At 51.0% G+C, this 68,423-nt stretch overlaps 6 protein-coding genes across 7 annotated transcripts in view; 3 read left to right on the plus strand and 3 right to left on the minus strand.

Moving 5' to 3' along the window:
* Positions 1 to 10,530, minus strand: part of NUDC (nuclear distribution C, dynein complex regulator) — a 13,108-nt gene extending 2,578 nt beyond the window's left edge. Inside the window, exons 1-4 of the mRNA XM_035019388.1 lie at positions 10,324 to 10,530; positions 8,113 to 8,190; positions 602 to 805; positions 447 to 512 (exon numbers count right to left, since the gene is read on the minus strand). Of these exons, the coding sequence (XP_034875279.1) occupies positions 447 to 512; positions 602 to 805; positions 8,113 to 8,190; positions 10,324 to 10,404 (429 nt within the window). The 5' untranslated portion in view covers positions 10,405 to 10,530. The remainder of the gene's footprint in view (positions 1 to 446; positions 513 to 601; positions 806 to 8,112; positions 8,191 to 10,323) is intronic.
* Positions 10,531 to 18,232: 7,702 nt separating this feature from the next.
* On the plus strand, positions 18,233 to 20,194 carry NR0B2 (nuclear receptor subfamily 0 group B member 2). Its single transcript, XM_035020209.1, has 2 exons — positions 18,233 to 18,810; positions 19,590 to 20,194. The coding sequence occupies exons 1-2, from the start codon at positions 18,270 to 18,272 to the stop codon at positions 19,886 to 19,888; spliced, it is 840 nt and encodes a 279-aa protein (XP_034876100.1). The 5' UTR covers positions 18,233 to 18,269; the 3' UTR covers positions 19,889 to 20,194.
* A 5,673-nt stretch (positions 20,195 to 25,867) lies between these two features.
* On the plus strand, positions 25,868 to 33,301 carry GPATCH3 (G-patch domain containing 3). The gene is made up of 7 exons (XM_035019389.1): positions 25,868 to 26,313; positions 28,058 to 28,482; positions 30,230 to 30,404; positions 30,750 to 30,809; positions 31,559 to 31,680; positions 31,794 to 31,921; positions 32,655 to 33,301. Exons 1-7 carry the CDS (start codon positions 25,878 to 25,880, stop codon positions 32,869 to 32,871), a joined length of 1,563 nt encoding a protein of 520 aa, XP_034875280.1. The 5' UTR covers positions 25,868 to 25,877; the 3' UTR covers positions 32,872 to 33,301.
* A 270-nt stretch (positions 33,302 to 33,571) lies between these two features.
* On the plus strand, positions 33,572 to 42,012 carry GPN2 (GPN-loop GTPase 2). 2 transcript variants are annotated; one of them, XM_035019390.1, is made up of 6 exons: positions 33,587 to 33,792; positions 33,841 to 34,186; positions 34,978 to 35,134; positions 37,226 to 37,386; positions 38,414 to 38,544; positions 41,367 to 42,012. In XM_035019390.1, exons 1-6 carry the CDS (start codon positions 33,776 to 33,778, stop codon positions 41,437 to 41,439), a joined length of 885 nt encoding a protein of 294 aa, XP_034875281.1. In that variant the 5' UTR covers positions 33,587 to 33,775; the 3' UTR covers positions 41,440 to 42,012. The 2 variants fall into 2 exon arrangements, with proteins under 2 accessions (XP_034875282.1, XP_034875281.1); XM_035019391.1 differs by having other exon boundaries at positions 33,572 to 34,186.
* A 9,809-nt stretch (positions 42,013 to 51,821) lies between these two features.
* SFN (stratifin) lies at positions 51,822 to 61,072 on the minus strand. Its single transcript, XM_035019392.1, has 2 exons — positions 60,984 to 61,072; positions 51,822 to 52,993 (listed from the first exon to the last, which is right to left on the minus strand). Exon 2 carries the CDS (start codon positions 52,987 to 52,989, stop codon positions 52,243 to 52,245), a length of 747 nt encoding a protein of 248 aa, XP_034875283.1. The 5' UTR covers positions 52,990 to 52,993; positions 60,984 to 61,072; the 3' UTR covers positions 51,822 to 52,242.
* Positions 59,139 to 68,423, minus strand: part of ZDHHC18 (zinc finger DHHC-type palmitoyltransferase 18) — a gene marked incomplete at its 5' end in the record, with an annotated part of 23,728 nt that continues 14,443 nt past the window's right edge. Inside the window, 6 exons of the mRNA XM_035019007.1 lie at positions 59,139 to 61,083; positions 61,987 to 62,099; positions 63,508 to 63,610; positions 64,148 to 64,196; positions 64,307 to 64,444; positions 65,937 to 66,086. Of these exons, the coding sequence (XP_034874898.1) occupies positions 60,966 to 61,083; positions 61,987 to 62,099; positions 63,508 to 63,610; positions 64,148 to 64,196; positions 64,307 to 64,444; positions 65,937 to 66,086 (671 nt within the window). The remainder of the gene's footprint in view (positions 61,084 to 61,986; positions 62,100 to 63,507; positions 63,611 to 64,147; positions 64,197 to 64,306; positions 64,445 to 65,936; positions 66,087 to 68,423) is intronic.

The raw sequence follows: 68,423 nt of genomic DNA on the forward strand, positions 1-68,423 counted from the left end.
TCTTCTGTGTCTGTAGGGCTGAGACCCCTAGTGTCAGACCAGAAACTCTGGAAAGCCAAACAAATGTCCCAAGGATTGTTTGGGAAGCTGGATTTGAGTCAGAGGGAGGAGCCCTGAGGGGCACATCCCCCAGATGTGTCAGAGTAGCCCAATACACAGGGCCAGGCTGGGCCCATAGACCCTGGCCCACCTGAATGACACCTAGCCAGGCACTGCCCTCTCTGGCTCTTGGGCTTTCCTACCAAGGCTTTAAGGCCAGCGGGTGGTTTTTTTAAAACCTGATCCTGTTGTCCGATGTCTATGAGTGGGATCTTGAACTTTGGGGAGGATCCCCACAGCTAAGGGAGAGGGCAGAGGGGGAGGCACTCTAGAGACAGACAAAGGCTAGAAGGTCCCTGGAAGTTCTCAAGCCCTGACTAGTCTCAGGCACCCCCAGTCCATCTCACCTGCTTCCCCGGTGAGCCAAGGCTGCCATTCTTGAGCTGGGCCTCATGATTCTCTGCATCTTTTTTCTGTGGCAAAGGGCACAGCAGTCGGCAAGAGCATCCTCGCTGCCAGTGCCAACAGGGACGGGGATTGGGGTGGGCGAGCCCGCTCTTACCTGGTCAATCTCCAGCTGCAGCCTCTCTGCCTCCTCATCAGTCAGCTCCTTGATCTGGGGCCCAGAGGTCTCGGACTTGGCCTCCTCGGCCAGCCGGGCTGCCCGCTCCGCCCTCTCCCGCCGCTCAGTCTCCTGCCGAGCTCTCTTCTCCTGCCGGGCCTTCTGTGCCAGCTGGTTATGGTGGTTGAAGGTCTGTGTGATGAGCTGGGGAAGGGAGAAAAGGCGATAAGGCACTGGGGCGGTGGCCAGTGTCCCAAGGCTTGGAGTCCAGTCCACCTCTATGTGCTGGGTGCCTGGGCACGGCACTGTACTCAGAACCTCAGGTCCTCATCTATAAAACGGGGATCACGCTGTACACAGCCATCGCAGAGCTATAATGAGAACACCTGCAAAGTACCTAGTGGGATAAACAGTGGCTATTTAAAACAACAGTCGAGGGGCGCTAGGGTGGCTCAGTTGGTTAAGCATCTGCCTTCGGCTCAGGTCATGATCCCGGGGTCCTGGGATCGAGCCCCGCATCGGGCTCCCTGCTCGGCAGGAAGCCTGCTTCTCCCTCTCCCTCTCCCCCTGCTTGTGTTCCTTCTCTCGTGCTCTGTCAAATAAATAAATAAAATCTTAAGAAAAAAAAAAAAGTCTAGTGACTCAAAACACAGAAGTGAAGCCGGACAAGCTGAGTTCTCACCCAGGCTGTCACACACTAGCTACCGTATTTTTGGCAAAGGACTTAACCTGTAAGAGCTTCAGATTCCTCACCTGTGAGGATGAATCTCTATACCTCACAGGGTTGTTGTGCTCAGAGTCCTTCCCTACAGAGCAGAACTGTTAGAAGCCGAACGCCAGCCTCCAGCCAAGAGGACTCCCCTGAGCTCGCAGGCCTGCACTGGCCAGCTCCTGACTGATCTCTTCCCCACGCGTACCCGTCTCCAAAACAGCAGACCCAGCCGTGCCGCCTCAGCACCACGCCCGGAACTGCCAGGTTAGCAGGGAGCCGGAGAGAGCTTTCTTGAGGGAAGAGGCTAGACTCCGCTCCTCAGCCTGCAAGCTATCAACGTCAAGTCCCTCCTCTTCCACTGCGCCTCCCTAGGACGCTTCCAACCCACATCCTGCTGGCTGGCCTCCCTGCTGCCCAGCAGCTACCACTGTCACTAGCTGACTGTGTGGCCTTGGACAAGGGAACGACTCTGACACCTTGTAAGCCCTATTTTCTCACCTGTCACGAGGATCGAACACAACAGACACTTACACAAATCACAGCCACATACAAAGTGTTAGCTTCCCAACACCCCTTGCCTGACGCAGGCTAACCCAGTGTCAGCTGGTTAGTGGTGGGGACAAGCATATTCTCCACTATAAAAACAATGGGAGAGATGGCTCACCTGTTTATACCAGTAGGTCTCCGAATGTGGTTCCCCACACCTACAGCACCAGCATCATCCAGAATTTGCTAGGAACGCTAAACTTCGACCCCACTCGACCTACTGAATCAGACATTCTGGGCTGGGGTTCAGCAGCCTGTATTTTTTTTTTTTTTTTTTTTAAGATTTGAGAGAGCGCACGTCAGCACACGTGAGTGCGGGGGGGGGGGGGAGAGATGGACAGAGGGAGAGAATCCTGAAGCAGACTCCCCGCTGAGCACGGAACCCCATGCAGGGCTCCATCCCAGGACCCTGAGATCCTGACCTGAGCCGAAATCAAGAGTTGGCCAGGCCGCTTACTGACTGAGCCACCAAGGGGCCCCAGCAGTCTGTATTTTTAACAAGCCCTCCTGCCCAATTCTCAAGAAGACCAGAGAGTCACACCTAGATGGGAGTTCCCAGACTACTCCTTCTACCTGTGTGACCCTGAGGTCATCACTCTGTGCTCCTATTTCATTATTTTCAAAAGCAATCTTGCATAAGCTGTTCTTTGCCTCGAATGTCCTTGTCCCTACCCCCAGGTCACCCAGCAATCTCCTGCTCATCCTCTAGAACCAGCTCCAGTGTCTCTGGAGCTTCACCTCTTTACCTTCAGCAGGCCCAGGAACACATCCAACTCAGGAAACCCAACCGTGTCAGCCCACACACCTGGAAGAGACCTTGCAGGGCACTCAGCACATGATCAGTGGTCAATTTACCATCTTCCAAACATCTCTGAGCCAGAGCAGGAGGGAGGGAAGGGTCTGTAAGAGCTGAGAGGCTTACGTGGGGCTCAGGGTCACCAAAGTCACCCATGGGCTCCTGGACCTAGGTTCTGGCAAACGTCCCATGGCTTCTCATTCATTTGATGCCAATTCCTCCTGCTACCTCGGAACTCCCAACCTCATGCCACACTGCGGTAGTTCCATACTCTACAAGGCTAAAGGCACCAAAAGCATCCCCCAAACCAAATGGGTTAACAAAATGGGGTTTCAGTGAAAGAGAAGTGAGTCATCTGCAGGCCATTCTGCTGTCAGTAGAATCAGTCATGAGACAATTACGCCAGCAGAAGCTGTTCCACCACAGGGCCTTGGTCCCAAATCCCTAATCGGGAAGACCTTGAACTCAAGCCATTTGCCAACCAGTGGCCAAGGGGAGGCGGGAGCAGGGCCCTCCCCTCTCCCAGCTCCAGTGAATCATGTTACATCCCATTTGTCCTGTTCCTTCCTAGCTCCTGGAGGTTAGGTGAGGGCAGAGCTGAACCACCAGGCACAGTCAAGGCCAATCACAGCAGCCTCTGACCCCTCCTCCCAATCTCCTCCTACCAGCTTTACCCAGGCCCAGTCCCAGGCAGAGACCCCTGGGGGTGTGTAGCCTACTCTGTGGTGCCAACCAGCAGGCTGTCACAGAGCCAAGCATCTGTCACTGGACACATCTTCGGGAACCACAGCTCAGCAGAGTGGGAAAGGGATGAGGACAGTTGCGCTAGTTCTAGAAGACAGGCCCCAGATTCTTAAGTGGGCATACCTGAAGAGAGGCTTTCCCTGACCTAGGCTGGGTGATCGGGGAGTAAAGAGTGGTTCCCACCAGCCTGGCCAGGAGAGACACCGAGAGGTATTTAACCTGAACATGGCAGGCGCTTGGAGGGGTGGGGTGTGTGTAACCCAACACATCTGAGAGAGAAAACACGCTCCTGTTCTAGAACTTCATTTAAATGAAATCATTCAATAAGTACTTGTAAGTGTGTGTCTTCCTTTAAAAGGCTGAACAATATTCCATTAGATACACTGTAAGTATATATGAGACTCTTTACTCCTCCACCAATGGGTGCTTGGACCGCCTCCAGCTTTTGGCTCTGTGCACAGTGCTGCTGTGAACATGGGTGTACAAATCTCTCAACAACCTGCTTTCAATTCTTTTGGGTATGTACCTAGAAGCGGGATTGCTGGACCATACAGTAGTTCTATTTTTAATTTTTTGAGAAAGTGCCATGCTGTTTCCCACAGCAGCTGCACCATTTTATATTCCCATCAACAATGCACAAATGTGCCAATTTCTCCGCACCCTTGCCACACTTGGGAGTTTTCTGGTTTTTTATAGAAGCCATCCTAATGGGCGTGAGGTGGTATTTCAGCATGGTTTGATTTGTATTTCTCTGATTAGTGATGTTGAGCATCTTTTATAATAAAAAATTTTTAAAGAGCCACAATAATTCACTTTTATCAGAAATACCTGAAGATTACCCTTTTTGCCACATCCCTGTAAGCAATGGTTTTTGTGGGTCTTTTCTTTTTACACTTTCGTCAGTTTGGCAGGAAAAAAAGGACATCTCACTGTTTATTTCTCCTAGCTTTCCTAGATAACTAGTGAAGTTGGACATCTTTTCATATGCTCTTTGGATCTGCTCTTCTTGGAATTGCCTATTTTTCTGTTTATCATTTTCTTGTCAATTTACAAGTTCCTGCATATTAAATTAGTCATTAAATTTTCTGTCCTCTGCACTGAACACTTCTTCTAAATCTACTGTTTTCCAATGAACTTTAGATGTCTCTTTTGCCAGACACACAGTTTTCAATGATTGAAGAGGCAAAAAGCTACCTTTTCTTTTATAGCTCCCAGGTTTCTAATCTTGCAAGGCCTCCCCCACACAAGATCATATGGTTTCCTAGCTTTCCTTAGCAGACTCTTCTTGGTCTTCAATTTATTTTTACATATGAGTAAGACAGATGGTATACTTGTGGTTCTTTACAGATAAATAGCCAGTTGTAGGAGCAATGACTTATTCAATCATTGCCTACAGAACTGAATTACTACATCAGGCGCGTACTGAATTCTCATGTGCTAGACTTTTTCTGGGTTCTCTGTTCTGCTTCACTGTTCCATTTGTCTCTTCCTATGTCAGTAATTTGATTTGATCATTATGGCTTTCCTCAAAACCACAATCCCTTATCCATAATTCCTAGCCCCAAAAGCTATAAAAATTATAAAACTGTTTTTGAACTTGTAAGTTTGTGGAATGAAGGTATTTATAGACTTCATATCTCCCACTTGGTATGAATATTGATAGACATTTCTCTACAGAACTACTAATGCTTCATTACAGGATGCTGCTCCTAACTCACACAGCATACGTTACACACATTACTACGCTCTAACAAACTCCCGTATGTATAGTATATGCACCGTATCACCTCCTAAAATCCAAAGAATTCGAAATCCCAAAACACATCTGCCTAAGAGGTTCAAAAAAAGGACCATAGGGGCACGTGGGTGGCTCAGTCGCTTAAGCAGCTGCCTTTGGCTCAGGTCATGATCCCAGGGTCCTAGGATTGAGCCTGCTTCTCCCTCTCCCTCTACCTGCCACTCCCCCTGCTTGTGCTCTCTCTCTCTCCCCCTCTCTGTCAAATAAATAAAATCTTAAAAAAAAAAAAAAAAGAACTTGGGGCACCTGGGTGGCTCAGTTGGTTGGGCGTCAACTCTTGATTTCAGCTCAGGTCATGATTTTGGGGTCATGGGATCAAGTCCCAAATCAGGTTCCCCACTCAGCAGGGAGTCTGCTTTTCTACCTCTTCCTCTCCCTCTGTCCCTCTCCTCATGAGCTCTCTCTCTCAAATAAATAAATCTTAAAAAAAAAAACAATGTTTTTTGTTTCCACCATGAATTTGTATTCTCAAACGTCAGCCACTTCATCTACGTGACCTCTTTTTATCCTCACAACAGCCCTATGCGATAAGGATTAAGACCCCTTTACAGGTACGAAAAAATGAAGCTCAGAGAAAAAATGATTCACCCAATGCCACACAGTTGCTAGGGGGTGGGGGGTTGGTGAAAGACCAGGGACTGGGATTCCAGCTCACATGTGCCTGACTCCAGAGCCCATGCTCCTAACCATGCACTTGAAAATGATGTATCTGGTGACCTGCACACAGTAGGCACTCAATATCAAAGTTACTGTGTTACAAATGGAGACCAGGTGGGAAGGCTGGACAGGTTTCTGCCTGCCCACAGGTTTGACCAATCTCCTGGGGAAGAGCTTTGTTTCTAAAGGTCAGTAAGTCCACATTCTTCCATTCTGCAGACATGTAGATTGAAAGAACCAGAGAACTAGTGGGAAATCAACCAAGCCACACAGCTGGTCCAAGATCCCAGGACTCTCCACTCCCAGGCTAGTGTGTCTATGACAGAGTAGCCTCAGATCATGGTGGGATGCATGCATGGGAGAGCATTCCAGCTTGGCAAACCCCTGAAGCCACAGAAGGCAGTTTGCAAAATGCCTCCTTGTTACTATGTCTCAAGTGAAAACAAGTATCAAGGTCCTAAAAATCACTGTTCAATGAGGTAACCTTTTCATGACTTACCAATCTTCAAAAATACAATTACAACCTAAGGAATCAAAAGAAAGTTCAAGGTCTCAGAGCCTGTAGCACAAATACAATTCCCAAATCTGTGAATTTTGGGTCACAGTGTCTGGGAATACTGGGATTGGCTGGCTTTAAGTTTTTCTGTATTTGTTTTCTAAGTTCAATTTCTAACATTTCCCCACTCTCATCTCCAGCTAGGTAATCAGATAAAACCTCCTTGATGGAAAAGGAACCAAGAAGAGTGGTGTCAGGGGCAGAAGGCAGTTTTACAACAGACTTTGGTTCCCATCCTGGCTCTTCTACAACTTAGCTCAAGACTTTGGACAAAGTCTCACTGCCTGGGTAGCACAGTCAGTTAAGCATCTACTCTTGGTTTCAGCTCAAGTTGTGATCTCAGGGTTGTGAGATCGAGCCCAGTGTCGGGCTCCGTGCTCAGCTTGGAGTCTGCTTAAGACTCTCTCTCTGGGATCCAAAGGGGTACGTGCACCCCGATGTTTATAGCAGCAATGTCCACAATAGCCAAACTGTGGAAAGAGCCAAGATGTCCATCGACAGATGAATGGATAAAGAAGATGTGGTATATATATACAATGGAATATTATGCAGCCATCAAAAGGAATGAGATCTTGCCATTTGCAACGACGTGGATGGAACTGGAGGGTATTATGTTGAGTGAAATAAGTCAAACAGGGAAAGACATGTATCATATGATCTCACTGATATGAGGAATTCTTAATCTCAGGAAACAAACTGAGTGTTGTTGGAGTGGGGGGTGGGGTGGGAGGGATGGGGTGACTGGGTGATAGACACTGGGGAGGGTATGTGCTCTGGTAAGCGCTGTGAATTGTGCAAGACTGTTGAATCTCAGATCTGTACCTCTGAAACAAATAATGCAATATATGTTAAGAAAAAAAAAAGAAGAAGGTAGCAGGAGGGGAAGAATGAAGCGGGGGAAATCGGAGGGGTAGACGAACCATGAGAGACGATGGACTCTGAAAAACAAACAGAGTTCTAAAGCGGAGGGGGTGGGAGGATGGGTTAGCCTGGTGGTGGGTATTGAGGAGGGCACATTCTGCATGGAGCACTGGGTGTTATGCACAAACAATGAATCATGGAACACTTCATCTAAAACTAATGATGTAATGTATGGGGATTAACATAAGAATAAAAAAAAAAAAAAGACTCTCCCTCTGGGCACCTGGGTGGCTCAGATGGTTAAGCGTCTGTCTTCGGCTCAGGTCATGATCCCAGGGTCCTGGGATCGAGTCCCACATCGGGCTCCCTGCTCCTTGGGTGCCTGCTTCTCCCTCTGCTTCTCTGTCTCTCATGAATAAATAAATAAAATCTTAAAAAAAAAAAAAAAAAAGACTCTCCCTCTGCCCTTCCTCCCCAGCTCATGCATGTGCATGCGTGCACACCCACGGTCTCTCAAATAAATAAACAAATAAATCTTAAAAAAAAAACAACACCACTTTGGACAAAGTGTCAAACACTTTGAGCCAATTTCCTCATTTGCAAAATGGGAATAGTAACACCTGCCCTTCTCAAGCTGCTGAAGGATCACGGGAAACAGGGGTAGATAAAGCACCTGGCAAGGAGAGGGGCTTCAATACATGAAACAGTTCGCTTCCCTTCCCCGACTCTTTGCCCTTGGCATTTTACTTCTGCTGAAGGGTATTAGGCCAAAGGAAGATCAGGTGAACCTTCCTTCTGAAGAAACAGAGGTTCCAAAGGGACAGCAGTCCCCAACACTCACCTTCTCTGCCATCCCCTCTTCTCCTCCAACAAAAAAGTCTGTTTTGCGTCGAAGGAAGCTGAAGAAAGTGTTCACAAGCTGAAAGACAGAAGGAGACCGAAGCTGTGGAGATGCCGCACTGGGAGCCCCTCAACTGCAGAGAAATCAGATTCTAGTCCAGGAGGGAGCTTGAGACTGCACTGTTTCACCCTGAACCTCTCATCTGAGGAGACAGCCTCCCCAACAGGCCCTACCTTAGTCACTTCCACTAGGAAGCCTATCCTAACCTTATTTAGATTGCCTGAGAGGCAGATTTCTCATTTCTCCTCTATATGTGTACGTGCATTTCACATTCCTGAGGCTCTCAAAACAGCTTAAGGATATAGAACACTCCTCTGCATCCAGGGCTTGAAATACCTAGGCCCAGCTTTCCTTCCAGATAGTAAAAAGTCCATCCAGATTGGCACTGGCTGAGTTACTAGGGCAGAGTCGAAAAGAGGGGAGCAAATGAAGCCACTTCAAAGGGTAAAATCAACTAACTGGCAGGTATACCAGAGTATCCAAGTGGTTAAGCACATGGGTTTGAGTATCAGACTGATATATATTAGCTCTCATCTTGGAGAAGTTTCTTAACTCTAAAACAGAAGTAGCAGCAAGACCTATTTCTAGGAACCTAGTGAGGATCAAATGAGATACCAGAGGTGAGGGCCTTAGCAGTGTCTGGCCCAGAGCAAGAGACCTCCTGCCAGAGTGAACTCCTCACACGTAGGTATCAAGAACTATGGCTTATTCATCCCCAAAGCTTGGCACCAGATCTGGCTCAGTGTATATGCTCAGTAAAACTAATGAATGGAAAGATCTACTGGTGACCTAGAGTTAGCATATACAAGCCCTTTTATTTGACCAAATGAGTGGTTTTAAGGCTGATGTTAGAACTTATCTTCATGGTTTGAGTTTCTACTTCTTGAGTTTCTACTAGATATTTTTTTGATTCACTCAAAAATGCACTCCCAAATCCAATTTGGGGTCAACAATTTAGGAGGATGGGGAAGGGAACCTTTACACACACGCAAATTAGTAACTCTCTTCCCACCTCAAAGGGCTTGGGAGTCCTTGGTCTCCACCGGTACCTGGGTAAGAAAATGGGAATGGAAAGCTCAAAGAAAACTTGTTCCCAGTGAGACAAAGAATCAGCAATGGACTGTGGAAAGCAGATGGGCCTAAGGAATCTCGTCCTAAGTCAGGAACCTGTTGGGTGATTTGGGGCAAGTTCCTTTGGTTTCTTTTCAGAATGAGAGTTCTGGAACTGATCTTGATAGGCTTTTCTACTTCTAACTTTCCATGTTTTGGGTCCAAAAAACCAACTCCAGAATCTATACCAGTTGGTCTGTGTTATTGCGTGGTCAGCATGCATGAATTATGCTTTTGAAAAGCTCCTTCTACGCTCCATCAGGGTAAGGACAGACTTCTGCTCACATCTATATACCCAGGACCCAGTCCGGTGAGTGTCTGGCACACATCACTCAACAAGTATTTGTTGAATGAACAAACCTGATTATTGAGAACTCCTTACTGTCCTTCGGGTCAAGACACTACTCTCCTCACTGCTCAGAAAATAAGGGACTCGTAACTCTGTCTCAAAGACAAAAGAACCGAGGCTTGCAGACGTGGAAAGGTCCCTTGTGGGTAGGTGGTGGAAACGAATTGTGAACCCAGGCTTCCTAGTCCCCATTCAAGGCCTGAAAGAACCACGTGCTAACATCACCACCACCCCCACCTCCACCCCCACCCACACACATTCGTCAGCTCGGTCCAGGTCTGGTAGATGCAAATCCCAAAGTCTGGGAGGGTTCATCGTTAAGAACTGCTCTTCGCCGGCGGCCATCAGAGGGGCAAACGAGGCCGGAAGCATGTGTGAGACTGGGGGACCGGCTACGCGGGGAGCTGCGGGTTTTCCAGGGCCGCGTTCGGAGACGCAGGAGTTGCTAAGACAGGAACTAGTGAGCGGCGCCGGGGGCCCGGGACAGAAACGAATGGGGCCTGAAGTGCGGTGGGGAGGCCAGGCCGGAAGCTGGGACATGGTGAGAATGGAGGGGGAATCCCAAGAACCCGCGAGGCCCGGGGGTGGATCTCGGCCCCCGAAGACAGGGAAGCGGAGTGAGCGTGGCTAGGGCCGCGCTGGTGGGCGAGCGCCGCAGGACCAGGCCAGGCCGACGCCGCGCGGGCCGTTACCTCCTGCACGCCGCCCTCGTGCTGCTGCGCCATGGCCAGCAACATGCCGTCGAACCGCTCCTCCTCCTGCTCTCCGCCCATCACGCCTGCCCCTAGCCACACTCCGAGATCCGAGCTCCTCACTCGCGTCCCGCGCTCTCCCTGCTCCTTCGAGTAGTGTCGGGCCCAACAGCTCCAGTCGTCCGCCTACCGCAGCGGAGCCGGAAACACGCACGCGCTGCACCGCCCAGGCCCGCCTTCTCGTCCTCTCTTCCCGCCTCCCTCCCGGCCCGCGACCATTGACCGCGCGGCAAACAGCCCGCTTCACCGGCCATTGGTTGACTCGCTGAGCCAATGGAGGAGCGCGTCCAGGAGGCGGTGGGCGGAGCCGAGGGTCCCGCAGTTTGGCGTAAGTTGCTATGGTCACCAGATGCTTTGGAGCCTTCCAGAAAACCCTGAGCTGCGATCTGGTGGGGTTGAAAGTTAAAAAGGGATAAATGGCGCCTCCGCCTCGGCAGTGACTTACCATTTTATAGAACGGTGGGACTGAAAATGTCATTAGTTATCTCCTCCAATGCTTCCATGAGGCAATGGAGGCCCAGAAAGAAGGGGATTGCCTAAAGGACAGCCTACCTACCTAAAGGACAGACCATGAAAGGGGACTGGGAGCTGACTAGGCAGACAGGCTAAGGGAAAGGCATTCCAGGCAGGGGGAATAGCATGGGCAAAATCTTGCAGACACAAAGATAGGTGACATGCCCAGGGAATGAAAAGGCACCTAATGCTGCTTCTGATTCCCAGTTCTAGTCCTTAACCTAGGCCCTCTCTGTCCTAAGATCTGGTGGCTGCCCCCTCAATTAGCCTGAGGGCTTTGTACACAACAGGAGCAAACACACCGGCCACAGGATTGCAAAGCATTTTCCCATACGTTATCTTACGGGGTGCACTTTAACTTCACAGATGACACCCAGCCCAGTGCCTGACACATAGTAGGTGCTCAATAAGCCTCAGTCATTATAATTCTTGGGATGATGATGATTGTTGTTCCTGCTCGGGTAGGAACACTGTCATCCCCTCATCACTTGAGGATTAACTGAGATCACTGCAGTGAAAGTACTTTGTAAACCACAGAGTGCTGTACAGGGAGAGCATTGTCAGGAACTTTCCCTCCAGAAAGCCTTCCAAATTCAAGCTGCTCAGCCCAGCTGCCCCATTCTAGCATCCCTGTGCATCGTTGACATCCTCTGTTGGAACTACTGAAAGCAGGACTGTCTCTTCCTCCTCAGAATGGGGACTCCTCAGGGCTGGCCTGTGTCTCCCCCACAGACTGAAGACTCCCCCTTGAATAGGGACTCCTGAAAGTTGACCTGTGTCTCTGCCTTCAGACTGAAGGCAGGGCCTGGGCAGAGGGCAACTGATGGGCCATCTCCGCCACAGAGGCCTCCCACCTCACTGAATGAATAGCCTCAGTCATGCCCCAGGCTGAGAGATCCTTGCTGGGGCTGTTCCTTGCCCTCCAGGACTCCACAACTGACACGTTGGCCTTCAGGCCACACACAGGGCTCAGGAAACACAGTTCTCCACGGTGCAAAAAACCCCCAAAAAACCACAGGATGAAACCTGGGGTTCCAGCTTTACCATGACACCCCCATCCCCAGCCAAAAGATCTCCTCTCTTCTCTGGGTCTCCTCTTCCTCCACTGCTTCCTCTAGAAAATGAGGGTGAGAGCAACAACAATAATAATGAGCACTGTCCTACCTTTACAGAGCACTTGCTGTGTGCCAGGCTCTTTGTCTCTTGGTGTCCTGACAAACACCTAGGAAAGATGTTTTTAGGGGCAGATTTTCTGTGAAACTTCACATGGAACCTCCAAGGCCTTGGGAGAGGCCCAGCAATGTCTTGATAGATAGATGATAGATAGATAGATGATAGATAGATAGATAGATAGATAGATAGATAGATAGATACAGATTTACTGTTATATGTTATATATAGTATATATATTCTTTTTAATTTGCAAAAATAAAACTTCAAAACTACAATTGCTAAGACCACTCTTTCTTCCCACTCTATCCCACTTCCCAATATGAATGATTCCCAAGACACCTGGAAGTACGTGGGTGGTGGAGGAGAAAGGATATGTAAAGAGCAAGAAGCAAATCTGTGCAAAATTCTTTCATCACTAAGTTGTCTGTCATTTAATAGTGACACTAACTCAGAAAGGAAGTTCTCTCCTATAAGGAGTATGCAGCATTTGCAATTACAAATACTACATGCATATCTTTCTTTTTTGATAGTAATTACACACAGTAGAATTTATCAAAATTCCTACTACATATCTCTAAGCAATACTACAAGTATCAGAAACATCTATGTGTGAAGTGGCATGCTTATATATCCTGGCTATCAAGAAAAAAACATGTTTTTAGTACTAAAAAAGAAAAAAAGAAGAAAACATGTTGTTGTTTTTTTTAAGATTTATTTCTTTATTTGAGAGAGAAAGAGCAGGTGTGAGCCGGGAGAAGGGCAGAGGGAGAGGGAGAGAAAATCCACAAGCAGACTCCCCGCTGAGCATGGTGCCTGACATGGGGCTCAATCCCAGGACCCTGAGATCATGACCTGAGCCAAAACCAAGAGTCAGCCGCTTAACCGACTGAGCCACCAAGGCGCCCCTAAAACATATTTTTGATCAACCATGTAAGAGGAAAGACAGAATCATCTCTTCATTTTCACTGGAGAAATTTACTTTTAAAATTCATGGACAGTTCTATTTCTTTTTTTTTTTTTTTAAGATTTTATTTGTTTATTCGACAGAGAGAGAGACAGCGAGAGAGGGAACACAAGCAGGGGGAGTGGGAGAGGGAGAAGCAGGCCTTCCGCCGAGCGGGAAGCCCGATGCGGGGCTTGATCCGAGGACCCTGGGATCATGACCTAAGCCGAAGGCAGACGCTTAATGACTGAGCCACCCAGGCGCCCCAACAGTTCTATTTCTTTACCTTCCTTCTCTTCCTGAAAATTTCAGTCCTAAAACTATTAAGTAGAGCAGAACAGGAGGGAAGCATGTGACCAAGGGGGAGGGAGCCACAGTGGCCCAGAGCAAAAGTCAGAACTCCAGCAGGGTGAGGAGGGCGTCCACATAGCATGGGGTCCAGCAAGGTGAAGAAGGTGTCCCTGAGTGGGAGGAGGCATCTTGACACAAGGTATCAGAGCTCAAGTGGGGTGAGGAGGGCATTTCATAGGGGGTGGGGTGGTGGCAAAGATGGGAGATTGGTTAGAAACAGGGGCTTGATCCAATAAGCAAATAAATTCAGAATAATGGAAGCCAGATTTCTCAGTGTTGTGGAAGGGAGGTATAAACATAGAAAGGGGGAACTAAGGCGCTTGGGTGGCTCAGTCGATTAAGCATCTGCCTTCGGCTCAGGTCATGATCTCAGGGTCCTGGGATCGAGTCCCGCATCGGGCTCCTTGCTCAGCGAGGAGTCTGCTTCTCCCTCTGCCTGCCGCTCCCCCTGCTTGTGCGCTCTCTCTCGTTCTCTCTTGCTCTCAAATAAATAAATAAAATCCTTTAAAAAAAAAAAAAGAAAGGGGGAACTAGAATGAACCCCATTATAGTGGATTAGAATTACAGATGATAGTCTGAACCCTTTTTTTAGTATGTATAAATAGATATAGAAATAAATGTAATTGGGGATGCCTGGGTGTCTCAGTCAGTTAAGCATCTGCCTTCAGCTCAGATCATGATCCCAGGGTCCTGGGATTGAGCCCTGCATCAGGATCCTTGCTCAATGGGGAGCCTGCTTCTCCCTCTGTCTGCTGCTCTGCCTGTTTGTGCTTTCTCTCTCTCTCCCTGACAAATAATTAAAATATTTTTTAAAAAGAAATAAATGTAACTGTAAGTGTGTGTGTGTGTGCACTCCTTAGCTCTGGAAGGGCCTGGGAACAGGGACACCCTCATAACAGTGAGTAGGTCTTGGTTTCTAATTATCATCCTGGCACCCAGATCACGGTTTTTAAATACTCCACTCCATTAAAAGATTGAATCAGAGATTCTTGAGGTACTGGTTGATTCCAGGGGCTTGAAAAGAGGTATCTTCTTATATCAGAAAACAAAGGATGTTTGAAGAATAATGGGGCATGTCAAAAGGACAGACTCCAGCTTAAAGAGGCTCCCATTGGGCTAATCTGTGACAATCTGAGCATTAAAATAATGATAATAATAGATTACAAGCTACTAAGCAAAATAGGAGACCATGAAGTCATAACTAAATACACACATAAAGGGGCGCCTGGGTGGCTCAGTTGGTTAAGCAGCTGCCTTTGGCTCAGGTCGTGATCCTGGGGTCCCAGGATCCAGCCCCACATTGGGCTCCCTGAGCAACCCGCTGAACCTGCTTCTCCCTCTCCCTCTGCTGCTCCCCCTGCTTGTGCTGTCTTGCTCGCTCACTAAAACAAATAAATAAAATATTTTTAAAAAGTAATAAATAAATAATAAACACATACATTCATTCAAACAATGAGAAGGTATATCTACATAGTTTCAAAATACCTCCTCACAAACTACCAATTCCTTTCAAGGGGAAAAGAGTAAGTGAGTGGAGAAGCCTGGCAGACATCACCTTAATCAAGTGAAACATGGGACAGATAGAAATGTGTCCTACCTAATAAAATGTATCAAGAAGAACACAACAGTGGAGCGCCTGGGTGGCTCATCGGCTGAGCGTCTGACTCTTGATTTCAGCTCAGGTCATGATCTCAGGGTCATGAGATCCAGCCACATGTTGGGCTCCACACTCAGGGCAGTGTCGGCTTGTCCCTCTCCCTCGGCTCTCCCCCCGCCCCACTTGCTCTCTCTCTCTCTCTCAAATAAATAAAATGTTTAAAAAAAAAAAAAAAGAATGGGGAGGCTGGGTGGCTCAGTCAGTTAAGCTTCTGGCTCTTGGTTTCGACTCAGGTCATGATCTCGTGGGTCATGAGATCAAGCCTCACGGCAGCCTCCACGCTCAGCAGGGAGTCTGCTTGAAGATTCTCTCCCCCTCTCCCCCAAATAAATAAATCTTTTTTATTTTATTTATTTATTTGACAGAGAGAGAATGAGAGCACAAGCAGGGGGAGCGGCATGCAAAGGAAGAGGGAGAAGCAGGCTCCCTGCAGAGCAAGGAGCCCGACCCAGGACTCAATCCCAGGACCCTGGGATCATGACCCAAGCCGAAGGCAGATACTTAACCGACTGAGCCACCCAGGCGCCCATAAATCAATAAATCTTTAAAACCAAACCAAACCACATCACTTCTGTGATATTCCTGTTAAAGATACATAATCTGAATCTAATCACAAAGAATCCTTAGGCAAACCTAAGTTGAGAGCCTTGCTACAAAATAACTACAACTCTTCACAAGTGTCAAGGTAGTGAAAGGCAAGGAAAGACTGAGGGACTTTTCCTGGCTGACAAAGACTAAAGGGACATGACAAACAAATGCAGTGTGAGATTTGGGCCTGAGCCCTGTCGCTGCAAGGATTTCACTGGAGCATTTGGTGAAACTTAAATGGAGTCTGAGATTCGATGGTAAATGTTCCATGTTAATTTCCTGATTTTGATGGTTGTGTTGTGCATATTATGTAGAGGAATGTTCTTAAACGCAGGAATTACACACTCAAGTATTTGAGAGCTATGGGCAGCAGTCGGCAATTTACTCTCAAACGGTTCAAGTTAAAAAAAATTGCCCTGTACTGTACTTGGAACCTTTGTGTTTGTGATGGTTTCAAGATAAATCTCATGTGCAGAGAGGCAAGCAAAGAATGTGCAGCTAAAACACATGGGCAGATATCGTCAGTAATTAATCAAAATATTTTGGTTTTCAGTCAGCTTATTTTAGTTTGTGATTGGTCGTGATTTCTCATTTTATTTATTTTAAAGATTTTTTTTTTTTAAGTAATCTCTACACCCAATGTGGGGCTTGAACTCACAACCCCAAGATCAAGAGTCAACGTGCTCTACCAACTGAGCCAGCCAGGTGCCCCTCTGTTTTCTCATTTTAAAGATTCACTTTCTTTCTTTTTTTTTTTTTTTAAGATTTTATTTATTTGACAGAGAGAGACACAGCGAGAGAGGGAACACAAGCAGGGGGAGAGGGAGAGGGATAGGCAAGCTTCCCGCAGAGCAGGGAGCCCGATGCGGGACCCGATCCCAGGACCCTGGGATCATGACCCGAGCTGAAGGCAGCCGCTTAACCAACTGAGCCACCCAGGCGCCCTTAAAGATTCACTTTCATACCTGATTTTCTATTCCTAAAGAGGGAACCTCCATATAAGTGTCAGGCCCCATAAAACCACTATCCACTATTGGCCTTTCTTGTACCTTTTAAAGATGAGGAAACTGAGACACAGAAATAACAAGTGACTTGCCCAATGTCACTAAGTGATGAAGCAGGATTTGAACCCAGGCAGTCTGACTCCAGAGTCTCCTTCGAGGAGACGCTGAGGACTCAGTGAGATAAAAGCCTGTGAGAGGAACTTTACGAATGGAAGGATTAAGATTATTCACAAAGAGGCACTCTGTCAGCTGGGGCTTAGTTCCTTCGGCAGAGGAAAGGGAGGGGCCAAGTCCTCCTACTGTATGCCAGAGACTGCTTGGAATTTCACATTCAGGACCTCACTTTGTTTATGTCCCAGATGAAGTGCCTGAGGCCCACAGGGATCAGCCCAAGGTCACACACCTGGAAAATGATGGAGCCCAGAGCCAGTGCCAGGGATGGTGATGGCTGCCCAACAGTGTGCTAGCAGAAGACATGCCAAGCTGGGCTTGCCAAGGTCCATGGACCTGACACAGCCGAGGACCTTCCCACCCTCTCTCACACCCTGTGCCCCACCATCCTGAGACAGATGCCCAGGACAGAGCTGCCATGTGGCTGGCGGCAGTGCAAAGTGTCTGCCCAGATCATAAGTAGGCAACGTATGTAGACCAGGTAGCTACAAGGGGGGTACCCAGGTGGCCACCAGCTCTGGGAAACTTAGGTCACACAGCTTGGGCCGCACCATTGGGCCAGTGGGCCCAGGGGAACAAGCAAGGACTTTAGAGTCAGACAGATCTGGGCTCTGTCTCTTCTTAGTGGTCTGACCTTGGGCAAGTCACTTCACCTCTTCGAGTTTCAAAAAGTAAGAATCTTGCCTCATGGGGAAGCTCTGAATGTCAGAATGGAAAGTACCTGGCACACAGTCGGTGCTCAATAAGTAGCAGCCATACTTCATTATCGTTCTGCGAGGGCTTCTCAGCAGATAGTCTTTCCAGAACTTTAGGAATCCAAGCTGAGGAGAGAGAGGTCTTAAGAAACTTATTTCTGCAGGGCCCCCAGAACTGGAGTCAGGGGAGAGAGGCCTCCTAGCCCGCACAGTGGGCAAAGTCCTCCCAGCCCCCCAAGGTCCTGGCTCCCTTCCCTGCAGCCTGTTTCTTACCAACAACAGGAGCAAAGCCCCAAGGTTAGGCAAACAAGTCAGTGATAAGGCGCTTCCAGGTTGGGCCTTGTATTCAAGGCTTGTCCAGCTCCAGGGCTGGCTTCCCAGCTTAGTGAGAGTCCTGCAGGCTCCAACAGGGACACCTGCAATGGCCACCTGCTGATTGTGCACCTGAGGCCTTGGTGCCCTGGTACAGCCTGGGTTAATGACCCTGTTTATCCACTTGAGTCATCTGATAAGGGGCAGCCAAGCTGGCTGTGCCCTGCACGGGCTGCTTCATTGACTGAAGCGATTATCAGGGCCACGTGGAACTCCCAAAGCCCCCTCCCCCGCCACTGCCCCACCAATCCTGCAGGCAGTGCGTGTTTCTTTTTTTTCAATGAACATGACTTCTAGAGTCAAGGTTGTCAGGCCATTCTCCCGCCCCCACCGTCCCTCCCACTGGGGCTATAAATAGCACCCAGGGGGCAGAGCAGAGGGTGGGAGGGCCAGGCGGAAGGACGAGCAGATCCCCAGCCATGAGCTCCAGCCAGCCAGAGACCTGCCCGTGTCAGGGTGCTGCAGGCCGCCCAGCCATCCTGTATGCACTTCTGAGCCCCAGCCTCAGGGCCAGGCCCGCTGTGCCCCCAGCTCCGAGTCGCTGCCTCTGCAGACAGCACCGGCCTGTCCGACTGTGTGCCCCGCATCGCACCTGCCGGGAGGCCTTGGATGTTCTGGCCAGGACAGTAGGCTTCCTGAGGAACCTGCCGTCCTTCTGTCAGCTGCCCCCTCAGGACCAGCAGCGGCTGCTGCGGGGCTGCTGGGGCCCCCTCTTCCTGCTCGGGTTGGCCCAAGACACTGTGACTTTCGAGGTGGCCGAGGCACCGGCCCCCAGCATACTCAAGAAGATCTTGCTGGAGGAGCCCAGTAGCAGGGTGCGCGGCGGCCAGCTGCCCGATCGGCCCCAGCCCTCACTGGCTGCCGTACAGTGGCTTCAGTGCTGCCTGGAGTCCTTCTGGAGCCTGGAGCTGGGCCCCAAGGAATATGCCTACTTGAAAGAGACCATCCTCTTCAATCCTGGTGAGCTTCCAGACACTCCTGGATGGGGGCCCAGCCAGGGAAGGCACCTTCTCAGGGCTTGACCCCCTTTATCTCTTTGGGTCCTCATTATCACCGAAAGTCACCTCACAAAAGAGGCTCAGAGAGGTTAAGTGATTGGCTGGAGGTCACACAGCCTGGTACGGACAAAGCAGGGTTGGGAATTCAGGTTTATTCACTCCAGAGACTGGTCCTTACCGCTCTGCCTGAGAAACTTGCCGTTGACCCTCAGGAAAGGTGGGCAGACACAGCTGTGCCTCAGTCACAGGTAAAACTCTGTGGGTTCAGAAAGACCCCAGAGCGAAGAATGCAAATGTGAGAGGAAAATTCCTCACCAGAAAGCCCTCATGGAATGTATAAATTAATTAATTATAGTGATAGTAACGAATATTCGTATTACATTTACCATATGTTAGGCCCAATTATAAGGGTTTTTTCATATACTAGCTGTTTTAAACTTCGTAACATGCCTAGGAGATAGGTATTATTATCCCCATTTTATAGAGGATGAAACTGAGGCACGGATATTAACTTATCTGAGGTCATGCAGCTAATAACTGACAGCGTGGGATTCAAACCCAGGCAGTCTGGCTCTTAACCATTACTCTGGGCTGCCCCATAAATGGATGAATAAATAAAATGATAAATGAGGAGGTAGTTTAGGCGCCTCAAAGACCAACCCAGTGACCTCAGGTCTTGGGTCAGTATTGCTGCCTGGGAGTGGAGTATTCACCCGCCCTCTTCACCCTCTCTGCCCACAGATGTGCCAGGCCTCCACGCCTCCTCCCACATCGGACACCTGCAGCAAGAGGCTCACCATGCACTGTGTGAGGTCCTGGAGCCCTGGTGCCCCACAGGCCAAGGCCGCTTGGCCCGTGTCCTTCTCACAGCCTCCACCCTCAAGTCCATCCCGCCCAGCCTGCTTGGGGACCTCTTCTTCCGCCCTATTATTGGGGACATTGACATCGCTGGCCTCCTTGAGGACATGCTTTTGCTGAGCCAACCTGTTCCAGCCCAGGCAGAGAGCAAGTGTAGGCTGGGCAGAAGCTGGCAGCACTGACTTGGTCCAGCTGTCCCCAGGGGTGACACAGGCTCCCAGAGGGGCAGGCCTCAGCTCCCCTGGAACCAACAAGATGAGCTATGGGGCCCCTCACTCACCACACACCTCCCCCCCCTTGGCCTTTCTTGGTTTGACATGGTGCTCCAGTTGTCTGGCCATCCTTTAGTGGTCCTCAGAGCCTCTGGACCAAGACTTCCAACCCCTCCTGAGATGGGGATGGAAGCTTAGATTGCTCATTGGGACAAGAGTCCTACTGACTTTGTACAGAACTGATTTAAGTTATTGGGTTTTGTAATAAAAGGCATGACACCTTCGGAGCCTGACCCTGTAATTTGTACATGTGGGAGGGAATGTCTCACTTCCAGGGCCCACCCTGCCCCTATCAGAAAGAGTTCCAGAGGAAGGAACCATAAGGAGTGCTGGAGCCAACCCTCAGGGAACTGGGATATTAGTTTTTCAGGGTGGGATGATTATTTCATTTGGGGGGATGAGATTTATTTTGCACAGGACTGAATCTAGGGATTAGGATCAGTTCAGGCCTCCTTACTTCCTTGCTTTTATCTTTGGGGCTGGGAGTGTCTCTTCTTTATCCCTAAGTCCCTCACTGACCCCTCCCTTGGCTTCTGACCCCTACAGGCTCCCTCTCACCTCAACAAGAGTCAGATCACAGCCAGTAAGGAATATGAAGCCGCCCATTCCCAAATTGAAACAGGCAAGGTCACTGGAATTTCTACAATTTGGGATCATTCACTTGCCCATTCCTGCAGGTGACAGAAGAGGATAGTCCACTGCTGTCCCAATGGGAGGAGCGAGGGCACCCAGGGCTGGCCTGGCACAGCTGTGTGGAGGCCAAGGCCGGCTGAGGTTTAGCTGCCGCCCCAGCTGTTGAAGTCTGAGACTCTTCCATAGCAGTTAATTCGCAGCTACAGCCCTGAGCCCCTCTGAGTTCCCTTCCATGGCCCCTCTGTCCCAGCTCTTCTCCTGGAATCCATTCTCATTGGCCAGCAACCGGAGAGGCGGTGCCTGGCATAACCAAGGGCTCCAGGACTCCTCCATTCAGTGCGGGATCACGTCTGTTCTGATTGGTCAATCTCTGTGCCTCACGGTTGGGTAAAGATTTTGAATATCACCCAGGTTAGGGTGACTGACCTGCACGCAGGAGGGAATGATAACACACATGCCTATAGGACCTCCTTGCAGGCCTCCCCCTTTCTTTAGCAATAAGGCCCTGCCCATACCAGTCCCACCCTCTTCACCACCAGTTTGGATTCTCTTCATGGGGCCAAGTTAATTATTGCTCAATGAGAGGTCATTCACTCAGGGACAACAGTGGAAGAGTTGTCATTCAGGCGTCTCCTGAAGGCCCCCAGGATAGGACCACAATTGAACTAGCCATATACCCATTATGGGCTCCCAGTGCCAGCAGCAAGGACACCCCTGTCCCCCACCCAATCACCCACTCACCACTCAGACACCCAGAGTGGCAGAAACACACAGCTCACACCCCACAACAAGGACACACACAACTCAGACCTACAACTCTCTCACACACACACACGCACGCACGCACACGCACATGCACATGCTAAGACATACACCTACGCAGACCCACAAAACAGACCCACCATCCACCCACACACAGCATGGAAATACACAGCCAAGATACACTCACTCGGTGACATTCAGCAGACCCAAACACATAACAATAGACACATGCACTGGAGCCAGATGTTCACACATCCGTCCCTATGCTCAAGGGCGGGGCACACAATACGGAGACACCCTCACACTGGGACATGTTCTCCATTTTCTGTATGTCACAGGAGAAAGACAAGTGGCCCCCAATGTAAGCAGACTGACATCTGCACATCTTCAGGGTCTACCCAGAGCCTGCTAATCCCGGCCAACCTGCTCCGCTTGGCATTTGGGGCCTCAACTAACCAATCACCCCCTTTCCCCATGGTGATCCCAACATCCACCCTCCTCTCACACAGGCCATGCCCTGCTCCACAGCTCCCCCAAGCCAGGACCTAATCAAAGTCCCAAATACAAGCATCTTTTAGAGCCTAGAGCAGGCCTTGCATTCCTCCTCCCCTACCTTTCCACCAGAACTCCCAGACTCAGAGCTCAGGCCCCCGGGGCCCCTCTCTCTGCCTGCCCCTCCTGGCACTTGGACACACACCCTCCATCTCACCACTCAGATGCAGGAGGGAACTCTTCCAAGAGCAGATGCCTTGTCTCTCCAGAGGAGCCAAATCCAGAGGATTCGGGGATTTCAGGTCATTCTATCTTCTATGTTCCTTCACTAACTGCCCCCATTAGTTTATTGTTGCACCTCTCTGAACCTGCAGGCTGAATCCTCCTGCCCCTCACCCCTTCCCTCCTCCAACCTTAAACAGCCACTAGAAAGTGCTCCTCTCCACCACCCACCCCAGCCTTTCCCCTCAACTTATCTAATGTTTCCATCACCCAAATAGCTTCCCTGATCAGCACTACCTTGCTCCTTTGCAAATTTCTTCCCTGTCCCCTCCACATGGTTGGGGAGCTACACTGCTGTTTCTCATCTGTATCTCTTGTCATTCCCTGTGCCCTATCTAAACCTTCTGCAAGGGAGATCAAGACAAATCTAGCAAAACTAAAGAGAGAATTATAATACAATAAGAGAACTAATGCTTTCTCTGTGGGACAAATGTGGGGGACTGTGTCTCCATTATCAGCAGCTTAGAAGTGGGAACTGTGCCTCATCAACCGGAGAGGGCAGAGGAGGAAACAGGCTCAGACAGGGTACGCAACTTACTCACTGTCTCGACTGATCACTATCTGTGCTGAGATTTGAACTCAGGCCTGTGTGGCGGTGGGGGCCAGGCTCGCCAGCACAGGTTGGCATGAGTCATGGCCAGGATCAGGCTGTCTGGAGCCCGCTCAGCCACTGTTTACTGACCATCTACCCTCGCAGCCATGATCCTTGTCCTCAGGCCCAGCCAGGGATAACTCACTAGGAGTCAGGAGAGGGCTCTGCCTTGGGTATCATTTTATTATCACCATTATCTCTACCTTCGTTAGCCTAATCGTTGACTGCTTAATAAGCAGTCAGGTGCTGTGCCTTGGCTGACACACCCTGCCTGTGGGTATCCTAGAACCTATGATGCCAACAAAAGGCCAACACCCACCATCGATGCCTCCATTCATTCCATCATTGAACATTTCTCTTGATGACCACTTGTACCAGACCCTGTGCTAGATGCTAAGGGGTGCAAAATACATAAGATATAGCTCCTGCCTTCACTGAACATCTTGTCTATGGCAGAGACACAGAAGTAATTGCAACCCAGAGAGATCTGAACTGTGATAGAGGGATGTTCAGACAGCAGCAGGAGCTCTGAAGAGGGAGTGATTAAATCTGTCTGGAGGTGGGAAGAATGCTTCAGCCCCATGGTGACTGCTCTGAGCTAAAGAGAATGAATAGGGGTTTGCCAGGTAACCAAGGGATGGGCATTCCAGATAGAGGGAATGAGAGGTGCAAAAAAACACCAGGGTGACAGAGTGTTCAGCTAACTGCAAATGATCTGGGACAACTTGGGCCCAGGGCAGCAAGAGATGGGTCTGGAAAGGTGGACAAGAGCCCAGAACAAGGCAGCAGAGAAAGGCAATCCCAGTGAAACTGCTAGAGGCAACAAGGCTAAGGTCTCAGGGGAATAAGGGTTAACAAGGGGAATCACTCATTCCAGGTGGGTTGTTCTGGGTGGCTACTAAACAATAACCAGCTAACATTTATCGAGAGCTGTGCTCTAAGCATTTATAAAATATATTAAGTGTAAAGAATAAGAGTACAATGAATCCTCATCATGTCCCATCAACTTTGAAGTCCCTTTCTAAATCTATTACCTCCCCCCAAAGGTAATGATTACCCTGAATTTGGGGTTAATCATTTCCTTACTTTTCTTTATGATTTTAATGCATACTTATGTATCCCTAAGAAATATTTTTGTATTTTTGAACTTTTCATATAAATAATTCTGTTTTCTGACTTGTTTATATCCCCTCAACATCATATACCTGCTTAATAGTATTAAATGCCAATTTTTTGCTCTTACAAACACTGCAGCTATGAATATGAATATATATGAATGAATATTCATATATATTGTCAAATAAAAAACAAATCTGGACTCAGTAAAGAGGGACTTCATTTTATTTTATTTTTTTATATATATTTTTAAAGATTTTATTTTATTTTATTTTATTTCAGAGAGAGAGTGAGAGAGAGAGAGCACGAGAAGGGGGGAGTGGGAGAGGGAGAAGCAGACTCCCCGCTGAGCAGGGAGCCCGATGTGGGGCTTGATTCCAGGACCCTGGGATCATGACCTGAGCCGAAGGCAGATGCTTAACGACTGAGCCACCCACAGGCGTCCCAAAGAGGGACTTCATTTTAAATGATTATTACAAGAGAGGAAAGGAACTATTGCAAGGGAGAAAGAAGCTACTGCAATGGGACCATGAGATCTACCTTCAAGGGTTAGGCAAAAGGAGTTCATCATTCATAGGGAAAAGTAAACAAGGCTAGAAAGAACTGGGTGTGAGGAAGGGTCACACCTTCCTCAGTGTTGAGGAAGGAGTGGCATGATGCGACAGTAGATCAGAAAATGTTTTACCCTGAAGCCAGCCTATTCTCAGGAGGGGTTGTGGGCTGGCGCAAACTTGGGGGGGTGGGAGAGGGAGGCAAAGTTCAGGGACCTGGGGGAAGGAGAGCAGCTTAACCGAAGTTTGGTTAACAAGCATTTTGTTCTGATTGATCAGTGGGGACAAGCCGTTCATCTAAGCGTTTACAAGGCAAAGAATTGGAATTTGGAGCCTGTTGCTAGCCTTGACATAGGTAAACAAGGGGGCACCCAGGAGTTTTATCTATGTCATAAAAGGAAGCGTGTTTCTTTGCAGTAAGCTGTGTTCCAGAACACAAAAGGGTGGGAATGGGGTTTCTTAACCTTCGCTCTTTTCCAGGATCACAGGGCTGGGTGAAGTTTAACATTGTCAATACAGAGACATATGCAAGAATTTCTTTTAAGTATATACATAGTAGTGGAATTGCTGGGTCAAAGGATAGGAGTAGCTTCACTTCTACTGGGTAATGTCAAATTATTTTCCAGAGTGGTTGTACTAGTTTACACTCCACAATGGTGTATGGGAGATCCAGTTGTTTACACTGTCACCGACACTTGAGGATTTAAAAATTTTTGTCAGTCTGATGGATGTTAAGTGGGTCTCACTGCATTTCCTTGATTATCAATAAGATTGAGGCTCTTTCATTGTTAATTCGATGTTTCTTTTCTGTGAAGTGTCTTCAGTCCACTTTTCAATTGGATTATCTTTTCCTTAGAGATTTGTGGAAGGGCATGAACATGCTTTGGAAGCATAAGTGGATGAACTGAAAAGGCTCTGAAGGAGAAAGCTCAGATTAGGTGTGGGAAATCCCCCCAAACCAAAAATCTTAAAAACTGCCCCTCCCGCAGGCTTCTAATTTTATCATCACTAAAGCCTTATGAAAGAGATCTGTAGGGGCGCCTGGGTGGCTCAGTCGTTAAGCGTCTGCCTTCGTCTCAGGTCATGATCCCGGGGTCCTGGGATCGAGCCCCGCATCGAGCCCCGCATCGGGCTCCCTGCTCTGCGGGGAGCCTGTTTCTCCCTCTCCCACTCCCCCTGCTTGTATTCCCTCTCTCGCTGTGTCTCTCTCTGTCAAATAAATAAATAAAATCTTTAAGAAAAAAAAAAAGAAAGAGATCTGTAAGCCCATTTCTCAGGTGAGCGTTCTCATCATCGTCGGCGTCTCTCCGCCGGGGAGCGACCCGAACGATTTACCCCACACCTTGCCAGCGCCTGCACCACAAGCCGGCGCGCTAATCGCGGATTACTCTACATTGCATAGCAGAGGCCTCCGCACGGCTTGTGATATTCTCGCGAGAGTTGGTTCCAGCGGATCACGTGACAGTCCAAGATGGCGGTGCCCAGCGAGGCGGAGGAGGAGGCGACAGTCTATTTAATAGTGAGCGGTATCCCCGCGGATTTGCGGTCGGCCCAGCTCCGGAGCTACTTTAGCCAGTTCCGAGAACAGCGCGGCTGTGGCTTCCTGTGTTTCCACTACCGGCATCGGCCTGAGCGAGCTCCTTCCCAGGCTCCTCCCGACTCTACCCTAACTCCTGTGGGCCAGGACCTCGCCCACACTTCGGCCACCGATGCCCACGCTGTCTCCGCTCCGGACTCCGCTCCCGTCCAGACCCGCACCTGCTGCTGCGTCATTTCGGTACGGGGGGCAGCTCAAGCTCAGCAGCTTCTTCGCATGTACTCGGGCCGCAGGTGGCTGGATTCTCAGGGGACTTGGTTGCCCGGTCGTTGTTTCATCCGCAGACTGCGGCTACCTACTGAGGCATCAGGTACGGGTGGGAAAGATAATGGACTGAGCCTACCGGCCCTGGAACGGAGACCCCTTTCCTGAGGGATGACGGGGATAAGTCAGGTCTCTGATTATCAGACTCTTTAAGAGTTTAGGTCAGTTCTGATCAGTTTCAGGCTCAACTGCATGTTAGTCTAACTTAGAGCGGAAGTAACGGGAAGAGGCCTAATGGGATGATCCTTCATTTTCCAATTTATTAGATTCCTTCTGAGACCCTTTTCTCAATCTGAGGGGTTGATATTCCATTGACACGGAAGGAAGAAAAGGAAATGAGGTTTCTAATCCTCTTATTGTCTTTTTTTTTTTTTTTACGATTTTATTTATTTATTTATTTGTGAGAGAGCGCGCGCGCGCACATAAGCAAGGGGAGTGGCAAGCAGAGGGAGAAGCAGGCTCCCTGCCGAGCAAGGAGCCTGATGAGGGACTCGATCCCAGGACCCGGAGGTCACAACCCTAGCGGAAGGCAGACGCTTAACCGACTTAGACACCCAGGCGTCACTTATTGTCTTTTTTTTTTTTTTTTAAGATTTTATTTATTTATTTGACAGAGACATAGCAAGAGAGGGAACACAAGCAGGGGGACTGGGAAAGGGAGAAGCGGGCTTCCCGCCGAGCAGGGAGCCCGACGCGGGGCTTGATCCTAGGACCCTGGGATCATGACCTGAGCCAAAGGCAGACGCTTAATGACTGAGCCACCCAGGCGCCCCTTATTGTCAGTGTTTATTGCATTCTTCTTTGCTTCCTATCCAGCCCTGTCTTGGCAAGACGCAAATGAAAAGACGATCTCTTTTCTCTGGATAGCTCCCATTTGCATGGGAAATCACTTTGAATGGGGAACAGGAAACACTGCAGAGTCCTCTCATTCATTCATTCAACAAATCAAGCTTATATGCTACACTTAGTGTGACTCTAGCAGCTGTGCAGAGAACAGTTAGACACAGTCTGTGCTCAGGATTCAGAGAGGAAGACAGATTTGTAAAAAGGTAATTGTCACAGAGATGCCATTATAATTGTTAACATTTATGAGCACTTCCTGTGTACTTACTAGGCACTGTTCTAAGCCTTTCATTTTCCTGTTGGCTCCTTGCAACAATCCTATAAGGTAGGAGCTATTGTTACCCATTTTATAAGTGAGGATACTGAGGGATACAGAAGTTATGTTAGCTGCTCAAGGTTACAGAGCTAAGAAGTGGCAGAGTCACAGTACAAACCCAGGCACATTGCCCCAGAGCCTGTGCTCTTTATTACCAGGTGCTGTGAGATGACAGGGGAGGGAGAAACTGATCTCCTAGAGGGATCAGGAAATGTGGCTTTTCATCTGGATCTGAAAGAGAAACAGGAGTTTGTAGGAAGGAACGGTGTTCAAAGTAAATGGCATTTGCAGACACAGATGGTGAAAGCCCATGGAACTTTCAGGGCATGTTAATTGTTTGGTGTGGATGAAGCACATGGTATGAGGATGTGCAGGGAGTGGGGGTCGGTGGCAGTTGAGAATCAAAAAGTCAACAGGAACCAGATCTGAAAGAAACTCGTGTGCTCAGCTGAGGTGATGAGAAATGGCATGAAAGTATTAGGTGGTTCTGGTCAGGGAATGGAGGAAGTTACTATGGAGAAGTTTGAAAGGGAGGAACAGCATTAGGCCAAAAGAGTTGAACCGATTTCTGGCTCAAGTGTTGCTGGAGGCTTCTAGGTTTCAAGAGCCATTCTTTCTTCTGCTTTCCAAGGTTTGGGCTCCTTTCCTTTCAAAACTCGGAAGGAGCTGCAAAGTCGGAAAGCTAAGAGTGAAGCCTTCACTCTGGCCGATCTGAGGCAACTGCCAGAGCTGAACCCACCAGTGCTGATGCCCAACGGGAATGTGGGGACTCCTCTGCGGGTCTTTTTGGAGTTGATCCGGGCCTGCCGCCTACCCCCTCGGATCATCACCCAGCTACAGCTCCAGTTCCCCAAGACAGGTTCTTCCCGGCGCTATGGCAATGTACCGTTCAAGTATGAGGACTCAGAGACTGTGGAGCAGGAAGACCTTGTGTACACGGCTGAAGGCGAAGAAATACCCCAAGGCACCTGCCTCGCAGACATAGCAGCCAGCTCCCATGGAGAGCCAGAGGAGGAAGGGGAAAAGGAGGAGGAGGAAGAGTCACACTCAGATGATGTGAGTACAGTGAGGTACCCTGTCTTTGCTGGCAGCTTAAGAGAGGCTAAAGCATTAATACTGTCACTCTTCGGTTGTGTATCACAATAGCTCTAAACGTGCGGGCTTCTCAGGAGGGTTCCAGAGAGTTAGAACTCCCTGACGTTGAATATAAAACTGCATTTGCATGTGCAAATATGCACTTCTTTGAGGAGAGGGGCCAGAGTTTTTATCAGAAGATTCTCAAAGGGGTCTTCTTTGCACTCTCTTAGAAGGAATGTGAGGAGCGTCCTTTTCATAGATGGGATGTGAACTTGGCCCCCTTTGCTGCTTGTCTAACCTCTGTGTGCTTTCATTATGTGACTGAGAAGTCACCTCTATTTTCTGACCTTGAGTCTGTGGCTTGGACGCTAGCTCCCACTCTAATTTTATCAATGAAGTAGACATTTCTTCTTCCTCTTTCTCCAGATTTGGTTGTTCATCCATAAAATCAGGGAAGGTGTGATTTTTGGAGAAACTTTTCTGTGTGTGCGTACTCTGGGTAAAAAATAATTCACCTGTGTCTTCAAAGCTGCCAGCCCAGAGTTGCTAACGTCTGTACCACATCCTTAGTATAGTACCGTCTGGACTGTTCCCCCGCACCTGCTCAGCAGGGACTCCTGAGGCCTCTTGGGACTTTAAGACAGGGACCCCCAAGATTTCAAGCCAGGAGCCATCCTATCATTCTGCAAGTCTAGACAGGTAGCTGTACACACAGGTCAGTGCAGGATTCCAGAGACATTCCAGGATGCACTTCCTGCCTTGACAGAGCCTGAAATCTCCCTGAAGAGAGAGAATCAGCGTCTGGAAAGGCTGTATGGTATGGCGACCTGGGTTTGAACGCTGGCTCTGCCACTCTCTTGGTGTATTATTTTGGGCAAGTCACTTTACTCCTCTGAACCCAGGTCTCCTCGTTTGTAGAACGGGAATGATGGTACTCACCTCACAGTGTTGTTGGGGTGATCAGAGGAGCTAAGTTCATGAGAAAGGCCTGACACACAGTAGACAATAGGTTGTCTTAGTTGTTATCCCCTCTTTCTTTACGACATAATGTGTGGAGGCCTAAACGGTGTGTACCGATTACCTCCAAAATGAGGAGTTCGGAGACCAGCAAGAGCGCTGTGGGCCTCCGTGTGGGGGCTTCATGTAGGATTGTAGAACTTGAGGGATGAAAAAAAAAAAAAAAGGGGGCGCCTGGATGGCTCAGTTGGTTAAGCGACTGCCTTCGGCTCAGGTCATGGTCCTGGGGTCCTGGGATCGAGTCCCGCATCGGGCTCCCTGCTCTGCGGGGAGCCTGCTTCTCCCTCTCCCACTCCCCCTGCTTGTGTTCCCTCTCTCGCTGTGTCTCTCTCTGTCAAATAAATAAATAAAATCTTAAAAAAAAAAAAAAAAAAAAGAACTTGAAGGATGAGGATTTACCAGGTGAAGAAGAGAAGGTGGTAGGAGAGGAGAGCAGATATTTTCAGCAGGGGGAACAACATGGCCAGAAGCACAGAGGTTAAGAGGGAGTCAGGCTTCGGGGAAGGCGCCAGGTATGTTGAGACACGAGGGGTGGAGAGATGTGTTGGGCAAGGCCTCAGGGGCCAAATATGTGCTGCTTCTAAGAGAAATTTGGAAGAATGGAGCTGAAGACCTGGCTCACGGGCTTGCTGGGCCCTGAGCTGCCCTCCTTGTGGGCATGAGGTCAGGAGGCTAGACAGACAGGTCACCTCTCCTCACTGTCTCCAAGGATGACGACCGGGGTGAAGAGTGGGAGCGTCATGAAGCACTGCATGAGGATGTGACCAGGCAGGAGCGCACCACCGAGCGGCTCTTTGAGGAAGAGATCGAGCTCAAGTGGGAGAAGGGCGGCTCCGGCCTGGTGTTCTACACGGACGCCCAGTTCTGGCAGGAGGAAGAAGGAGGTAATGCTGGCACCCAGGCCAGGGCAGGAGTGATCCCTGGTGCACTGGGTCAGGGTTCTCCATTCCACATGGTGGGTTCTTTGGCAGTGAGGCCAAATAAAGGGCTAGCAAAGAGGCTTACCTTGCTTGTGTGAGAGACCAATCATCCTTTTTAGGGGTGGGGGATCAGTGGAGTGGAGAAAAAATGACCCCTGCCCCTGTAAGTTCTGAATGACCCCCCCCCCCCGCGGGAGAGATTTAAAAATACAATGAAAAGCCCCAAGTTCTAGAACATAGCTCTTAGCTTAGACTGAACTCTCAACAGAACTGTGAGTCCTTTGCTTACTCTGTTTGACTTATCTGCAGACTTTGATGAACAGACAGCCGATGACTGGGACGTGGACATGAGTGTGTATTACGACACAGGTACTGGGCCAGGGCTGCAGTATGGGGAGGGGGAGCCGGTCCTCTGGCCTTGCAGTGACATTTTACCAGGCCTGCTTAGCAGAGATGGGACCAGTTCCCTTGGGGTCGTCCACTGAGAGGGTTCCCCTCTTCAAACATCTCCACTTGTGTACATCAAGTGCTGGTTGTGGGCAGAGCCTTTTTCCTTTTTTTTGTGGAGTCAGCCCTCAGGGGGCTCTGGTTCTGGTGGGCAGGTCCTGGTAGAATGGGAGGGCCAGGAGCTCAGGCTCTGGTTTTAAGAGTTTAGATTCTGGAGTCAAAAATGACCTGGGTGAGGGGAGGGTGGGAGGGGAAGACCTGGGTTCTAATTCCACTTCTCATCTTTTGGCTCGATGACTTTTCTGTACCAGTTTCCTTATCTGGGAAAGCCAGGGTCCCTAGTCTAATAATAATAAAGTACTAAAACACCAGGGGCGCCTGGGTGGCTCAGTCATTTGAGTGTCTGCCTTCAGCTCAGGTCATGATCCCGGGGTCCTGGGATCAAGCCCGGAGTTGGGCTCCCTGTTCAGCGAGGAGTCTTCTTGTCCCTTTCCCTCTACCCCTCCCCCCTGCTCATGCTCTCTCTCTCTGTTAAATAAATAAATAAAATAAAAAGTAATAAAACACCCTAAAGATGAATATGTAAATCTTGTGAGGAGGTCCTAGAAATCTGATTTTTTCCCCTTTCTGCTGAGAGAGACCCTTCTCCAAACTGAGCTCTGCTTCCTCAGATGGTGGAGACAAGGATGCCCGAGACTCTGTCCAAATGCGTCTGGAACGGAGACTCCGTGATGGCCAGGAGGACAGCTCTGTGATCAAATGCCAAGTGGGCACCTTTGAGCGCCACACCAAGGTAAGCACTGTGCCTAGCCCATTGACCCCTCTCTTTTTCTTCTCTATCCCCATTCCTCCCCCCACACACACAAGGAACCCCATACTCTTGAGTCTTCTGTCTTCCCTGCATAGGGCATTGGACGGAGGGTGATGGAGCGGCAGGGCTGGGCTGAGGGCCAGGGTCTGGGCAGCCGGTGTTCAGGGGTGCCTGAGGCCCTGGATGGCGATGGCCAGCACCCTAGATGCAAGCGTGGATTGGGGTGAGTATGACCAAGGGACTTCCCTGGGGGGCCCAGCTAGCCTTTCATCTGTACCCTGGTTTCCCCTTTCCCTCTGATTTTGGGATGGGTTCTGGAGACTCCTAGGGGATGAACTTCAAAGCAGAATTAGAAGGAAAAGGTAGGTCTGGCACTATTTTTTTTTTTGGACCAAGTGCTAAGGCTTAACAGGATCACTAGTCTTTGGGGGAGTCATACTAGTCCAAACTAGTCTGAGGAGTTTGGACTTGATGATTGCTGTTAGGGAGTGCTTGTAAGTCACAGTTTGCTGACAGTTGTTCTAAACTCTGTGTACTATTTGAAATGAAAGCAGTGTGCGAGACCCCAGGTTGCTGGCACTGTCAGTGAATAGATAAGGAGGCTGAAAAGCAAAGATCCAGATCTAAAGGCTCTGTCTTTGGGACAAACCAGACATGTAAGAGCTGTGTCTCTGTCCTTTCCCAACCTATTAAGGGTTTGATTGAGAGCAGTCCTCTCACTGTGAGCTCTTTTTTTTTTTTTTAAAGATTTTATTTATTTATTTGACAGAGAGAGAGAGAGCACAAGTAGGCAGAGTGGCAGGCATAGGGAGAGGGAGAAGCAGGCTCCCCACTGAGCAGGGAGCTGGACGCAGGGCTCGATCCCAGGACCCCAGGATCATGACCCGAGCCAAAGGCAGATGCTTAACCGACTGAGCCACCCAGGCACCCCTCACTGTGAGCTCTTTTTAATGCAGGTACCACGGAGAGAAGCTACAGCCATTTGGGCAACTGAAGAGGCTCCGTGGAACTGGCTTGGGGCTCATCTCCACCATCTATGATGAGCCCCTACCTCAAGATCAAGGGGAGTCGCTGCTCCGACGCCAGCCACCCACCAGCATGAAGTTTCGGCCAGACGTGTCCTTTGTGAGGAGTTCCAGCTGTGCCTTGGACAGCCCCTCAGAGCCTGAGTGACATTTCGGGGCCTTCCTCAGTATCACTCATAACTGCACAGTGGCAGCCCTCTGCCTTGGCCTTATCTCCCACCACAGCCTGAAGAACTTTGGGAGCAGCAATCTGTGCAGCTTGTTCAGGGTGCTTTATTCTGAACTTGCCTTCTGGCTCTCTACCTCAAGGGCATTCTCCCCAAAGCCCCCTAGCCGCCTCTTTTAATATTGGGGCTTAATGACCTCTCATTGGTTTCCCATCCCCAGTCCATGTTTGGGCTTGTCCATGCTGCCTCGCCCAGTACCTTGAACAGTTGTATTGACTGGAGTTCTCAGCACAAACTTCGTTGGGGGGGGGTCGCTATAAAGGTCAGAAAGAGGGGGTGATGGACCTGGAAGAGGGGAGGATTCGTGGTGCTAGTAAGAGACGGTCTCGCGGCGGGCTCTCCGTCGCCTCCTCCCCTGACTGGCTGGGACCAGGAGCGGCAAGGCCGCGCGGGAAGTGGCCCGAGTCTGCGACCTAACGGGAGAATAAATAAGTTTACTACCGGAGTTCCCTTTTTATCTTCTAATTTGGGCCGGGGGACGGTCGGGAAAATCCGGGTTAAAGTCGCCCACCCCACCCCAGAGACGCGCGCAGACTCCAGTACCCTGCTCGGGTAGAAACGCCCCGCTCGCCACGCCCCCAGCGCCAAGCTGCGCCTCCGTCGGGAGGGCGGGACTTCCTCCCAGGGCCCCCGCCATTTCCGACGTCGCCCGGAAGTCGGGAGCTGGTCCGGTTAGTAACGGGCCGTTTGGTCCCCTTGCGCCGTCCAGGTACTTGCGCTTCCTCCGGGGACGCCCGGGCATCGCCGCCAGCCCCCGAGATCCCGTCGCCCTCGGCTCGTGTCTCTGCCGAGCTTATCTGCCCCGCACGGGCCCGCGTGCCGCCCATGGCGGGGGCCGCCACGACCACGGCCTTTGGGCAGGCGGTGATCGGCCCGCCCGGCTCGGGGAAGACCACGTACTGCCTGGGCATGAGTGAGTTCCTGCGCGCGCTGGGCCGGCGTGTGGCGGTGGTGAACCTGGACCCGGCCAACGAGGGGCTGCCGTACGAGTGCGCCGTGGACGTGGGAGAGCTGGTGGGGCTGGGCGACGTGATGGACGCGCTGCGGCTGGGGCCTAACGGCGGCCTGCTCTACTGCATGGAGTACCTGGAGGCCAACCTGGACTGGCTGCGGGCCAAGCTAGAGCCCCTCCGCGGCCACTACTTCCTCTTCGACTGCCCGGGCCAGGTGGAGCTCTGCACGCACCACGGCGCCCTGCGCAGCATCTTCTCCCAGATGGCGCAGTGGGACCTCAGGGTGCGTCTTGGTTCGAGCAGGCTCCTTTTGCAGATGGAGGAACTGGGACAGGGAGGACAGATGCCACGCCCCCATGTCACACAGCGAGGTAGGGGCCGAGTTGCTTTGGAGTAAAACTGGTGTGAGTTCGAATTCATGCTCTGCCACTGACTCGCTGTGTGGGCCTGGGTAAGTTAGTTTCTCTCTCTGAACCTCAGTTCTCTCATCTGCAGAATGGATGTGCTAGTACCCACTTTGGGATTATTGGAAGTATGGAAGGGGTTATGTAGAAAGTGGTATGGTGTTTTTTTTTTTTTTTTAAGATTTTATTTATTTATTTGACAGAGAGAGACACAGCCAGAGGGGAACACAAGCAGGGGGAGTGGGAGAGGGAGAAGCAGGCTTCCCGCCAAGCAGGGAGCCCGATATGGGGCTTGATCCCAGGATCCTGGGATTATAACCTGAGCCGAAGGCAGGACGCTTAACGACTGAGCCACCCAGGCGCCCCTGGTATGGTGATTGTTGTTGTGACTTGCTGAGCAAAAGTAAATGAAACAGAGTTAGATGCAATCAGAATTGAGCCAGTTGCCCACTGGGAGGCACAGCGCAAGGCATCTTGTAAGGAAAAATGCTCCGTATCTCCTGGCAGAAGGAAATGAGTGTCGCTATTAGAACAAAGCAGAAGCAGGAGGACACTAATGGGGAAGGCTTGCAGTCTGTCCTCAGGAGTCCCCAGCCTTTGGGGAAAGACATAGGCCGTGATGTTTCCTGCCTCCCCAGGCCACTCACCCTGTCTCTTCCTCCCTTTCCAGCTGACTGCTGTCCACCTGGTGGACTCTCATTACTGCACAGACCCGGCCAAGTTCATTTCCGTACTGTGTACCTCTCTGGCCACCATGCTGCATGTGGAGCTGCCCCATGTCAACCTCCTCTCCAAGATGGACCTCATTGAGCACTATGGGAAGCTGGGTGAGAGCTCCTATTCTGGACAGGCAAGGAGAAGGGAGCAGATCTCAGCTGAAGGGAGCTGCCTCCAGGGACCATGCATGGCTTGGTGATCATAGCCACAGGCAGGTCCTGATTCCTGCCACTCTGGGCCAGATACTGTTCTGGGTTTTGGGGACAAGAGAGTTATATAGTTGGTGCTATGTACTGCAAAGGAATTAAAACAAAATGAGTGGTTGGGAGTGAGTAGCACTGCTACTAAGTGAGCAGTGCTACCTGAGCTGAGACCCGAATGGTGAGAAGGAGTCAGCCAAGGCAGGACTCTTCTAGGCGGAGGGACCAGTAGGAGGAAAGGCCCTTAGGGAAAGAGTTTTTTGGGTTAAAGGAAAAAGTGTGAGGGGGAAGCCTAGGGTAGCTGAGGTAGTAGTCAGAGGAAGGGTGGTAGGAAATGAGGTCAGAGAGGTGGGCAGGGGCCAGAACCTATAATGTTGAAGCACCAGGGAAAGCCATTGATGAATATTAAGCAAGGAAATAGCATGAATTAAGAACGTCATTGTGGCTGTTTTGTGGAGAATGAATTGAAACGGGTAAGAATGCAAACAGAGATCCTTGAGGAGGTTCTTGCAGCAGTCCAAACAGTGGTAGTGGGAATGGAGAGAAGTAGATCGATCCAAAACTCACTCAAGAAATAGGGTTTGCTAGTGGATTGGGCATGGAGACCAAGGAATTAAGGATGACTCTCAGGTTTCTGTCTGAGCTAGTGGACAGATGGAGGTGCCTTTGTCGGGGTGCGAAAGACTGAGGCAGAAGCAGGAGGCAGGGGAGTTGCCTAGGGGCCTCATGGCCCGCACTTCTTTCCTGCAAAATTAGTGCGCTGAGCTGGGGGCATCAGTTCCCTAAATAGCATCTCCAGCCACAAAGGAACCTGGAGAAGAAAAGCTGAAATGACCAGCAGTGAACAGGAAGAAATGTTAGGATCACGATGTGTCAGGGCGTTGTCCAGGGAGGCCTGCTGGCTGTCAGTCAGGACATGGAGGGATGTCAACATCTTGGAGGGGCTGCCTCAGCCCAGAGTCCTGGTCCATCTCTTGGTAAGCCCAGAAGCCCCGTTTTATCTATGCCCATAGTCTTCCCAAGCCCCTCTCCCCACCCACCTTCGTGGCTTCCAGCCCAGGTGGCTACATGATGGTCCTTGACCTTTCTACCTCTGACTCTTGCCAGTCATCCTTGTAAGAGACTGATGTGCCAACCAGATGAGGCCATTGAGGCCCAGAGACATTATATGAATAGCCCAATGAATAGCCTGTCAGGCAATCCAAGAAGTCTGTAGGAATGCCCGGGGCATAATTCCTTGCAGGCAGAGGGATGACAGTTTCTGATTAGAAGACAGGAGACAGAGGGGCGCCCGGCTGGCTCAGTTGGAGGAGCATGTGACTCTTGATTTTGGGGTTGTGAGTTTGAGCCCCACGTTGGGTGTAGGGAGTGAGTCAGTCAATCCAACAGCCTGATGATTGCCTTGGCTCGCTCTGGGACGGACCAGTTGAGTAACCGGAGTGCTCGAGTTTTCCAGCAGAAATGGACAGTGCCGGGAGGCCCACTTTCCTTCTCTTAGAGGAAGTTTGCATTCCTAGAACTTGGAGTCATCTAGTCTGGTGTCCTCATTTTACATTCAGAAGGAGCTGGCCCAGAAAGTGAAAGTGATTTACACCGGAAGTGCCCTGCTAGAGTCCTTACAGTGCACGTGCCAGGTCCTGGGGGTGCAACTGCCTGACCCTGAACTCCATGTGGCAGGGACCCAGCACTGTTCTCGGGACATGTTCGATCTTATTATTTCTTACCATGGAGCGAGTACTTGTGTGTACCAGACACTGGGACTTAGAGCATTTAATCCTCACAACAGTCCCGTCTAGCTAGTAAATGGCAGAGCCAATGGGTAAAACCAAGTATTTTCTTCTGAGTAAGTTCATTTCACTGCCTCAACAAATATTTGTTGAATGAATGAATGAATGAGTGAGTGAATTAAAATAAAAGGAAGAAAGAAAGGAAATATGGTCCCTGTCCTCGGATCTTTTAGCCTCATATCAGCTGCTCCTAAACACCAATTTCTCTCCTTAGCTTTCAACCTGGACTACTACACAGAGGTCCTAGACCTCTCCTACCTGCTCGACCACCTGGCTTCTGACCCTTTCTTCCGCCACTACCGTCAGCTCAATGAGAAACTGGTGCAGCTCATTGAAGACTACAGTCTGGTCTCCTTCATCCCTCTCAACATTCAGGTACTGGGCACTAAGAGGCCTAGCCCTCGCGTAGGCTCTGACAGTGCCTGGGATCTCACCGAGCCAAGGGTACAAGAGGCTTTGAGGGGTCAAACAGGGGTTTTTGTTCTGGGTCTAACTATCATTCAGTCCCCTTGGTTTTAGGACCAGTGGCTCTCATGGGCAGGATTCCAATAAAGAGGGTGGGCCAAACTTTGGCCCTGTCTATTCTGTATTGCTGGGTTGTCTCAACACGTGTTCCCTCATCAGTGTGAAAATGGGTGATTTCAGAAAGTCGTCAACAAGGGATGTGACCAAGGCCAAAGACAGGTCTCTCAGCCTCCTTCAGGATGGGCAGTTGCCTGTTGACTTTACAAAGTAGTACCCAGCCCCTGTGTGGACTTGAGCAAACTTGTCTCTTCCCTGTTAAATGTCACATTTTTCTCCTCTAAAATGAGAAAATTGAACCCTACAATATTAATCATAACAGCTACCACTTACTGAGCACTTCCTGTGCTAGGCATTGTGCTGAGGACTTGTACATGCATTATTCTGAGCTCTCCTTGCCGTCACGTGACGTATAGACTATTCTTATCACTATTCTGAGAAGGAGCAAATAGATTATATACATATTTACTGGGTGTGCCTACTCTCAGCTAAGGACTGTGCCAGGCCCTGAGGATTACCTCGACAAATAAGTCCTTGACCTCAAGGGGTATAAAGTCAAATAGGGGAGGCAGATGAGTTAATAACTTGTCAGTAGTAAGTTGGTAGGATCAGAGCTGTAATAGGATAGCCCCAGGGGACCATGAGTGTGCACAGAGGAGCTTATCTGTTCCGATTTGGGTGGGTTGGTGGACAGGAAAGCTAGGATGTAGCCATGCCTCTGGGGTCATGTAGAGCTACTCCAGGCGCAGAAGCTGCACGTCCAGAGGCTTCGTGAGGCAAGGTTGAGGGGGATGTTTGGAGACTGCTTGCGGTTTGGTACAGCCTCAGTTCCACACGCCTCTGTTTCACTCACAAAGCTGTCTCTCTCCTCCCTGGCCAGGACAAGGAGAGTATCCAGCGGGTCCTGCAGGCTGTGGATAAAGCCAATGGCTACTGCTTCGGGGTCCAAGAACAGCGAAGCCTGGAGGCCATGATGTCTGCTGCCATGGGAGCCGACTTCCATTTCTCCTCGTATCCTTGCTCTCTAGTCTCTTGGCCACAGCCAAGTGGGAGACGTGGGGCTCAGGAATGGCCACATCTTCCCTTGTAGATGACTAATTCCGTGATGACCAGTTGGGCTCCCTGGTGACTGTCTCAGGTGCAAAGGCTGGTCCCTTAGAAGCCTTCAATATTGCTTGTATCTGAGGACAAGGGAGGATATACTGATTAGAAGGAGCAGCAAATACAGATGCTGAGTATTGAAAGGGCAGTGGTCATTTGGGAGAGATGTGAGGGCTTCAGTGTGCTTGGCGTCCTGACTGGGAAAGGGAAAGAGGATGTAGGTGGGCAGGGGCAGTAGAAGGCAGGCAGCGGGGGGCTTGGGTGCCCTGCTAAGGAGTGTGGCCCTCAGCTTGTGGGTGGGCAGTGGGAACCAGCATCGTATGGTTGTGCAGGGTGTGACGTGATCAGGCATACATTTTTTAAAAGCCCCTCCGAGTGAAGAAATTGCATTTAAGGGATGTGAGTGGGGGCAGGAGAGTGTTTACAGTCTGTAGATGAGAAGAGATGAAACATGAGTAGCGAGAACGGAAAGAAGGGTGTGAATTGGATACAAGGAGATGGACCACCGACCGGATGGTTATGGGATAAATGGAGGTAGAGCAGAAGGTCGACTCCCAGTTCTGGCTAATAGAGTGGTATGGGTGGTTGTGTTGGTCACTGAGGCAAGAAAAGAAGAGGAGAGGGCAGGTTTATCACATGGGTGGAAGGGATGGGCCCTGGCAGATGCACTGTGTTGGAGGGGACCCTGGGGACAGCCAGAGCTGTCTGGGAGGCAGCTGGACCTTCAGAACTGGAGCTGGATTAGTGACCATTGGGGTGGACCTAAGGTCATGTGTAGGTGCCTATCAGGTCACAGAGGCCCCTGTGAGGCAGGACAAGGAAATGCAGGCCCACTAGGATAGTTCCAGATACTTGACATCTACACAGCATGCTGGAGACCAGGGGGCCTCCAGAGTCCTTGGCGTGGAGGAAGAGAATTCCAGCCAGTACTTACGGATCTGTGTCAGGCCCTTCCACAGGTGGGAACCCAAGCTCCCAGGTTCCTAGGGAAACAGACACGTTATAAATGGCGGCAGTAGAGTGCTCAGTGCTCCCTCACACTCGCAGTTACTGTCAGCAAGTTCAACTGCATGTGCTCAGCAAGAAAGAGAAGGGGCAGTTCCAACAGCGCTGTGAGTTTTTGCACGCGGTGCGTTACCTTATGCGTTCACACGCGTTATCATGCGGGATTCTATTTATCAAACTGTGTATACTCTTTTTAATAGATGATTTAAGGAATTTTCACAGATATTTTTTAACCTACACATTTGTGCTGATTTTAGATTCTACCCCCGCTTCTAATCCTCTTAAGGTTCAACTTCACTCTATGTATAAGATGATTAAGGATTGGTATAGAGAAGGGGGAAGTCAGCTCTGCCAGTGGTGGGTATATAAAGAAAGCTTCATGGAGGTGGTGGCACTTGAGTTGCATTATCTTAAAGTGAGGGTCAGCCAGGCTGATGGAAAGGGAAAGGGAATTCAAGGCAGGGAGAACAGTATATACAGGGGCATGGTGGTTCAAGGCTGAGGTACATCTGGGGGGTTGCAAGTAGAATAGCGTGACTCGTGGGCAGGACAGGGCTTTGCCTGAGAGCAGGGATAGGGCCAGACGGATGGGCAGATAGATGCAGAGTTTCATGTGCCCTGCTCAGGAATGTGGACGTCAGGTTGGAGGCAAGGCAAGTTTAAGATTATTGCATGTCAAGCAGGATGGATTCTGCTCATCCTGAGTGACCCTCAGGGCCGACTTCCACAGGAACAAGGCATTACCTCCTGAGGAAAAGTGAAGTGGAAGCGGCGCAGGTTCCAAGTCAGTGTGAGTAGAGGTGAGATGGATTTTGGTGGCTGGATCCATAAGAGATGGGAAAGAAAGTCTGTAACCTGAACATCATTCGGTGGACTACATACCCTGCTTGCAGGATCTTGTTTAAACCTCATTCAGTCCCTTCTTGCAGACGAGGCAGTTGGGGCTCTGAGAGTGACAGGTGCAAAGCCTTCTCCCTGGATGTGTTAGAAGAACAGTTCAAACCTCAGTCTCCCTGGCTGTAGAACCTCAGTTTCTGATAGTGGAGTCATCTAGTAGAAAAGCCATGGTGGCCATCCTACCACGGTCAACGGCCATCTCCTCCTCAGGCCAGTCAGACTCCCAGGGCGTCCTCAGCAGTATCACAGTGTTTTCCTTTGTGAATCTGATTTGTATCCTTCCCACTCCACTTCCCTCCTGTTCCAGAGAGAGGTAGAAGGTACCCAATAGCCCAAGCGGAAGTTTGTTATCTTTGTGCTTCCCTCAGTTCCCTCCCTTCTTCTCACGGCAGAAGCGTTCAGAAACCTTTACTACGCACGTGCTGTGTGCCAGGCGCCATACTAGGTATTTTGTATTCATTGTCTCATTTGATCCTCACAACAACTCCATTTTACAGACGAAAAGAAAGGAAGTGGCAAAATCAGGACTTAAACCCCCAATGGTCTGGCTGGAGAGCACATGCCCTGGCACAGCCGGAGGGTCGGTGCTTCTCTGGTCCTTTGAGCCTCAGCAATGTGGGAAGAGGCAAGTACGGGAGCATTTGGGTCTGGATGTTTGGAGGGGCTTCTCAGACCCAGTTGGTTCCTGTTGCCTGGAACTATAGTGGTGAGAAAGGGAGAGGGGTGGGAGCCAGACGTGGTTGTAAAGCCAGCATCCGGAGGGGTCATGTCCTGCCCTGACCAGTGCCCATCCTTGCCTGTGCTCCCAACCTTGACGCAGCCTCCCTCAGGACCCTGGGCATCCAGGAGAAGTACCTGGAACCCTCAGACCAGTCGGTGGAGCAAGAAGCCATGCAGCTGTAGCAGCAGGCTGGAGAACAAGAGGCACAACCCAGCCCTGGAGAACGTGGCGGCTCCCAGTGACAGTGGACAGCGCAGTGGACTGCAGATCCAAGAGCAGTCTTCCCAACCAGAGCAGAGCACCCGCCACCCCGTCTGTGGTCATGAGCTCTTGGTGCGGTTGCCAGGGATTCGGGGCTGGCCCCACTTGGGCTATGATGGAATATGCTACAAATACAAGAGTTTATTTTCTCCTTTTCGTGATTTCTAAACTTTCTCTAACCATCCAGGCCCAGAGAGTTGAGGCAGAACAAGGGAATGTTGCCTTTCCTCAGAAGAGTCCGGTTTCTTTATCTGGGGCAGTGTTTCCCCCAAAGCACAGGATTGTGCTAGAGGACTGACACTCAGGCTCTGGTTGTGCGATTTGGCTAATTGTCAGTTTTAGCAGTGAGACTCAAGCTTGAGCTTTCACAGGCAACGCTTCCTAGCAGATCTGAACGTTTTATTTTCATGGTATTTATTTTACAGTTGTATTCCTTTTGGGCAAGTGTTAACTAGTTTTCCATTTATATGAGTGGTTAAAAGTTTACTTTGAAATTGTTTCTAAAAAGTGAGTTATTTAAAGAAAAATATTAAGTATATAACATGACATCATGAGTGTGGCAAAGATGAAGATGGCTTGAAGTTGGAATAGCGGTGTTTGCCTTTTGCGCTTCTTGCAACTGGTTGAATGCAATTCATATTTTCCACCAATAGGTGGCATCCCAGGCTTTTTTTTTTTTTGCAGCCACAGCCTGGAGGCAGCAGGGGACAGATGGCAGTTGTGCCAGAAGTCTTATTTGCAGACAGTTGGTCCTGTTAACACATGAGAAGGGCTTAGCATTTTACAAAGTACTTCCACACACATGCTTCTCGTGTGGCTCTCACAGCAACTCCTGGAGATTGAGACAAGACAGAATCTTATGAAGGCTCATTTTACAGTGAGGCAACAGATGAGGAGTTTGAACTTTGGTCAGCCTGGCTGTCTCATTGTTCACTTTGCTGACTTCTTAATTGTGAATTCTTTTTTTTTTTTTAAAGATTTTATTTACTTATTTGACAGAGAGAGAGAGCGAGAGCAGGAACACAAGCAGGGGGAGTGAGAGAGGGAGAAGCAGGCTTCCCGCGGAGCAGGGAGCCCGATGTGGGGCTCGAACCCAGGACACTGGGATCATGACCTGAGCCGAAGGCAGCCACCCAACGACCGAGCCACCCAGGCACCCCAGTTGTGAATTCTTGATGGTGAAAAGTCACAGCCCTTCTCCCACAGGATCTGTAGCCCATCAGGGGGAAGAATTTAAACACCTGTAGAATATTACTGAATCATAAATCAGGGGGACGCTAGGTCACTGGTGGTTTGGGCAATTGGAGAATTCAACTTAGGAAAATCTGTTCTGAGGTGTCATTGAGATGGGGGCGACTGAGCTTTGCTTCCCAACTTGGGGAGTCAGAGCAGAAGGAAGAAGAGTGAGGGGCGATGAGGAGGCTCTTCCAGCTGGGTAAGTATGAAAGCAGCCGACCTCCACTCCCACGCCTGGCCGTATCGGGGATAATAACTAGGTGCTGCTTCCCCAGCTGCTTTCATCTGAGAAGTTGAAAGCACCACACCCCTATTAACACCCTACAGTAGGTGGGGAGTATCAACAGAGCAAGCCAGGGAAACTGAGGCCAGGAGACACAGCCTGGGGACGGCTGAGTCAATGGTGGGGCCTGGAGCCCAAGAATCCTGACGCCCAGGTTGCTGGACAAATCCCTCATCAGGTAGGATGTGAGGGTGGATGCTGTTTTTGAACATAGTACCAATGGCTGTGGTCAGGGTTTCTGACGCTCACCCCATCACCCTGGCTCTCACCAAAGCAAATCAGCTGGAAGGAAGGTGTCATTTGAACTTTATGGCCTCGTATCCAAGCTCTCTCAGCATGCATTCTCTGCAGTCATGGAGTGGGGAGAGATGGAAGTCATCCAATACTTAATTTTCAGGCCTTGGTGTGACAGCAAGGCTGTTTTCTCTTCCGGTAAATGGAGTTCTGTTCACCTTTGATGATGGCAAAATGATTCCGTTCCCCTGCCATGGTGTGGGGACAACACAATGCAGAAAAGAGACACCTGGGTCTGTCTGTTCAGCATGAAACATGTGGGGTATGAGAAAGACCATCCTCCTTTTTGGCTGGCATGGGGCAACCATTCTTGAGATTTTTTTTTCTTTCCTGATAGAAAAAAAACTTGGAAAATGAAGTCACCCATAATCCCATAACATATGAATAATCAAAAATATTTGTAGGGGCGCCTGGGTGGCTCAGTCCGTTAAGCATTTGTCTTCGGCTCAGGTCATGATCCCAGGGTCCTGGGATAGAGCCTCCGCATCGGGCTCCTTGCTCAGTGGGGAGCCTGCTTCTCCCTCCCCTGCTGCTCCCCCTGCTTGTGCTCACGCTCACTCTCTCTCTCTCTCTCTGACAAATCTTTAAAAAATTTATTTCGGGGCACCTGGGTGGCTCAGTCGTTAAGCGTCTGCCTTCGGCTCAGGTCATGATCCCAGAGTCCTGGAATCGAGCCCCACGTCAGGCTCCCTGCTCAGTGGGGCGTCTGCTTCTCCCCCTCCTTCCCCCTAGTGCTCTCTCTCACTATCTCTATCTCAAATATTTTTTTAAAAAAAGAAATGTGAATATGCTATCTGGAAAGACTGACACATTTCATGAAAAAAATAAAATTTTATATTCAAATGTTTAATATATTTTGTGTTTTTCTTTCAGTCTTATTTTTCTGTACATGCAGAGGGATAGCTGCAGCATTTGTGTGAGAGTGGAATATGTACTACTTGCTTTGTAACCTGCTTTTTTTAGTTAACCCTATTTCATGCAATTAAAAGCATAAAGACCCTATTAAGGTCTACATGATAATATTCCATGGTAAGGCTATGACATTGATCACCTGTCCAGACTCCCATGGTTAGCCTAAGTCATTACCAATTTTTGCTCTTGTTAATAGTGCTGTGATTACATCTTTGTACTCAAATCTTTGAGTCTCTGATTTTTAACTTACGATTAAGTCCTAGAAATGAAACAGCTGATGTTTCCCAGGTTCTGGATTCATATTGCCAAAATGCCTTCCAGAAAAGTAGCACTTTGCATCTCCCAGGGACTGAAAGCGCTCTTCTCACTTCCAGACCTCACTTGGCACTTATGACCAACTTCTGGAAGGAGGAAACCATCTGAGTGCCTTAGATGGGACCTTCTTGGTCACCTCTGCTAACCACTGATATTAGGATATGTGCATTTCCTGGCTCTGAAGTGGGGACCTCCCCCAAAATTGGAAGATACTGTTTGGAACTTAGCAGAGGCCACAGCTAATTGGACAGGCTTCCAGCCCAGACAAAGAGGCTTAGGAGTGAGAGTGATGCCCTAAAACCCACAGAGCTGAAGCACAGCCAGTCTGCTCTCAGCTGTTTCTGAATTAGCAAAATGCTCACCCACCTCCAGAAAGGAAGCCTGATCCCATTAGAGTCTGTGGGAAGGTCTATCTCAGAGATTCTCTCTCCTTTCCCAGGGCTCCTGAGAAGGGGAGGGGAGTGATGGCAGACCCATCCCAGCACTACTAAGATCCACCCTGTTCTTAAAATTTTTGAAAGCGGGCACCTGGGTGGCTCAGCTGGTTAAGCGACTGCCTTCGGCTCAGGTCATGATCCTGGAGTCCCGGGATCGAGTCCCGTATTGGGCCCCCTGCTCAGCAGGGAGTCTGCTTTTCCCGCTTCCCCTGTGCTCTCTCTCTCAAATAAATAAAATCTTTGGGCGCCTGGGTGGCTCAGTTGGTTAAGCGACTGCCTTCGGCTCAGGTCATGATCCCAGGGTCCTGGGATCGAGTCCCACATCGGGCTCCTGGCTCAGCGGGAAGCCTGCTTCTCCCTCTCCCACTCCCCCTGCTTGTGTTCCTGCTCTCGCTATCTCTGTCTCTGTCAAATAAATAAATAAATAAATAAAAATCTTAAAAAAATAAATAAATAAATAAAATCTTTAAAAATAAATAAAAGTTTTGAAAGCAATAGGGAGGCCCAACTACCCCAGAATCCTGGAGGGAAATTCTCTAGCAAGCTGAGTAGCCCCTACTCCTTTCCCTTCACTTTTCTTCTCTCTCATCCCTGGCTGTTGAGCCCTCAGCCCTTAGAAGGAAGAGTCTGGATTAGCACATACTTTGATGGCATCAGGCCTGCTGAGGGTAAGGGAAAGCCATACGCCTCATTTCCAGCCCATTGTGTCCATTTCCAGCTAAGGATCCAACTTCAGGCAGCCCCAGATGTCCAGGTGGCCTGAGACTGAGGCTCTATGAGGGGATGGGCTGGGGATTTGGAGCCCAAATGAGGTGAGAAAATAGGAGTATTGGTAAAATCCTCTGGACCAGAATACATAGCGAAGTTTTGATTTTTTTCCCCCATCCAAAACCCGAAGCAGTTGAGGGAAACGAATAGCCCCTTTAAAGCCATCTGAAATAAATCTGCAGCTGTCTTGCTTCAAGAATCTGAAATCAGGCTTTCCCAAAAACGTACTGGACATTTGGATATTGGAAGGGTGTGTGTGTATTTGTATGTGTGGGGGGAATATCTGCTTGCTGTGCAAATACAGCATCAAGAAACGTTCCCTCGTGGGGCGCCTGGGTGGCTCAGTCGGTTAAGCGTCTGCCTTCAGCTCGGGTCGTGATCCCAGGGGCCTGGGATCGAGTCCCGCCTCGGGCTCCCTGCTCGGCGGGAAGCCCACTTCTCCCTCTCCCACTCCCCCTGCTTGTGTTCCCTCTCTCGCTGTGTCTCTCTCTGTCAAATAAATAAATCTTTAAAAAAAAAAAAAAAGAAATGTTCCCTCGTGCTCCCCCTCACACTGGATTCCCACCTCTTCCTGTACGTTAATCCCGAAGCCTTCACAGTCCTTGTGGAATGATCAAAACAGTGGAGAAGGAATACTGGAACATGGGTAAGATTTCTCCCAACATTTTTTTTTCAAGATTTTATTTATTTACTTGGGGGGGAGAGGGAGAGGAAGAAGCAGACTCCCCGCTGAGCAGGGAGCCTGAGATCATGACCTGAGCCCAAGGCAGATGCTTAGCTTAGCCAACTGAGCCACTCAGGCGCCCATCTCCCAACTCTTCAGTCATACCCGTGGTCACATAGCCTATTCTGAGCTAAATAGTTAGGATATTTCAGGTTAACTTTATTTGGGGGAAGAAGGTTGAGGGTATTCTCTTATTTGGTGGGGGTATTCTCTTATTCTCTTTATTTGGGGGAAGAAGGTGGGAGTAAAAGAGTATTTCTCTTTTAACAAATACAGCTTGAATGCCATAATCTGATGTATTCAATATTATACCTAGCCACAGATTGGAGGCTCCATGCTTTTCAGAGTCTGGAATTTCCTCTTTTATCTCTAGACAGAAAATGAGTTAAATTTCCCAGAGAGCAGTAAGAAGATTGGGTGGAGATGAGAGATGAATCAGCCTCTGACACCCCCAGGGTGACATACCTGTCTGCTGCCCCCACAGACATTCCTGGCTCTTGACTCAGTGGGTAGGTGGGGCTAGGGGGCTTCTGAGAGGAGCAGCACCTACCCTCCAGAAACCTGCCTCCCTACCCCCACCTCCCCCACAGCAAGGATAGGGGGTGGGGGGAACGCCCTGTGAACAGGGTGAAGAATTGAAAAGGAACAAAGGATGTAAGCAGGGTAAGGAAAGTTTAACTTAGTCAAAATGCCAGGAAATTGGCCCACTACATGGTCTTTTCTCATTGAAGACCATTCCTTTCTGCCGGGTCCTGGGGTGGCATTAGATGAAGTCTGTCTTGATTCTTAGAAAGTCCAAGATACAAGCAGGGCAGCATAACATCATGCGGTTCTTTTCAAACTTATTTTTAACTCATGAAACTCCAGTATACAAAACAGACATATGTGTGGCTATTTTAGCTGACGTGTGTGGGAACAGGGGAAACCCAGACTGCTGGGCTCCTGCCCTGTGGCAGTTTATGGGGAACCCTCTGAACACAATTTGGAAATAGCTGTTGTAGTTTAAAAATCATGGGCCTTGGAGTTAGACCCGTTCCACTCCCCAGACACATAAGTAATTGTATAACCTTGATTATTAGGTTATTTAGCTGCTCTGAGCCTCAGTCTCTTCATAGGCAAAACAAAGATGATATGGATTGCTGTGAGGACCAAGGTATGCAAGTGGCTGGCACATGGCATTCATGCCAACTGCTATTATTACTGTACTCTGTTCTCTAGGAAGAAAAAGTGGGGCACTGTTGGTCAGATGGGCAATCTTGGTGCAAGCATCCAAAAAGGCACTGGACATTTGGACACTGGACATGTGTGTGTAGGAGTATCTTGCCTTTCTGGAAGGAGCCACATTGGCCTGCCTGACCCCAGTGACTTGGCCTCCCTAGGGTGCCTGGTTAGTTCAAAGCCCTGCTCTTTATCTCCTACTCCTGCGGATCTACACAGCCAATTTGCATTTTGCTCTGTGAAGTAACTACATATGTGAGAAGAGTAGCTACCTTCTTGAGAAAATTTTAGGTTGTAGATTTTTCCCATACCCCTCAAATTCTTGGGAGAGGAAGATCTTTGCAAGCCCTTAGCCTCCATTTTCTGGGGTGGGGGGGTGTACTCTGACAGTACAGGAAGGATAGGGCTGGGGTCATTGAATCTTTGTGAGCCTGATCTCTGTCTAGACAGCCCTGCCTCATCCCAGAACCAGCTGTATTTCCATTTCTACAATAGGCCTGGCACCAACCTTGGTTTCCAGGCATTTGGGAGCATGGGTTTAAAACTAAGTTCTGAGGGGCGTCTGGCTGGCTCAGTCAGTAGAGCATGCGACTCTTGATTTCAAGTTGTAAGTTCTACACACGTTGGGTGTAGAGATTACTTAAAAGACGACAACAACAACAAAATTTTTTTTAAAAGATTTTATTTCTTTATTTGACAGAGACATAGCGAGAGAGGGAACACAAGCAGGGGGAGTGGGAGAGGGAGAAGCAGGCTTCCCGCTGAGCAGGGAGCCCGATGCGGGGCTCGATCCCAGGACCTTGAGATCGTGACCTGAGCCGAAGGCAGACGCTTAATGACTGAGCCACCCAGGTGCCCCCCCCCAATTTTTTAATAAATAAATAAAACCATTCTGAGCACTGTCCTGGACAAAAATCTTGCTGAAGTCACTGTAGGAAGAAAGGAAAAATAATGAGATAAAGTTACCATTTTTCGGAAGCTGTCTGAAGAGATAAGAAATAGACCCAGGACATAGGTGCAAACCCAGAGGTAGAGTCAAGTTGATTTTAAATCATAACTGAATAAATGTCCCTATATAAATGAAAGGAGTTGGTAGGATAGCATACCAAAGCTCTATACATGTTAAAGGGAGAGGGGAGGCAGGTAGTCATGTTCTGACCTGAAGATGGGCTTTTAAATTTGGAAAACTGGGGAGAAAACACTTAAACTGAGATAAAATGCACATGCCATAAAATTCATCCTTCTCAAAAGACAAATACTATATGATTTCATTCATATGTAAAATTTAAGAAACAGATGAACATAGGGGAAGGGAAGAAAAAAAATAATATAAAAAGAGAGAGGGAAGCAAACCATAAAAGACTCTTAACTATAGGAAACCAACTGAGGGTTGCTGGAGGGGGGAGGTGGATGAGGGGATGGGGTAATTGGGCGATGAGCATGAAGGAGGGCACTTGATGTAACGAGCACTGAGTGTTATAAGCAACTGATGAATCACTAAATTCTACCCCTAAAACTAATAATACAGTATATGTTAACTAAATTGAATTAAAAAAAATTCATCCTCCTCAAGAGTAGTTTAGTGGTTTTTAGTATATTCACAAAGTTGTGCAAATATCAACACTTTGGGTTTTTTTAAAGTTTTTATTTATTATTTATTTAAGTAATCTCTACACACCATGTGGGGCTCGAACTCACAACTCCGAGATCAAGAGTTGCATACTCTTCGGACTGAGCCAGCCAAGTGCCCCAATATCAACACTATTTGAGTCTGGAACATTGCATCACCCCAAAAGAAATTCCGTACCCATTAACAGTAGGACTGAAAAATGTTAAATGTCAAATTTAGGTCAGGGAGAGATGGCAAGAGATGCTCATCGAGACTCCACCCTGGTAAGAAAGTTTTAGAGATTATGTCATAAACAAAAAGGTCTGGGACTTTCATGGTCAGAAGCTGGAGCCTAAGCCGGCTCACACCTAGCCATCTGATTCGGTGATATTCCAATCCACAGCATCCGCTTTTGAAATCTGTCAACGCCAACACATTACCTTAGGGTAGCTCATTTCTTTCCCCATATAGGGCAACCATGAGTGGTGTAGGGTAGACAAAAGTCAGAGACTGAGAGAAAAGAAAGAAGTTCCTTTCCCAGGACCTATCCCATTAAGAGAAAGTCACCAGACCTGTCTGGTAAGAGAAACTGGGTCACTTCCAGAGCTGAGGGAGAGTCACTTACCCTAGCCCAGAGTTTCTGCCTGCTTTAGAACCTTGAAAACCAACACCCTTCCAGGAAAGGAGAGGAGAAAACCGGGGACTCAGAAGGCAGCAGAGTGGTCCTGCCAGCTTCCCCTGTAGAATTAGTAGCTCTGATAAGTGCCCTTCAATTTCCAGTCCCATGGGTGTGACCAAACTTGAACTCTGGGGAACCTGATGAGGCTGAACTGAGTTCCCCCCATCTTGCCAGGTAGAGCAGTGACCACTTGATGTCCGGACAGTATCCTCAGGTGGCCCAGTAAGCATGCAGGTCAGCTTTGGCAATAAAGCTACTCCTGGGGACCGGGCCTGACAATTGTCACAGAAACGGATAAACCCTAGACTATTGATGCTGGAAGGTTTAATAATAGCTAACATGTATTAAACATGCACTAGGACTACTTTACGAGCATTTATTTTCTCAAACTTCAGAGCAACTCTTAAGGTACAGTTTTTTAATGCCCACTTTACAAACGAAAAGCGAGGGCACAAACGAAAAGCAAAATTAAGAGCCTTGGCCACGGAGGGCTGGGGTTCAAACCCAGGCAGTTCTGACACCACGGTTTTTGTCAGATTTTCGTCCAAACCCTTTGATACTGAAGGGGAAACTGAGACCCAGGGAAGCATAATGGCTTTTCCAAGGTCTCACAGCCCGTCGGGGACACAATCCAAGCCCATCGGTTCAGGGCTGCCTGGATCCTGGAGGGCAGTGGGGACGCCTTGGTGGCCGGGCAGCGGACCCTGCCCGCCTGGCCGGGCCGGGCCACGCCCGCAGAGCAGATGACTCAAAGGGCGGGGACTCCTTTTGCCGCGCGGCCCCGCCCCGTCCCGCTGCTCCGAGGATGCGGAGCTCTCGGGCTGGGCGAGTGGCAACCCGTCTGAGTGAAACCGGGAAAGCGCTGCCCCTGGCGCTCGGCGGGCGGCGCGGGGGAAGCCCTCACTCGGGCTGCGCGTCGCGACGCCGGCGGGGCCGGGAGGGTGGAAGGAAGACGCCCCGCGCGCGTTCCGCCGCGCTCTCCCCTATTGGCCCGTCGGGCTCCGGGGGCGGTACCCTGAGCAGCTCTCTCCCGAGATTGGACGGCATCGGCCTCGGGCCCGCCTCCAGCCGCGGGCTGTGAAGGCGGGAGCGAGCGAGGCGGCCGCAGGTCCCGGCGTGTCGGAGCCGGCGGCGGAGGCTGCGAGCTGGGCTGGCCTGGGCGTGTCTCCGCTCCCCGCGGCCCTTCCCACCCAGCTCGGGGCTTCTCCTCGCCTGCCCATTTCATTTCGTCCCCATGTCCGAACGCGGGGGGCGAGGGCTTTCACCTCTCCTCAGCTGTGGGCTTTTAATGGCGGCGGCGTGCCCCTGTCAGATTGCGCTCGCCTCCTCTCAGATTTGAGCACTTGATGGGGCTCTTCCTCGCTTTCAGAGCTGGCATGCTCCCTGCCGCTCGCTACAACCTGTCCTTGCCGCGCGGACCTCGGACCTCACACCTGAGACTCCCTGCTTTCCTGTCCCCTCAGATCTGAGTTCTTCAGCCTCGCCCTCCCCCTTCAGAGCAGCCTCGGAGCCGCCTTTGCGCTCTCCGGACGCTCCCGGGCCCAGACGAGTTTGTTGGGGGCCACCCTGATGGAGAGCTGGACCCGCGCCCCGCAGCCTCTCACCTGGAGTCACTGGCTCCAAAGTCTTGCCTGTGCGTCCCTGGGCCAGCCCCTTGAGAGGCCAGGGCCCTAAATCAGAAGCAGAAGTCAAGGTCTCCAAATCATAAGCCAATCCCTGTCCCATCCGTCCACCAATAACCGGAAGAGACAGGAGGAGTGTCACAGGGGAACTTTATTGAGAGGAAACAGGGTCACAGCCAGCAGACACGCATTCCCTGTCATCCTGGGTCCTCCGCGCTCGCTCTCACTCGCTCTCACTCGCTCTCAGTCTCTCACACACTCATTTCCAGACTCTGCCACACAGTCCCGCTCTCAGCCGCAAGGGTGGGACACTCCTCAATTCCTAAGATTCAGGGGCACACGGGGGCGGGAGGGAGGCAAGAGGGGTTGGAGGTGGCCCGGTTGGCGGTGGGGTTTGGAGGAGGGGTGCAGAGAGCAGGGGCGGGGGGCTGACCACCGGTGAGGGCGCCGGCAGCTGCAGGAAGAGCCGGCCCCCCTGGCTCTGCTGGTCCCTCTCCTCGGAGCTTTTGTGAGCGGGGGGCAGAGCGTTGGGGGAGAAGGGTCGGGGCTCCCACCCCATCTAGTCCTCTCTGCCACGGGCGGGGTGCTGGAGAGGGCCTGGCGCGGCAGGGAGGGGGCGGCCGCGGCTCAGCTCTGGGGCTCCTCGGGAGCCTCGCCGGCCTCTTCCCCGGCGCTGTCGGCGGTCCACAGCGTCAGGTTGTCTCGCAGCAGCTGCATGATGAGGGTGCTGTCTTTGTAGGAGTCCTCGCTGAGGGTGTGCAGGTCCGCCATGGCCTCGTCGAAGGTGGTCTTGGCCAGTGAGATGGCCTCCTCGGGGCTGTTGGCGATCTCGTAGTGGAAGACAGAAAAGTTCAGGGCCAGGCCCAGGCGGATGGGGTTGGTGGGTGGCATCTCCTTCTTGCTGATGTCCATGGCCTCCTGGTAGGCCGACCTGGCTGAGTCAATGATGCGCTTCTTGTCGTCACCAGTGGCCACCTCAGCCAGGTAGCGGTAGTAGTCGCCCTTCATTTTCAGGTAGAAGACCTGACTTTCGGCATCACCGGCCTCCTTGATGAGGTGGGTGTCCAGCAGGCCCAGCACCGTGTCACACACGCCCCGGAGCTCGGTCTCCACCTTCTCCCGGTACTCTCGCACCTCGGGGCCCTTCTCTTCCGAGCTCTCCTCATTGCCCTTCTGCTCGATACTGGACAGGACCCTCCAGGCAGCCCTCTGGCCACCCACCACGTTCTTGTAGGCCACTGAGAGCAAGTTCCGCTCTTCGCAGGACAGCTCCTCACCCTTTTCCACGGCGCTCTTCATGAAGGCTGCCATGTCCTCATAGCGTTCAGCCTGCTCTGCCAACTTGGCCTTCTGGATCAGACTGGCTCTCTCCATGGCTCTGGTGACAGACAGACAGGCGGCGGGCTAGCTGGCTGCCTTGAAACCAGTGCCGGCTTCTGTGCCTCTCCGGCTCTCGGCCTGCCTTTTGGCTGGATGGCCTGGCCCCAGAGAAGGGTGGGGAGGGACAGAGGGCGGGGCTGGGGCCCAGGACCTGCCTCCCTCTCCTCTTCTCCCCACACCCTTTCCGGCCCTTCCTTCAAGGTAAAAGGCTGGGATATGGGGTGAGTCATCAGGGCAGTCAGCAGGAGAAATCCGGCCCGGTGTTGGCCCCACCTGCAGACACCTTTCCGGGCTCCAGGCTGCCCCCTCTTGTTCAGGGATTCGAATACGTGAATGCCCACATAGCTGCCCCGGTTTCTCAAATCACATCCCCCTTCCTGGTGTTCTTCCAGGGGCCAAGGATGGATTCAACCAACTGGCTGCTTCAGCCTAGCTAGAGGCCCATGAAGACAGGTGCACCCAGGAGGATGGGGTTCTTAATCCTACCACATACATTTCCCACCGTGGTTCAGGTGAGATCATTATGTTTAGGTAGGGCTGTAGTTTCCCGAGCACCTTCACATCCATGATTGAATTTAATCCCTCCTATGTCTCTGTGAGATGGGCCAGACTGTGACTATTACTCCCACTTTAGAGATGGGAATGCCAAGGGATGAGATGTGCTCAGGGTCACACAGCTACTAAGTCCCCTGCATCCCACTTCCTCTGGCTCCTCTTGTCAAGGCCTCTGACTTGTGAGCTCCGGGCTGTATTTAGAAGTGAGATCCAGGCTTCTTCAGGAGTCTACCTGAAATGGTTCTATCCCCTGGTCATCACTCCCCCTCAGGGTTCCCTCTGAGTTCCCAGAATGCACAGGTGGCATTGCTCAGGGTGCCACTTAATGAGGTGTTTAACGAGCGGCCCCTGACGCTCCAGCCCAGCCTTTGTAATTAGTCACCCAGTAGGTTTGTTGGACACCTTCCCCATCACAGCACAATTTTCCCTTTCAAGTTGGTGGCCTGTTGCCACTTGTTTGAGGACCTGCCCTCTGGCTCTCCACGCCAGGTCATCTACCCACTCCGAGCCGCCTGCCATCATGTATCAGTGGGGCTCCCATAGGGTGGGGGCCCAGCTTTCCTGCCTGACTCAGCCTGCCCTCTGTCAAAGGCTGGGAAGCAGGCCACTTGGGTGCTCAGCCCAATTTGGTTCCCCGGGGGGGACGCTAGCACCTGGGGAAAGAGACAGGACCGAGATAAAGAAGAAGGTGGTGACACATACTATTTTGTTTTATGGGGTAGCAGTCCCAGGTGAGTGCTGCCTCCCCCAGCCTGCCTCTCAGAAATTTCTCTGTCCCTTCCCTTTGACTATGGCCCTCCCTCTGACCCCTGGCAGAGGCCTCAGAGATGGGAGACTTCTCTCTTGCCAGCCTTCTGTCCCTGTTTGCTGGGATGCTGTTCTCATTCAGCCAGGAGTTTCACCTGAAGGTGTTGGCACCATGCCCGTGAGGGTGGGTTCCTGCTTATCTGCCCCACCCCTAGTGAAAGCTCAGGTGGGGCTCAGGGGTGGGGCTCCCCTCACTGGGATCCAGCCAGCTTAATCTTTGCGCCAGGGCCATCTCACAGGGCTGTCCCTCCCTGGTTCCTCTTGGTTGGTGCCTGAATACCCACCTCCCCTCCTGGAGGGAGGCTTAGGCCAGAACTCTGAGGCCCAAAGATGAGATCTGCCTCTTCGAAGGAAATGTAGGAGCATGCCTGGGCAGATACTACAGGGTTTCCAAGGAAGCAGAAGGGATTTTAGGCTTGACATCTCTAAGGCTTTGCTCAGATGGGATCACCGACACAGAAAATGATGGAAAGGAAATACATTAAAATACTAATTTAATAGAGTGTATCTTTAGTTAGTGGGATTCCGAGTGATTTTTTTCCTTTTGATTTTCTTATTTTGTTCAATGGTAGATATGTATTATTTTTCTGTAAGAGATAGAATAGCCTAGAATCTTTGGAATCAGACTGCCTGGGTTTAATTTTTAGAAGCTGTACAGCCTTGGCCAAGTGACTTAACCTCTGTGAGCCTCTGAATTCCTAAGTGTAAAATGGGACTTATTGTGAAGATTAAATGAGTTGATGGAAAAGCCCTTACTAGAGTGAATGGTGACTTTTATTATCACATGAAACAATCCAACCAATCTTATTATTATAATCACATACACTCAAAGCACTAACATGGAGCTGGGTTCTGTGAAATGACAAAGGGTCCCAAACCAAGCCTCAGCCGAGGACTGGACCCTGCCCTGTTGAGTGTCCCTAAGAGAGGGAAGACAGATGAATGGTCAGATGTGCTCACTCAGCACTGTCTCCTCCCTCTCCAGCTGACATTCCTCTGGCCTAAGCGGGCCCGAGGCCCTCAGGGACCTTCCTTTATACTAGCCATCCAGCTCAGGCTTTCCCAAGTCCTGGGGGGAAGCTGGAGATCCCAGAGCACCAGAAACCTGGAAGGCAGGGCCTGGCAGGCCTAGGAATTTTGGAGGTGCTCTGTTTCTAGGAAGGCAGCATTCTCTTCCTATCACTTAAGCCAGGAGACCTGGTGGCGGAGACCACAAGCTCCATACCCTCAGCACAGCCAGAAGAGAGAAGGGTGAAAGGAAGCCTCTTCACTCCTCCCCTTCCCCTGCTGAAGCTTAGGGGTGACTCTGGGAGCCAGGCTACCCTGCCTGCTCTAGCCTGTCGATCCTGACTCAGTTCCTGTCTCAGACACCTCCCTTTGCCTCCAGGCCTCCGTTTCCCAAGTCCAGGAGCCCAGGCAGGCAGGAGGTGGCAGGCCCTGGCAGGGCACGGAGTCCCACCGTCAGTCGCCTGAGTCAGCAGGACAGGAGCCGGGACTGCGGCCAAGGGGGCTTTCCTCCTCCTGCCTGCTGTCTTCCATATAGCATCCATCCCGCCAGCAGGTTCAAGAGACAGCCAATCCTTAGCTGGTAATCACAGGCTTGTGACAGAGAAGGCAGCCACCAGTTGTTGCTATCTATCTGCACTGAGAACAGAAGACAGGACTCTGAATATAGCAGGAGGGAGTGATTAGAATCCAGGAAGAACTTCCTATGAAATTTTTTCCAGTCTTGGAATGATCAAATTAAACAGGTGACTGGAGGAAGGTATGACACCTCTCCCACTGGTTAGTTGTAAACAAGAGTTCAGTTATCCAGCCAAGGGCTCACCCTACTAGTTGCCTTTGGGAGGGAATATTAGATTACTTTTAAGTGACTCAGCTATCCTGTCTTTTTCTCCTCAAGGCACTGTTGTTTAAAGTATCCCACATCTCCTAGACCAGTCCAGTCTAGGATACAGTGTGCAGTTAGTGGAAAGAGATTGGAATGTCAGCCTAGGGACTGCATCCCAAATCTGTTTTAAGGGCTTTCAGGGGAAAGGGAGGGTCCCTTCCTGCCTCTGAGCCTCAGTTTCCCCATCAGTACAAGGAGGCCAGCACAGATCACCTCTAAGCCCTCTGATGGCTGTGAATAACAGCCTCTAGCTGGGTTTTCCCTCTGAGGTCCCCTCCTCCTGAAGCAGCCCTATTCATTCCTTGGGTAGTGCAGAAGGGTCAGAGGTTATGGCAGAGATTGGGTTCAAATCCTAGATTTGCTGCTTTATCAGTTGGGAGACCCTGCGCAACTGTTCCCTCATCTGTAAAAAAGTTGACATCACCTTTCTCATAGGTTTAGGTGAGAAAATGGGCCTGGCTCTCAGCTAGCGCTTGCTAAATGGCTGCCATAATTATTTGTGAGCTCTTAGCATACCGTGCGTGTATCTCGGTGTGGGGCAGCAGCTGGGGGGAGGGAAGGGTCCATGAGATTGTTAACCTGGACTGTGTTCAGTTCAAGGGGTGACAGTCCCATCTTGGTGGGACTTTCAGAGTTGAGGTCAGCTAAGGCTTGAAGGTCTCTAGCACTAAGACCAGTTCTAGAAGAGGACACTGGCTACACTTCCGGTGTCACTTCTGGCTTCACTGCGCCTCTTCTTTTAAATCTCCAGAACAGGGGCGCCTGGGTGGCTCAGTCGGTTAAGCGACGGACTCTTGGTTGCGGCTCAGGTCATGATCTCATGGATCAGAGCCCTGCATCGGGCTCTGCGCTCAGCAGGGAGTCTGCTTTAAGATGCTCTCCCTCCGCCTCCCCTGCCACCCCGCCACTCACTCAATAAATAAATCTTTAAGTCTCCGGAACGGTGCTGACCAACTAGAACAAAGCTGGCGGTGAGGGTAAGCTGGATGTTCTGCACACTCATCACAGGCCTCACCCCTGGACCCCAACTAAAGGTGGCACCAGACAGCCAAGGATATGGCAAGAAGAGGGAAATCTTTATTTCTGTTAAAAAAGGTACAGGACAGCAGACAAGCAGCCCCCGGCCGTGGACTCAGCCGATTTCCTAGGCCCAGCCCAGTTTCCTTTTGTCTGAAGGGCTGTCAGAGCTAGCTCAGTCCCTCAGTGCCTGGGGCAAAGGGCTCAAGCATCGTCCTTGCATCTTACCTACTTGGGGTAGTGGGGACCGAGGGGCCGTGGGAACAGTGTCAAACCGGTTGTGCTTAGAACAGTCACCAAACTTGTTCAGCAGCGTCATCAACCACCAACACCCTAGAGGCTCCTGAAGAAACCTGCTCAGCTCCACTACGGCTATGCCTGATGCTGGGAGGGGGCAGGCTGTAAGGCCAGATTCCTGCAGAGTCTTGACACCTTACGGATCTGGGGAAGGGGACGGGAAGTGGAAAAGGGGGCAAGTGTCAGCATAGTATTATATCATTGTGCTGACAGCTGCATTATGGCTTTCTACACTCTGGCTGGCATGGAGTGGGGATGGGGGCAAGAGGCCAGCCCCTGCCCCCTGTGGAGGGCTCTGGAGAGCACACGTGGGGGGCAGGCTTGGGGGCAGACCCTGTAGGCACAGACGGTGGCAGATGGGCCACAGGTTAGGCAGGTGGAGGTGACGGGTGCCTGGCGCCCCTCAGGCCACTCCTGGAGAGGCAGAGAGCAGCGGTCCTCAGGAGGTCCTTAAGCCCCCGCACACACTGGAGATCCCAGCAGGATGGCAAAGAAGGAGAAGAGACAGGGTTAGCAGGATTGGGAGGAGACAGGAGGCCTGCAGGGGCGCTGGTGGGGACAGGGGCTGCCCCAGCACCTGCCTCTTCCCCACAGAAGGGCCAAGGCTTGGGCGGCAGGCAACAAAGCAGGAGAGAAAACGGGCGGGTGAGAGCTCAGCAGGGACAGAAAGCCAGGACCCAAGTGTTGGTGACTGAGGGCTCCTGCACACCAGGCCACCAGCAGAACAGGCCCAAGCCGCTCAGAGCAGGTACGCCCCCCTCTCCCCAACCTCGCCCTTCACTTCCCGCTCCAGTGGGAGAGCTGCTCTGCGTGAAGCTACTTCCTCAGTCCAGAGCAGGGCTGGGCTCTTAGCTCTGCCCTCCCGCCCCGATCCTTCTGTTTGGGGGGGAAGCCCTGGCGGCCCTACCACCGCCAGCACGCACACCACACCACACACCAGACAGATGAACGGGCTCCATGGGGTTGGCAAGGCATGCGATGAGGATGAGATGGTGTGTGAGGGGGGCGGGCAGTGCTGGCTGACAGGGGAGGTACGGTCTTACCAGCTAACCCTCTGCAAAGAGGCCTGTTAGCTCCCCTCAGGCTGTGCAGGAGATGGCAAAATCCTGACAGGTGTCCTCCTGGGGGAGATACCAGAGAGGCGGGCCAGTGTTATGAGTTGTCTGGCTGGGCCCTGCTGCCCAGGTGGGGCTGGGGGCCAGGGAGGCTCCGGCTCACAAACTGGAATCTACTGTCTCAGAAACCTTCTCTTAGCTGGGCAGTCCCTGGGGCGTCAGAGTGGAAACACAGCAAGGAGAAAGAACTTGGGAGTCTCTAAATCCCCGAGGCAGGGGAAAGTAGAGGGGACAAAGAGGGGACAGGATGGCCTCTTCTTACATGCTCATGGGGGCCTCGCCCCCTTGCTCGGCCTCCAGCAGACAGACTCAGCCAGGAGAGGAGAACGTTAACCATATCACTGGGCTTCCTGCCTTCTGCCTCCCCAGGAAAGACCAAGTTTGGCTGAAAGAACAGAGGGCTGCCAGTTGGAGCCTCAGCAAAGAAAGAGCAAACAAAAACCAAACCAAAGCAAATCAAGTCTTAAAAACAAAAATTTTATTACAAGCAGGAACAAAGAATACTGGCTTAAATAAAAGGCAGGTGGGAGTCCCCTCCTCTATCCAGCTCCCTCCCCACTTCCCAGCACCGCTGTAGCATGGCCCAGGGTCCTGACACTAGGGCAGAGCTGCTTCTCCCAGAGGGGACCCTCTGGGACTGCCATTTCTCAGCTGCCTCTGACCCACTAGCCTCTGCAGCAAGGAAGGGCAAGATGCGAGGACTTCCTCGTCACTTTCCCAGGGCTTCAGGCCACCTGAAGGGCCAAGGAGGGGGACAGAACAATTTCCTATTTTGACAAGAAGCTATGGTTTCCAGCAGAGAAGGGACATCCTTTGAGTTTCTGGCCCAGATTTAGGCCGACCTTCCCTCGCCTCTTGGACCACCCTGCTCTTTCCTCCCTTTTCTCTGGACGGAGTCTTCCAGTGGGCAGAGACTCCCCGTCCTCTAGCCACTGGCACTAGGTCGCATACTCAGAGCCCAGAGGAGGGAGTGTGGCTTGTAGAATGGCAGCCGCTCCCCGCAGCCATTACCCCATCAGCCCCGCCCAGCCTCAGCCTGTCTGGGCAGGTCCCAGGCTTCCTAATGTCCGAGGAGGAAGGAAGGGCAGGAGGACGGGGGCTGAGCTGCAGCGACAACCCAGGGGTCTCTTGTGATCCAAGCACGGGCTCCCTGTGGCCACAGCTCAGGCTGCTCCTGTTGCTGCTTGCTGACACCCGAGGGGGATGGCGGGGAGAGGGGCAGCCCAGGGGGTGTAGGGAAGTGGGAGCCAGCCTCATTCGCACGAGGGCACATGCGAACACACACACACACACACTCACACACACTCCCGCCAGAAGTTCTCTTAGAAATTTATTAAAACCAACTTGCCTTCTGATAATCCTTAACCTGGCACTACACAGAGAGCAATGTGGCTGACTTTTTTTTTTCTTCTTCCATTTAAAAAATGCTATGTAGAAAAGAGGTCTATAAAATTGTGCAAAATACCCAGCATTAATAAACCCGTTTCAAGTATTGCCAGCATGAGTGTAACCCGCCCAGCCCAAGAACGGACTTGGGAGAGAGGTGGGGCGCCAGACCGGGATCCCTCAGAGAACCCTCCATGGATAGCGAGGGGGCAAGGCCCCCACTTCCTAGTGTGCTACCCAGGAATCATGCAGGAGCTGAGGCCTTGGGTAGCTTCCTCTGACACAGGCTGTCCCCCACCCGCCCCCACCTCTGCCCTTTCTATCTGGAACCCCAGCTCTATCCCACTGGCCAACCCCATATAAAAAACAAGAACAAAAATGGAAGAACAATGATCATCACAAAGAGAATGAAGGAGCCCACAAACCAAAGCAGCCCACGGAGGAGGCATCCTCTCCTATAGCCTGCTGTCCAGAGCCGAATGCTCGTGGGTCCTGCTTCACCGCCAGGACCCGGGCTGAGCAGAGCCCAGCAGCTCCCCTACCTGGGAGGCATCGCACTCAGTCAGCACCCTCACTCACACAGGGCTTGCCCTGGCACAGGCAGAGACGTGGCATGGCCCCCTCGCGGCCTCGGGGGCCCTGGCCTCTCTCTCCTGTCACTCCTGCCACTGATCAGCTGGGGGGATGTAGGGCCCAAGGCTGTGGGAACTTGGGTTTGGGGAGCAGAGGGTACAGCCATGGAGGTGTGGGGAAAGCCACGCAGGGTGGGAAATAAATACGAAAGAGTCTTTGGCGGCTCTGCTTCCCGTGGGTGGAATGGGGAGGGTCCCGGCAGGTGTGGAGGGCGGCAGGTGAGTGCAGAGGGGTGGACAGGCCAGCAGGTAGCAAGTACTGAGCCCAGTTCAGGGGTGGCCTCCTACCATGCTGGCGTCGGGCTTGGCTCCGCAGGCTGGCTCATCGCTTCTGACGGGTGAGGGCAACACGGTGTCAGACTGCACAAATCCCCTTCGGTCAATCAGGCTTCCAAAACACAAGAGGGGACATGTGAGGGCCCCCGCCCGACACCAGTGATCCAGGCCAGGGGGCCGAATGGCACAGGCCATTTCCCAGGCAAGGAAAGACCTAGTCCTAGAAACCCTGAGAAAGGGGAGTTGATCTCCAGTTGGGGGCTCAAGACCCTTCCCTTCCAGAAGGGCCCGCTCTGCACTCTGGACACCTGGTTTTGGCCACCGGATTTATTATTCCCTGTTAATTCAAAGCAGCCCATTTTGCTGTCTGGCTGCCACAGAGCCAGGCTGCGGGGAAGGGGAAGAGCAGGACGAAAGGGCATTTGGAACTAGTGCGATGCCCACTGTCACCCACCCCCACCCCCACGGCAAGCATGACGGGCATATCAGGCAGGAGAAGCTGGTGGGGTGGGGGTGGACAGTGTGCGAAGTCTTGTTCCCGCAGCGTCCACTGCAATTTAACAGCTGTTCTGGCGCTCTGGCGCCCCCTGGTGTGCAGACAGAGGGGCACTTCCCAGCAGCTCTGAGCCACCAGGGCTCTCCCGCCAGGAGGGAGGATGGAGTCCCCCCACCCGACGAGGCCATCAGCACCGGAAGGTGAGAGTTGCTCAAGCGTGGCCAAAACATTAACTGTGGTGATCCCTGGCGAACAAGATTACAGATGATATCTAATACTCTTCTTAATATTTTGTACTTCATTTTTTTCTACAATGAGCATATGTTATTAATTACACAGAATTCTTTTATGTGACAAATGCCTTGAGTACACTCTGCAGGGGATGGTGGGCAGAGGGTTTCCATGCTGTGAGGAGAGGTCTGCTGCTTCCAGAACCTCTTTGAGAGGTGTGGACTCACAGGGCTGCCCTGCACTGGCCAGGCCAGGCCCTGGGACCTCTCCCCGCTACCCCTGGCTTACCTGGGAGGTAGGGGGCCGCAGAGCACAGCACAGCAGTTGGTGATAACACTTCTATGGCTGTAGGGATTGATGGAGGCCTCACCGCCCCTCTTGCTGGACCACGAGCCTTTGATCTGCCAGCAGGAAGGAAGTCTGAGTCAGGTACCTCCCTTGCTTCCATTTTTTAGGAGGGAGGTCTAGAGGTTAGGAAAAACTGGTGAATTCTGAAACCAATTCTGGATAGACTATTGGAGGGGATGTGTCTTTAACCCGGGCTATTCAGTGAGTGTGGGGGACTGCTGGATCTCGGGGGACCTGGCAGAGAGGAAGAAGCCCTCATCAGGACAGAGAATAGAGCCCAGCCAGAGAAGCCTCCAAAGGCAACCTTTTGGGTGCATCCTCTCTTCTCTGGCCAGCCACCTACGAGTGAAGGTCGTGCAAGGGGACGGGGCTCAGGCTGACCTGGCTGTGAACCCTGGCCCTGCCACCGACACACTGATGACCCTGGAGAGGCCACTTCTCTGAATCTCAGTCCTCATTTGAAAAACAGGGAACTCTGACACCATCAGTGGGGCATTCGATGAGATCCTGCCCATCTCTAGATCCGTGAAGCCAGATCAAAGGCACCGGGGAGTCTAGCAAGGAAGGACACCTGCCTGACTCTAACCCAGAGTTTTCCAAACTTACTTGGCCACCACACATCTTTTTACCTAACCCCCAGTAACATGCTGAAGAACTAGCACCCACGAAACCGCCTTGGGAGATGCTGGCTGATGTCATTTCTGCTCTGTACCAATCATCCGGCACATGATACCCCAACATGAGTGCTAAGTTTTGTTTCCCGGAATGAGAGGCTGAGGTCAAAAAATGTGTTTTCTGTTGGTCGTGGGCCTCTGAGCATACGTGATGGCAGCCGAGGCGCAGGTGCTCTCATGTGCTTCCTTACTGTTTGCGAGAACAGGAAGGGGACGTCAGGTCTGGCCCACGGGCTGGGCACACAGGGGGTGCTCAAACAATGCTTGCTGGTGGAGGGCCGCAAGACGGCCTCGCGGTCCTGTCCTCGCTGTCCCCCTCGGTAAGGGAGCCCAGGGACACCCTGACAGTCTCCGAGTGCGGTGTGGTGGGGGGCACAGGAAGCTGAGCCGTGGCTTCTGGCCCCAGCCCTGGCTGTCCCTTTCCAGCTGTGTGACCTTGGGGCTCACTCAGCCACCAAACGGGAGAAAAGCATCCCTTTTCCTTCTGCTTCAGAGTTGGCAAAAAGACCCCAAAAGAACTCTGGAAACAGGCACACGCGGGCTAACATAATGGCTTACGGTGCAGCGCTGCCTCTCGGTTAGCGGGAAAGCCGTGCCGGGCGGCCCAGGCACACGGGGTCTTCGAAGCCTGCACTGGGTCTCCCGGGGCCAAGCCGTGAGAGCTGGAAGGCAGTGTCTCCACCCATGTCACCCCAGCAGCCGAGAGTCAGGCTGCACGGTGGCCGCTCCAGGCTCCCTCAGCCCTGCCTCCTTCCCAGGACCCTGCCCAGGATCCAGCCTTACTCACGTCTTCGTTAGTTGTCAAGTTGGAGGCGACGAGGTAAGTATGAAACCCTGAGAGGCCCAGGATGGACCAGATGGAGAAGAAGCAGATCACCAACTCCAGCACAGTGAGCACGGTGGTCAAGGATGCACACGGGGACAGGGCCGGGAGCCTCCCTTGAGCCTGGGAGCTTGCCACGCTCTGCCTTTCTCACCTATCCTTCCATGAGCTATTTCCTCAGAAAGGAAGGGAGTTTGTAACCTTCCTGTGGCCCACTCACCACTTCTCAGCAGGATCACCTCCTGGGCCCTAAGGAGGGCTTGGGAGCCCCTTCAAGAGCAGGATGGGTAATGGACAGTAGAGGGAAATGAGGATTCCAGGCACCCAGAACCCCATAGAGGACATGGTCCAGGAAGCTTGGTGTCTTAAGGGAAGACAGGGACTGTGGGACTCCTGAGAGTTCTTGGACACCCCAGCCCCCTGCTCAGGCCACTTAGGATCAGTTCTAGCCCGGGCAGGAACAGAAGCAGCTGGTACAGCGGATTATTCTTGAGGACAAACACTGGCTCTACACCATTCCCCTCTGTTTATAGGAGGCGTGGGAACCCACCCCAGTGAAGGGGCCTTGCTCCCACCAGGGCATCCACCAGATCACAAAGGATATCTTGCTGGTGTCTCCTTCAGAGTGGAGAGGAAGTCGCTTCCCTGAGAGCCTGGGCAAGAAAAAACAGGACCGGGCACAGCTCAGAGAGTGACCACAACCCCCTGACTTGAGCTTGCTGGCCCCCCATCCCGCTTGCCCCTGCCCCCTACCCCAACTCACGCAGCGTCAGGTGGGTGACCACACAGGCGAAGATGAAGGCCGTCAGGAACGAGAGGGAGAGAATAAATGCGTAGAAGAAGCGGTAGTTCCGTCTCCCCACACAGTTGCCCACCCAAGGACAGTGATGGTCAAACCGTTCTGGAAAAGGGCCAGGGGAGACGGGTTAGTGTCCCTGGCCTGCGACCACCACAGGTGTTCAGAGGCCTCACGCCATGGCTGGGGCTTTCCTCCCCACCAGGCTCTCTGCACGCACCCACCCACCGTTCCTCGGACGCTCCCTGCTTCTGGACCTTTGTGCGCAGGTTCCTACTGCCCCACATTCGCTGTCTCTTCACCTGGTTAAGGGTAATTCCCCCTTCATGACTCAGCTGCAAAGCCACTTCCTTAAGAAAGTCTCTGATCCCAGACAAGGTGAGGGCCCTCTGTTATCCGCCCCGTTCCTTATCTGCAGCGCTTGGCCCATGTGTTTACATACTTATTTGTGGCCTGGCCAAGGACCCCTGCTCAGTTGTAAACTCCATGAGGGGGTCTGTTTTGGCCTCACACTGAGCTGAACCCTAGGGTCCAGCAGTGCCTGGTACAAAGATCCACAAAAAAGTACTTGTTGCCTGGCCTATGACCCTGGCCACATGCCAACCACCAAGGATCCCCATTCCTTGCTCTAGAACTAGAGGCCCAGGGAGGGGCTGGGCTGCTCTGTCACTTGCGGAGAGCTGGCATGAAAGGCCTGGATCACACCCAGACTGGTAAGGAAAGTCCCCTGTGAGAATATGGATCACAAGCCCATTGCAGGCCTCACACCATGGCCAGCACTCTTCACGGGGGAGGTGGGGGGGGGGTCCTCAGGGATGAATAACACTCACTGAGTCACCCACTTCCCTGCCTACTGTCATGGGTGTTCCCTGCTGTTCTCTCACTCAGGGAGCGCTGAGCTAGTGTGATGAGCTCACTGCCTGGGAACCATACAGTCACCATGGCTCAGCTTGCCTGGGTCCTCTTACATAGCATTTCCCTTATGACACCCTCCCAGGGGCACACCCCCAGTCCCCATCAGGGCTGTCTGGTCTCTGGTGAGCAAGAAGAGGAGACAAAACAGTCTCTGGTTCCCCAGCAACCACTGCAATTGTGGGTCAGGAGCTTAGCTTCCAATCTTGGCTACATCCTCTCCACCTTACCAGCTTGAACTCCTCTGTTCCCAGATACTTGTCCCTCCCAAACCCTGGGAATCAGATCCAAAGTCATTCAGTATAGCTGGCCCTGGGCCACTGGATGATAAATCATTCTCTTTCTGGCCCCAAAGTATCTAGAATGTTATTGCTCCAGTCTCTGGTTCCTGGAAGCTTGGACCTACTGAGAACCAGGCTGAGGCCTGGAAGAAGGGTCCAGGGCCTCTCTGTGTCTGCCCCATACTTCAGAGCTGGGGGAAAAGAATCTACCAATCCTGGGCTGAAGCTAAGATACCACTGGTCACACTCTGCGCCTCTCCCTATAGCCCCTCCTCGGTCTGAGCAAATTTGGGTGAAGCAGACTTCCTGCCCAGCTCTGGCTGATTCAGACACAGCCTCACCCCCATGAGTGACTCTCCTGTCTCCAGGGCTCCTTGCATCACTCCCTGCTGCCTCCCACTTACCCACACAGTTGTCACAGACACTGCAGTGTGACGTCCGTGGTGGCCGAAACATCTTGCAGGTGAAGCAGTACTTCAACTTGACCATCTGCCCGTTGATCATCACCTCCCGGGTCCGAGGGGGTGGCCGGTATGTGGAACTGCCTGTGTTATCTGAGGGCGGGAGGAGAGGGAGATGGGGGATCTTCGAGCCCGGAGCCAAGAGCCCCGGCTGGGGAGAAGCCATTGCTCCCTAGCAGGGACAAGAGAAGCCTTCAGGAAACCGCTTCCTGGGAACACGCCACTGGGATAAAATGCAGGCCCAAGGCGGGGACAACTATGAAGATCTGCTACAGCCTACCGAAACTTGCCGTGTGCCAAGCCCTGTGATAAAGCTTTACACACCGGCTCACGCACCGCTGGCCGTATACAACTTTAAGAAGGAGACCCTGGGAAGACTTAGGGAGGTTTATGGGAATCTAGTCAAGCCCGAACTAAGTTCCAGTTTCCAGGAGGTTCAGGAGATGGAAGGACAAAGTAAACAACACTATGAGAAAGCAATCAGATCCAGAATGTGGGACGCCTACAAGACCACTGGCCTGATCTCTAACAAAATCAATGTCACTTACAAAGAGAAGGAGATGGCTCTAAATTAAGAGACACGAACAAATGCAATGCATGATCTTAGATTGGATCCCGTCTTGAAAAGCAAAACAAAACACAGCAACAAGAAAGACATTTGGCGGGGAACTGGGGAAAAAGGAATATAGGTTAGAAATTTGGGAGCTATTAATTTTCCTAGCTGTAATAATGGAATTGTGGTCATGCAGGAGGCTGTCTTTAGATTTTGGAGACACATGTTGAAGTATTTATGGATAAAGTGTCTATAATGTCTGTAATTTACGATGAAATGGTTTACAAATTATAAGCATAGGGGTGTCTGGCTGGCTCAGTCAGAAGGGCATGTGACTCTTGATCTTGGGATTGTGAGTTCTAGCCCCATGTTGGGTGTAGAGATTCCTTAAAAATAAAATCTTTTAAAAAATTAAAGATAAAAGAAAGAAATCATAAGTATATAAGATATAAATAAGAGACACTAATAACAACTATTTAGTGACACGTAGAAATTCATTGTATTTTCCCACTTTTCTGTATATTTGAAATTTTTCATAATAGAAATTTTAAGTGGAAAAGAAATACAGAAATATATTGTACTCATGGATTAAAAGACTCAGCATTAGGGGCGCCTGGCTGGCTCAGTTGGTTAAGCAACTGCCTTCAGCTCAGGTCATGATCCTGGAGTCCCGGGATCGAGTCCCACGTCAGGCTCCCTGCTCGGCAGGGGGTCTGCTTCTCCCTCTGATCCTCTTCCCTCTCGTGCTCTCTGTCTCTCATTCTCTCTCTCTCTTAAATAAATAAATAAAATCTTTAAAAAAAAAAAAACAAAACCTCAGCATTAGAATTAGATTTATTCTCCCTAAATCAATCTGTACATCAACATAATTCAAGTCAAAAATCCCAGTATGGGCTGCCTGGGTGGCTCAGTCGTTAAGCCTCTGCCTTCGGCTCAGGTCATGATCCCAGGGTCCTGGGATCGAGCCCCGCATTGGGCTCCCTGCTCCGTGGGAAGCCTGCTTCTCCCTCTCCCTCTGCCCTGGCTTGTGTTCCCTCTCTCGCTGTGTCTCTCTGTGTCAAATAATAAAATCTTAAAAAAAAAAAAAAAATCCCAGTATGTTTTTTGGGGGAGATGAAATTGACAAATCCAATCTAAAATTTATACAGAGGGGAACCTGGGTGGCTCAGTCGTTAGGCGCCTGCCTTCGGCTCAGGTCATGATCCCAGGGTCCTGGGATTGAGCCCCGCATCGGGCTCCATGCTCAGCGGGAAGCCTGCTTCTCCCTCTCCCACTCCCCCTGCTTGTGTTCCCTTTCTGTGTCTCTGTCAAATAAATAAATAAAATCTTTTAAAAAAAAAATAAATAAAATTTATACAGAAATGCAAAGAGCCATGAATAGCCAAGGCATTCTTGAAGGAAAAAAGCTAAAGGACTTATATGACTAGATCTCAAGACTAATGATAAAGCTCTATTACTTAAGAAGGCCTGGTTTGGGTGCAAAGGTAGAAATGCTGATCAATGGAACAGAAAAGAGAATCCAGAAACAGACCTGACATGTACAAGGGTGGGGGGGAGGGTCCTGTGACACTGCTCATATAGTGTTTCTTGATCGGGGTGCTGATTATATGTGTGTGTTCGGTTTGTGAACACTCAACAAACAGAACACTTATGATTTGTACACATCTTGTAAGCCCATTATTCTTCAGTGAAAACTTAACAAAAAGAGGTTTAAGTAACTTGTCCGAGGTCATGAAGCTCAGATGCGGGTGAACAGGAATCCGAACCCAGGTCTGCCACATGCAAAAGCCCACAATTCTACCCACTGAGCCTCTTGGTCCCCCAGGCCTCAAAGGACCAAAGTCCCCAAAGCAGTGGCTCCTTCCTGACAGAATTCT

This window comes from Mirounga leonina, unplaced genomic scaffold (genome assembly GCF_011800145.1).
Source record: "Mirounga leonina isolate KUSES-001 unplaced genomic scaffold, KU_Mleo_1.0 Mir_173, whole genome shotgun sequence".
Classification (NCBI taxonomy): Eukaryota; Metazoa; Chordata; class Mammalia; order Carnivora; family Phocidae; genus Mirounga; species Mirounga leonina.

Bases quoted from the DNA above. Each gene is read 5' to 3' on its own strand.
- NR0B2 (XM_035020209.1), top strand. From the start codon at position 18,270: ATGAGCTCCAGCCAGCCAGAGACCTGCCCGTGTCAGGGTGCTGCAGGC. The intron at 18,811-19,589 runs GTGAGCTTCCAG...CTCTGCCCACAG, and splicing joins GACCATCCTCTTCAATCCTG to ATGTGCCAGGCCTCCACGCC.
- GPN2 (XM_035019391.1), top strand. From the start codon at position 33,776: ATGGCGGGGGCCGCCACGACCACGGCCTTTGGGCAGGCGGTGATCGGC. The intron at 34,187-34,977 runs GTGCGTCTTGGT...CTCCCTTTCCAG, and splicing joins TGGCGCAGTGGGACCTCAGG to CTGACTGCTGTCCACCTGGT. The intron at 35,135-37,225 runs GTGAGAGCTCCT...TTCTCTCCTTAG, and splicing joins TGAGCACTATGGGAAGCTGG to CTTTCAACCTGGACTACTAC.
- GPATCH3 (XM_035019389.1), top strand. From the start codon at position 25,878: ATGGCGGTGCCCAGCGAGGCGGAGGAGGAGGCGACAGTCTATTTAATA. The intron at 26,314-28,057 runs GTACGGGTGGGA...CTGCTTTCCAAG, and splicing joins GCTACCTACTGAGGCATCAG to GTTTGGGCTCCTTTCCTTTC. The intron at 31,681-31,793 runs GTAAGCACTGTG...TTCCCTGCATAG, and splicing joins CCTTTGAGCGCCACACCAAG to GGCATTGGACGGAGGGTGAT.
- SFN (XM_035019392.1), bottom strand. From the start codon at position 52,989: ATGGAGAGAGCCAGTCTGATCCAGAAGGCCAAGTTGGCAGAGCAGGCT.